The following is a 72,089-nucleotide window of genomic DNA, read 5'->3' on the forward strand; positions in this document are numbered from 1 at the left end:
GCATCTTAATCAAATTTCACTTTGATTACTTATGTAAAAAATTTACTTATTCTTCGTAAAAAAAAAAAAAAATAGTGGGTGTGAGGAGGGCGCTGATGCCACGTGAAAGATAAATGAGAGAACAACTGAAAGCAAGGTCAACGGTTTACGCCGGAGCAATAAAAGATTGGTGGCTCACAGCATCCAACGCACCACCGAGGAGTCGGCCACTGGTGGGATCAATTTATGCAATCCTCGCAGTGGGGATGGGGGTTGGGATCGATTTATGCAATCCACCCAGCAGGGTTGGGGGTTGGGGGTCCAGGGTTGGGGGTTGGGGGTCGGGAGTTGGGAGTTGGGACCAGGAATCCATTTGCTTCGAATATATTCGTCTTCTTCTTCTTGATGTTATTATCATATTCCCACTCCTATTCCTCGGACCCCAACCATGGAGGTGATGTGGGCGACAGCTCGCAATATGATTAATGATCATGGAGGTTGCCGGCAGCCTTGCAAGCAGCACCCACCTGAAGTAGCACTTGGGGTGAGTGCTTGCAGTCCTCCACCGGGACGGGCTCTATGGATATCGTTGTCTGTGACACTACTACTTGAGAGTAGATCAAATCGGATCGATAATAATAAAAAATTAAAATAAATTAAAATAAAAATAAAATTACCCTTCACTTTTTATAAAAAAAATATTTATTTTTAATTATAAGATCGAAAAAAAAAACTACCTTTTTAGATGGTCTTAAGATTTAGTCGATAACTACAAATGTCAGAAGTTTACATCCAATAATAATATACTTTGTCATCACTAAGTCGACTTAGACTCAATGTGTTAATGACACTCAAATGTTTAATTAGATACTAGAAACGAGGAAAAACCACAAGATTTGAACTCATGACAATACTATCTTAGGTAACCAACTTTAAAAGTCATTAATATATGCTTTAGTAGAGCGGAAGAAACGAAATCTGAGTCTCATGTCACAATCCAATCAAGCCTAGTGATCCAAAGCCCAAACCATCGGATTAGCGGCGTAATGTAGAATGGGGGTTGTGCTGGATCTCTTCACCTAGGGATCTTGTACACGGCAAAGAGTAACCATGGGAATCTTCCATGTACTTGGAAGGAAAGGTAGCAGTGCAGTGCCGATCATTAGAGCTTAAAGGAACAACATGTAAGAGCACAGGCTACGATGACAATACAACGGAGAGATGAAGAACTAGGCAATGCCGCGTGGGGATCGATTGCATGCATGCAGAGGCATCATGGCAAGCCACTGACTGCTACGAAGAAGATGAATAGTACGCTCTATATCTATCTTTCTTTGGAAGATTCGCAGGAGGTAATTAATTAAACCTTCCTAAATTGTATGCAAATAAAATTCCGAGGAAAGAGAACCACAAGAACTCTCATTCTGATATATGGTGGGACTTATATATAGTCCATAACAATTCATTTAAAAGCTTTTAGTTGATCGATGGGAGATGATAAATCCATTTATTATGTTCTCAACACTCCTCTAATATTGTTGAGGATCTCACATCTTTATTAGAGCCATTGATCAGATATTGGCACTGTTACTGTGTTGGCAAATCACTGTGCTTATTAAATCTATGTGTGTTCTACAGTTATGTTATATGAATATAACCACAAATTCTACTTAAATAATATTTTACTTGCTGACTGACGAAATGAAAGGTAGTAGGTTTAATCACCCTTTTTCTTTCTCTTCACAAGTCAAGTTCCGTTTCCTTAAAAGAAAGAAAAAAAAAAAGGTAAAAAGGATCAATCTCATGTAGCAGCATATCATGATTCTTGAAGGTTGTAGCAGCTGTTGTAGGTTTAATCTATGTTGCAAGGTCAGTACTTGTGTAGAACAATTGTTTAGGACACCAAAAAGCTCCCCTGTTCGATGCTTTCTTACATTTATTTTATTTTATTTTATTTTTTTATTGGGAGGGGGGTGTGATTTTATGTATGCATGTATGTATGCAACTTGCTAATTAACCACTTTATACATACCATGTTAATACTACTCTTTATTTGCTATTTAGCATCAAAACTACTATTGTTACGGATTCATAACTTTTTTAGTCGTGACCTCGGGGTCGACGCGGCTGGTTCCGGGCTCCGAATGGCTGGGATCAGACGTGGCTTCCCTCGGGGTGTTGTGGTGGCTGACACAGGGGACCTGGCTGGAAAGTTCTACGGCGCCAAGTGGATTCAGCAGCGATCGAGTACCTGCACACAGGTCGGGTCGGTTGCTCGGCCCGACCCCTCCGACGACCAAGTTAGTGATGGGGAGAGGAGTTTTTTTTTAATCCCCCCTTGCCCGTGGGGAGCCAGGGGGTATTTATAAATGGGTTTGATGTTACCTGATGTGCCATCCTGTCGGGGCAGGGTCGTACCTCTGACGGCGTCTGTCGTCGTCATGGACGTTGCGTGGGAGGTCGAGCCGCCGCAAGGCATGGGGGTGTCAGTCAGCGCCTTCGCCTACCTCGGCCGGCCCCGAGGGGTCAGCCGAGGAGGTTGTTCGGGTACGGTGGGTGTGGGTGCGTGTCGTGTCGTTATTAATGCTCGTTCTAGGGCAGTGTGCCGCCTAGGGTGTCCGACGTGGGGGTGTATTACGTCAAATCCGGGGTGTTACGTCAAATTAATTTTTCTTACCCCTATCATATGCCCCACCCGAAAGGAGCCATGCGTCGGCTTTGCGTGTGGGGAGTCCGAGGCGTGGCTTCCTAGAGCAGTACAAGGACGAGGCGCGCGATTTAGTCGGGGGGCCGAGTAGGATTGGCCTCGGGGGCAAAGGAACCAATGGGGACCGAGGAGCACACCGCGGGCGGGGTGACCGCGCGGGTGTGGTCCTGGGATGGCGCGGGGCTAAGGGCCGAGGGGCACGACGCAGGCGGGGTGACCGCGCATGTGTGATCTCGGGAGGCGTAAAGCCGAGGGCCGAGGAGCACAACAGGCGGGGTGACCGCGCAGGTGTGATCTCGGGAGGTGTAAAGCCGAGGGCCGAGGAGCACAACAGGCGGGGTGACCGCGCAGGTGTGATCTCGGGAGGTGTAAAGCCGAGGGCCAAGGAGCACAACAGGCGGGGTGACTGTGCAGGTGTGATCTCGGGAGGCGTAAAGCCGAGGGTCGAGGAGCACAACAGGTGGGGTGACCGCGCAGGTGTGATCTCGGGAGGTGTGAAGCCGAGGGCCGAGGAGCACAATAGGCGGGGTGGCCGCGCAGGTGTGATCTCGGGAGGCGTAAAGCCGAGGGCCGAGGAGCACAACAGGCGGGGTGACCGCGCAGGTGTGATCTCGGGAGGTGTAAAGCCGAGGGCCGATGAGCACAACAGGCAGGGTGACCGCGTAGGTGTGATCTCGGGAGGATGGGGCCAAGGAACACGACGCAGGCGGGGTGACCGCGCAGGTGTGGTCGCGGGGGCCATCCGACCGAGTAGCACGATCAGGTGGGCAGGACACGAGGACGCGGCCTCGGGCACCACTCGGCCGAGGAACACGGCAGGCAGTCGGGCCGCACCGAGGGGGGTCTTGGTAGAGATCGGCTGAGGTGCTCAGTGTAGGTAGGCTGCGCCGAGGTGGGGGCCTCGGGCGCAATACGACCGAGGTAGTACTTTGGTTCTTGATCAGCGTTTGGCCGTTTGACCGTCGCGCGGGTGCGGGCGGCCAGGTTTCTTTTTCCCTGGGGAAGATCAAAGGGCCACCCTTCCTGGGCGTCGCTGGTTTTCGAGGTTGACATGATTAGGGACCCCGTACTTTGCACCGTGCTGTGATTTAAATGCCGCGCCCGCCGTAGTTATGGCGATGCGACGTTTGCGTCTTCGCAACGCACTTCAGGAGAGGAAAGGTCGTCGTTTCGGCGGGAAACCGGCTACAAGTAGCGCTCCATTGGTCTCTTCCACTTCTTGGTACCTGCATCCACTTCGACCCCCTCTTTGGGTGATTTAGCCTAGCACGCCCCACCTCCCAAGAGCTCGGTAAGGATGGCTTCCCCTCCTTCGTTCTCTCCTTCGCCTCCTCTTTCTGGGGCCGTCGGCGAGGAGGTGGCGTTGGCGAGCTCCCGCTCATCGTCCGAGGAAAGGGCCACCAAAGCCCTTGAATCACTGATGTGGCCGCACGATCTCGACTCCACCGTGAGCGAGTCGTCGCTTGGCCTCCTTCGGGATCGTTACAGTATCCCGGCGGAGTTCACGCTTATTGCCCCTGAGCCGGGGCAGCGGGCGTATGATCCCATACCTAAGGGCTTTGCCCTAACCGTGGATGCCTTCGAGGCCGGGCTACGCCTTCCGTTCCACCCCATCATAACTTCCTGCGTCGCGTGGTGGCGCATCTCTCCTTCTCAGATGGCGCCGAATTCTTGGCGCTATCTAGTGGCGTTCCTCGGGGAATGCTACTATGCCAAGGTCACCCCGAGCCGGTCTCTTTTCCTCTCCTGTTTTCGTCTGTCCAGGGGGTCGGGGGGCTATTACTTGTCTGCCCGACCGGGTTTCCGGGTCAGCGGGGCTCCTTCCAGCAACAAGGGGTGGAAGGAGCGCTTCTTCTATGTTTGTCATCCGGAGAGTTGGAACTTCGGGCTCCGGTGGGCGGCGCGCGCAGTCGATAATATTGCCCCGGCCTTGGATGAGGGGGAGCTCCGAGCCCTTCGAAGATTGAAGGAGATCCTACCGTCCTCTAGAGTCATCCGAAAGATGACCGAGGTGTGGTTGGTCGAGGCGGGCTTGAGCCCGGTACCTCGAGGTATGCCTTGAGAAGGTGGCGGTGGGCCTTCCAGTTTTATTTTTCTCCTTTAGGATACTAACCGGGGTCGATATGCATGTGCAGAGATGGTGAACCTCGCTGTGGTGCGTGGAGGACGCGTCCCGCGTGCCGCATCTCCGCGGCACCAGGTCGGCCTGGGCGTCGGCACTAGAGAGGCGCCAGTGGAGCTCGAGGTCGTCCGTCTTCGAAAGAAGGCCAAGGTCGTTGCTTCGAAGAAACCGACTCCCCCAAGGGCTTAGGAGAGCGTGGGGGCGGCGGAGTCGGGCTCGCACGACAGGCGAGGACGAGGTCGGGGCGAGGCCGGCCCGAGCAATGAAGTGGCGGGGAAGGCGCCTAGGGAGCCTTCGATCCGGGACTTGTGTCGTCTGCCCGCGGGGCCGCCGAACGACTCCTATCAGGCGCGCCTGATGGGCGAGCTTACAGAGGGCCAGCCTTCTGACCGACTGGTAGCCCGCTGGGGTGGACTGACACGCGGGACCCGGGTGTGGGCCGATGGGGAGACCGCGGTCGCGTTCATCCGAGGAGGGCTGCATCCCGACATGGCTCAGGAGATGTATACCATGCCCTCTGACGTACTGCTCGGTAAATCCGTGAAGTCATTGCTATGGGTAAGCGTCCAGTCGTTGATTTCCGGCATGTGGTTTGTCCGAGGATTGTTCTGACTTTCCTTTCGCAGGGCCAGCACTACGCCATGGCGTTGGCGGATCGCGTACGCGATGCAGGTCGGGCGCTGGGCATCCTGTGCGACCGGAATACCGAGCTGCGTAGGCAGCTCGAGGAGGTTCGCGCAGGGGCGGCACCGGAGGCGGTCGCGACAGCCGAACAGCGCTCCTTGGAGCTCGAGGCGGAGGTGACGCGCCTCTGGGTTGAAGCGGGGGCGGCCGACCAACGCATGTCGGCGCTGGAGGCCGAAGTCCTTTGCTTGAAGTCCGAGGCGAAGGCGGCTGAGGAGGAGAGAGACAACCTCCGAGGGCTCTTGGGGGGGCATAGTCCGAGGCTTGCCTAGCCCGAGGTGAGGTGGCCGTCCTGACCAAACGGCTGGAGGGAGCCCTGGCCGACGCGAAGGGGGCCTCGGAAGCTCTGGCGGCCGAGCGGGAGCGACGGCCAGAGAAGGAGAAGGAAATAATTGAAGCTTATAAGCGGTCCTCAGGATTCCAGCTCGGGCTGGTTCGGTCGGGGCAGGTCACCTACGAGTACGGGTACCGGATTGCCTTGGGCCGATTTCAGACGCGCCATCCCGGGCTGGAGGTCGAGGTGGATCCATTTGTCTCGCACCCCGAGGACTTGGATGTGGATATGCTAGAGGAAGTTCCTTTCGATGATGGCGTCAGGGGTTCCGACGATTAGGACTGTGTCGAGGTCGGCTTGGCTGAGCTGTTATCGAGTCCTGTAACCTTCTTTTGTAATCTTCGAGTTCTGTCGCAGTTGAGTCTTGTAATTCCATGCTTCAGAAATAGAGAGGTCTTTTCCCAGCATGTCTTTAAGCTTCAAAAATTGCAAAGCTTCGACTTGGAAGAGAAACCATGGGTATCGACCTCAGACAAAGAATTTTTTGAGGTTCTGGACGTTCCATGTTCTCGGTAAGGGGGAACCGTCCATCGCGGTGAGCCGATAGGTGCCCGGTCGAACCACCCTGGTGACCCGATAAGGTCCCTCCCACTTGGGGGCCAGCTTCCCCCTCGTTCGGGTCGGGTCACTGACCTCGGCCCTTCGTAGGACTAGATCGCCTAACCTGATCGGTCGGGGTTGCACCTTTTTGTTGTAGATCCTTACGACGGCTCTCTGGTGAGAGAGGGCCTTTAGGTGCGCGTCGGCGCGTTGCTCCTCGAGCACGTCGAGGCTGGCGCGAAGTCCCTGGTTCGAGGCTTCCTCGTCGTAGCTCCTTGTCCGAAGCGTGGCGACAGCCATTTCGGGTGGTAGGACGGCCTCGGTTCCGAACGTTAGGCTGTACGGGGATTCTCCGGTCGCCGTCTTGGGAGTGGTGCGCAGCGACCACAGCACACTGGGGAGCTCGTCCGTCCAGGTCGATCGGGCCGCAGACACTCTTTGTTTGAGGCCATCCAAGATGGATCGGTTGGTTACCTCGGCCAACCCGTTTGTCTGAGGGTGGGCCACCGAACTGAACCTCAGTTGAATGCCATGACCGGCGCAGAATTCCCGGAACCTTGTGCCGGCGAACTGAGGTCCGTTGTCAGTGATGATGGCCTTGGGCAACCCGAACCGAGTTACTAGGTTCTTCCACACGAATTTCTCTATTTTTTGTTCCGTGATCGTCGCAAGTGGCTCGGCCTCGACCCACTTTGTGAAGTAGTCTACTCCTACAATGATGTACTTCCGCTGTCCAGAAGCCGGCGGGAAGGGGCCGAGGAGGTCCAGCCCCCACTGCGCGAATGGCCATGCGCAGTCGATGGGGCTGAGCGGGACCGCGGGCTGTCGAGGTGCGCGGGTGTGTTGCTGGCACGACCGGCACCGCTATACGTAAGCTTTCGCGTCCCAGCACATGGTCGGCCAGTAGTAGCCTTGGCAGAGTATTTTGTGCGCCAAGGTTCGCCCGCCGATGTGCTCGCCGCAGACCCCCTCGTGGGTTTCGGCTAGGACCGTCCGGGCTTCGTCAGGCTCCAAGCATCGTAGGAGGGGATAAGTGAAGGACCGTTTGTAGAGGCGGCCACACTCCTCGGTGTACCACGCGTGCGTGCGACGCAGGCGCGAAGCCGCGCCTTCGTCGAGGGGAAGGGTTCCGTCCCTTTTGAAGCGTAGTAGCTCTTGCACCCACGTGATCGGCGCGCTGCTTGGGGTCGTCGTTGCTATTTCGATGATGCGGGCAGGGAGTTCCTCAATCTCCGTCCCTGCTTCAGGGGTTGGTCTCGACGCCAGCTTGGCCAGCGCGTCGGCTCGCTCGTTTTCTTCCCTCGGAACATTAGACAGCGTAAAGTAATGGAACTTGGCGGTTAGGTCCCTTACCCGGGCTAGGTATTTCGCCATGGTTGTGTCCCTAGCTTCGTACCCGCCGTTGAGCTACTCGGCCACTAGTTGCGAGTCGGTGTGGACGTGTATCGCGGCCACCTGCATCTCGAGGGCCAGCCTCAGTCCTGCTAAGAGCGCCTCGTACTCCGCCTCGTTGTTGGTAGCTTTAAACCCGAAGCGGAGGGAGCGCTCAAACGAGCGTCCGTCGGGGGCGAGGAGTACCAGCCCTGCGCCGACACCCTTTGAGTTGGCCGAGCCGTCGACGTGTAGGGTCCAAGCCTCGGGAGCCTGCTCGAGATTTATATCTTCCATTCGAGTCAGCTCCGCGATGAAGTCGGCTACCGCTTGGGCCTTAATGGCGGTCCTGGGCAGGTATCTTATGTCGTGTTCGCCGAGCTCCACCGCCTATTTGAGGAGCCATCCTGCCACATCAAATTTTGTTAAGACCTGCCGGAGAGGTTGGTCGGTGACGACTTCCACCGGGTGTGCCTGGAAGTAGGGGCACAACTTCCGAACCGAGAGCACCAGGGCAAGCGCGAGTTTCTCTATCGGCGAGTAACGTTCCTCAGGTCCACTCAGGACGTGGCTGACGTAGTAGATCGGGAGCTGTTGGTCGGAGCTTTCCTTGACCAGGACAGAACTGACTGTATGCGGGGAGGCCGCCAAGTAGAGGCCCAGCCTCTCGCCGGGGGAGACGGAGGCGAGCCGGGGAAGGCTGGCCAGGTGCTACTTCATCTGTTTGAAAGCCTCCTCGCATTCCGATGTCCACTGGAAGTTCTTCGGGCTTTTAAGCGCCTTGAAGAATGAGAGGCAACGATCACCCGATCGGGCGAGAAAGCGAGACAGAGCGACCAGTCGGCCGTTAAGTCGCTGCAGGTCTTTAACCGTCCGGGGGGACTGCATATTGATTATTGACTGAACCTTCTCCGGGTTGGCATCGATTCCTCTCTGGTGTATAACAAACCTGAGGAACTTCCAGGAGGTGACGCCGAAAGCGCACTTTGTGGGGTTGAGCCGCATGCCGAACTTGCGCAGCGTGGCGAAGGCCTCGGCCAGGTCTGCAAGGTGCGTTCCGGCCTCTCGGCTTTTCACAATCATGTCGTCCACATAGACTTTCATGTTCCTCCCGATCTGATGGGCGAACATCTTGTTTACTGTGCTCTGGTATGTGGCTCCAGCATTCTTTAGCCCGAACGACATGACCTTGTAGAAGTACACCCCTTGACCGGTGAGGAAGGCCGTGTGCTCTCTGTCTTCGGGCGCCATCCTGATCTGGTTATACCCTGAGTAGGCGTCCATAAAAGAGAGTCGCGCGTGGCCGGCCGTCGCATCGACCAGCTGGTCGATCTTTGGGAGGGGGTAGCAGTCTTTAGGGCATGCAGTGTTGAGGCTGGTATAATCAACGCACATCCTCCAGCTTCCATTGTGTTTTTTCACGAGGACTACATTGGACAACCATCGAGGATATTTGGCTTCTTCTATGAAGCCCGCGGCTAAGAGCCTGTCCACCTCCTCTTGTATTGCACGTTGTCGGTCAGGGGCCTGGCACCGAGGCTTTTGTTTCACTGGGCGAGCGTCAGGCAGGATGTTGAGGTGATGCTCCGCGACCTCTGGATCGACACCCGTCATGTCTGACGGGGACCAGGCGAAGACGTCGGCATTTTCCCATAGGAGACCGATGAGCTGCTCCCGTTCCCGCTCGGGTAGCTCAGATCCGACCTTGACTGTCTGGTCCGGGCGAGCTTCTCGCAGAGGAATGTCAACAGTGGATCCCCTCGGCTCGGGGTGGGGAGTCAGTTTTTTTGTTTCCCGTGGGTCTTCCTGGGACGCCTCGGTCCTGGCTCTCTTGTCCAATGTAACGGAGGTGAGGTAGCACCGTCTAGACTCTCGGGGGCTTCCTGTGAGTTCCCCAACTCCCGCACGGGTTGGGAACTTGATGGTCTGGTAGTAGGTCGAGACGACGGCTCTGACCTTATTGAGGGTCGGCCGACCAAGTATGGCATTGTAAGCAGTGGGGAGGTCGACCACCAGGAAAGTGGTCATCACCGTCTTCGACCTTGGTGGGGTCCCTAGGGTCAAGGGCAAAGTAATAGCCCCCAGGGGCGATATTGAATCTCCCGTGAAACCGGTGAGTGCCGAGCACATCGGGCTTAGATTTTCCCTGGCCAGGCCCAGCTTCTGGAAGGCATCGAAGTAGAGTATGTCGGCCGAGCTCCCCGTGTCGACCATGATCCTCCTTATCACCAAGGCCGATATCACTGGCCGATATCACCAAGGCGTCATCGTGGTCAGGTCGCTCGGTAGCTCCGGTGGGAAGGTAGCTCCGGTGGGAAGGTGATCTCGGGAACCGCAGCCGGGGGCCGCTCTACGAGCGACCAGAAGAACCTGGAGGGGCGCAGGCCAGTCATGAAGGCCTGCATCAAGAGAGAGGGGTGAGCATCCGACAATCCACATATTTGCGTCGTAAATCGGTTCACAAAATGGGAGAGGGGCTCATCCTCCTTCTGGTTGAGCCCCAGGAGCAACGCCATGGACGGCTTTGGTCGAGCGTATGCCAGGAAGTTAAGCTCAAAATCCTTGGCAAGCTGATCGAAGGAGGCGATGGTCCCCGGCTTCAGGCCGTTGTACCACGTGCGGGCCGGTCCCTGCAGAGTCGTTGGGAATGCCCTGCACATCAGGGCGTCTGAAGTCCCGAACAGCGCCATCTGGGCGCGAAAAGCGGCTACGTGGTCCGCTGGGTCGGTGGTGCCGTCATACGCGTCCAGCGAGGGGAGGCGGAAGTGCAGCGGGATCGCCTGATCTTGTATCTCGGGGGTGAACGGAGATGCTTGGTGCCCGTCCGTCCCGAGCTCTCCCCTTGACTTGCGAACCTCTTGTTGTACCTCGTCAAGCCTTTGACTGACGAGGCGCAGTTGAGTCCGTAGGGCATTTGTCGAATCGGCGGTCGGAGCCTCGGGCTCGGGACGGCTCGCCGTTTCTTCTGCTTCTCGGCTCCCGGGCCGAGCTGCGGGGTTTTGAAGTGAGATGGGGGGCTCAGGAAGTGGTGCGCGAGTCTGGACAGGGGTCTCCCGTTGTGGTGAGAGCCGGGTCGCGTGCGGAGGGGTCCGCTGGGAGACGATCAGGATGATGGTCTGGACCATGCTTGTCAGGGTCCGGACTTGGTGGGCGAGGTCATGAAAGGCCTCGGGTGACACTTGCGACGGGCCGACGGGTGCACCGCCGGGGGGCGACAAGCCTGGGTCATTGAACAGTCGCCAGTAGCGTTCTGATACCGCCGCGGGGCGTTCGTCGTGGGTTTCATCATGTGGGGGATGCTCCCCCAAGGCGGGGAGCTCAGCAGCTGAGGATCCGTCGAGGTGGATTCGCTGATCGCTTGACATTTGGAAGGCCCTCCTTTTAGCGCCAATCTGTTACGGATTCGTAACTTTTTTAGCCGTGACCTCGGGGTCGACGCGGTTGGTTCTGGGCTCCGAATGGCTGGGATCAGACGTGGCTTCCCTTAGGGTGTTGTGGTGGCTGACATAGGGGACCTGGCTGGAAAGTTCTGCGGCGCCAAGTGGATTCAGCAGCGATCGAGTACCTGCACACAGGTTGTAATATCCCATTAGTCCCACATCGGAAGTGGGGAATGTGTATGATTAGCTTATAAGGGCCTGATGAGTGTACTACGTAACCTCCCGCTTAAGCATTTTGGTCCGCCGTTGAGGACCAAAATGGAGTTATTGGCCAGTTAGCTCATCAGACCCGGGTCGTGACATTTGGTATCAGAGCCGACCTAGCATTAGGGCAGGGTGAAAGGGCTACCCGTGGATGGAGTCAGAGAACTCATCACGGCGTGGAGCCATCACTGAGTCGTGGATGGAGTCAGAGAACTCATCACGGCGTGGAGCCATCACTGAGTTAAACCTCACATGCACTATGCTAGGGTTCGATTTGGGATATGTCAGGCCTTGACGAGGACGTCAAGCTAATTGGGTTGGGGATAATGTAATATCCCATTAGTCCCACATCGGAAGTGGGGAATGTGTATGATTAGCTTATAAGGGCCTGATGAGTGTACTACGTAACCTCTCGCTTAAGCATTTAGCTCATCAGACCCGGGTCATGACATTTGGTATCAGAGCCGACCTAGCATTAGGGCAGGGTGAGAGGGCTGCAGTAGGAAAGGGCTACTCGTGGATGGAGTCAGAGAACTCATCACGGCGTGGAGCCACCACTGAGTTAAACCTCACATGCACTGCAGTAGGAAAGGGCTACTCGTGGATGGAGTCAGAGAACTCATCACGGCGTGGAGCCACCACTGAGTTAAACCTCACATGCACTATGCTAGGGTTCGATTTGGGATATGTCAGGCCTTGACGAGGACGTCAAGCTAATTGGGTTGGGGATAATGTAATATCCCATTAGTCCCACATCGGAAGTGGGGAATGTGTATGATTAGCTTATAAGGGCCTGATGAGTGTACTACGTAACCTCCCGCTTAAGCATTTTGGTCCGCCGTTGAGGACCAAAATGAAGTTATTGGGCAGTTAACTCATCAGACCCGTGTCGTGACATTATACCACCTTTGTCACGCCCCTCAAAATAACCATGATTTTTAAAATTTTCATCACAGACCAATCCAGGATCCAAACTAACATTTGAGGACACTGAAAAACATTCTATCAAATTCACATATATAAAACCTATGTAGTTTATAATCATATATCAGATCACTCGATAATTCACATTTATGGCAACCCAAGCCAACTTGACAAACATGAACAACACTTATAAATCCACAAGCTAAATAAATTATACAATCAGAACTCCAACTATTCACCACAAGTTCATATCATCATAAATTAGGCTTAACATTTCGAAATTCCAAATAAGAGAGATCTTCTCACACTTTTACACAGTATATCCATTTCGATTCATCAATAACATTTCATTACATACAAAATATGCTTATACAACAATAACATAACAACCAACAAGACTTGCCCATAATTCTGAATAGCTATCCACTGCCTTAGCCCAAATCAAACATCTCGAAGAGTGACATGCTGACCTGAAAGATTTATATAACAACGGAGTGAGCCAAAAACGGCTCAGCAAGTGACAAAACATATTCAGAACAAAAGGAACGGTTTCAAACGAGTAAGGTATCATAATGTAAGGTAGAATACAAGAATTCTCAAGGATACCATCTCATTAGATACAAAATCATATGTATCATGTCATTCAAGACATATTTGATTCATAACAAATGGAGCATATCAATGGCAGATAGGACATTTCAGAACATATCAGTTCATAGCAAATGGAGCACAGAGTAATTGGAGCATATCAATGGCAGATAGAACATTTCAGAACATATCAGTTCATAGCAAATGGAGCATAGAATAATTGGAGCATATTAATAGCGTACGAGATGTTCCGGAGCATATCAATGGCAAATGGTACATTTCGAAGCATATCAATACAAATGGAACATATCGGAGCTTATCAATGGCATATAAAATGTTCCGAAGCATATCAACGGCATATGGAACATTTCGAAGCAAAAATCATCAGTGAATGAAGCATTTCAGAGCATATCAAAAACAAATACCGTACAGAAGCTCAAACATCGTCCTTGACGTTGCAATCATATCATTCTTATCCAGAGCATGAATAGAAACAACTCACCAAAACTCTGGATGTCATATCAAACATATAGAAGGTGTAGTGGGATCTCAGTCAGAATGTGATTCATCCATTTCTGAATGACCACCTGACAAAAGTCTCCCACGTTTGGGAGCTCCATCCACCCACGTCTAGGTGAAGTCAGAGGGGGCCGGCAGAGCATCGCAGGCTCTAAGCACATACCCTTTACCATTTCTGGCAAAGGTCCAGAATATCCCACAGAGCGGGACCCCACAGAGCGGGTAATAAGCGCATACCCTTTACCATTTCTGGCAAAGGTCCAGACAATCCCACACACCAGAGTACAAGAGGACAGTTTTAACAATAAGTAGCATATATCGGAAGCACATGCGGAACAACAAAACGTACATGTGCCTTTTCAAAACAATATGATGCAAGGAACAAATCTCTCACAAATGTATTCAGATTTGGAATGAAATAAAAGTAAGAGTATACACGGATTCCAAACAATCATATATAACTCAATTCAAATAAGAAGGTTAGATGAATTCGATATCCAAAGGAATGAAACTAGAATAGGCACACATCGAAAGCAAATGCGGAACAATGAGTTATACATGTGCCTATAAGAGTCAATACGATATAGCTTAAACGTTACACAATAGTTTTCAAGAATGCAAATAATTTTAAGGACAAGAGCATACAAGAATTCAAAGCAGTATTATAAAGCTCAATTGAATAAGAAAGCTAAAGGATATCAATTTCCAAAGGAATGAAACCAGAATATTAGAAATCGACCAAAGCTCGATTTCTGGCAGAATACAAGAGGCACATTGAACAAATGATTCAAACTATCAATCGTGCTCCAATTTACTCAGAAATATATGATTGGATTATACTTTCAGATAAGACAGGCTTCATATGAATTGAACTGTCCAATAGAGAGAGTTACAAATAATTTGGTAAACAAGGGTCGTAGAACAAAATATCTGTTTGGCAGAATTCATAATGTCAGACAGGTGTTTGGATTCCAAATCTTTCAATTCATATATCAAAAGAAAGATCTACGAGTCTAGTTTCCAATGAAATAAGATTTGAATAAATCAACATTTGCAACAGGGACTTATAAGCAGTTCAGTATCAAAAGGTCAGAAATTACGATCCCTGTTTCGCAAAATCAGTAGGCTCATTTGAAATAGAAGTTTGGGCAGACACTCACTCTGAATTCTTAAAATAAGCTATCAAAACAAAGGTTTATGAGTCTATATTCTGATCAAATAAGTTTTGTCCAAATCAGAGGTCAATATATGAAGTTATAATCATAACAAGGATGAAAGGTCAGAATCTCAGAAGTTGCACAGATTCGGATCGATATGTCTAAACAAGAGATATATCAAATACAAGGCTAGAACAATTCAAGTTCCATATATTCAAATCAAATGTAGAGATCAAATTACAGTAAGGAAAGATCAGGATACTTGCAATAGGAAAGATTAGAACAATTACAGGAGGAACGAATCGGGAACTTGCAATAAGAAATATCAAAGCAATTATAGGAGAAACGATCAGGGAACTTGCCTTTCAAAGATTTCGATCCGAAGATCCAAAGAAGGTGCTAGCCTAAATCCTTCTACTTTTCCTCCGTGTCCTCTCTCTGTTTCGTTTTGTGCTCCCGTTTTCTTCCTTTCTTCGCAACTACACCACATGTCGAACATCGAGGCACAGTCACCTGCTCTCTCTTACTCTCATTCCTTATTTTTCTTTCCCAAACGCAGCTGCCACAGCCGCCGCCGCTACCGCTGCCACAATCGCAGCCCCTTCCACCGCACTACCTTCCTTCCTCCCTTCTCTCGTAGACAATAACTGCTGCATACGCAGTCGCGGCCGCAATCCCGTCCGCAGCCCCTTTTTCCCTCTTTCCTTTCTTTTCTTTCCCAGCTGCAACTATCGTAGTCGCAGTCGCAGTCGCAACCATGGCCGCAGCCACCACAACCGCAGCCTCTTCTTCCTCCGCTACTCTATTTCCTCTCCTTCTTCTCTTCCAACTGCAGCTGTCACTGCCGCAGCTGCCACTGCCGCAGCTGCCACCCCTTCTCCTCTTCCTCTCTTCTTCCTCTCCTCCCCTTTCTCTTCTTCTTCCTTTCCTTCTCTTCTTTCCCAACTGCACTGCTGTAGTCGCAGCCTCAGCCACGGCCGCAGCCTCTTCTTCCTCCCCTGCTCATCTTCCTCTCATTCCCTTCTTCCTTCCTCTTTTTCTTTCCCTGCCACAGCTGCAGCTGCCACAGCCGCAGCCGCAGCTGCAGCTGCCACAGCCGCAGCCGCAGCTGCTTCTTTTCCTTCTCCTCTTCCTTCTCCTTCCTTTCTTCTTCTTCTCTTCTTCCTCACCTTCTTTTCTTCCTCTCCTTCTCTTCCAGCTGCAGCTGCCACCGCCACAGCCGCAGCTCCTCCTTCCCCTTCTCTTCTTCTCCTCTTCTTCTTCCCTCCTCCTCCCCGGCGTCACACACACCCTCTCCTCTGTTTCCTCTGCAGGAAACAGAGGTATCACAACCTCTTCTCCTGCTTCCTCTTCTTCTTCTCTTCCTCTTCTCCTTCCTCTCCTCTTCGAACGCCCCACACCTCTCCTCTGTTTCCACCTGCAGGAAACAGAGGTGCTGCAGCCCTAGCTGCTGCCACCTCTCGCTCCTCTCCCTCTTCCCTCTCTTTTCCCTCTTCTTCTCCTTCTCTTCTTCTCCTCTTCCCTTTTCCTCCCCAACGCCACACACCTCCTCGCTGTAGCCTTGCTGCAGCTATCCTCCTCTCCTCTTCTTCTTCTTCTTCTTCTTCTTCTTCTCTTCTCCTCCCCAACGCCCCACACATACTCTCCTCTGTTTCCACCTGCGGGAAACAAAGGTGCAGCAGCCCTAGCTGCTGCTGCTGCCTCTCCCTCTCCTCTCCATCTTCCCTCTCTTCTTCTTCTTCTTCTTTTCTTCTCTTCTCCCTCTTCCTCCTCTCTTCTTTTCCCTCTTCTTCTTCTTTCTTCTCTCCTCACACCCCACCGCTCCGAAGAAACAGAGAGTGCGTGGGAGGCGGTGGGATAAAACCGAAATTTTCGGTTTTCTTTATTTTCTTTTCATTTTGCAACTTAGTAGTTTAGTCCTTGAAATTTTTATATTTACATATAGGTCCTCAAATTTACATATAGTTTCTTATTAATAATTTTCAAAAGTGAGGGATATTACACAGGTCGGGTCCGTTGCTCGGCTCGACCCCTCCGACGACCAAGTTAGTGATGGGGAAGAGGAGTTTTTTTTTAGTCCCCCCTTGCCCGTGGGGAGCCAGGGGGTATTTATAAATGGGTTTGATGTTACCTGATGTGCCATCCTGTCGGGGCAGGGTCGTACCTCTAACGGCGTCTGTCGTCATCATGGACGTTGCGTGGGAGGCCGAGCCGCCGCAGGGCATGGGGGTGTCAGTCAGCGCCTTCGCCTGCCTCGGCCGGCCCCGAGGGGTCAGCCAAGGAGGTTGTTCGGGTACGATGGGTGTGGGTGCGTGTCGTGTCATTGTTAATGCTCGTTCTAGGACAGTGTGCCGCCAAGGGTGTCCGACATGGGGGTGTATTACGTCAAATCCGGGGTGTTACGTCAAATCAATTTTTCTTACCCCTATCAACTATCATTGATGTGTGAAGGATTTTGGACATATTACCGTATGGAAGAACAATAACACACGTTCGAGAATCCGTGCTAGAAGAAAATTATCACATTGTGCCTTTTCTTTCCCATTATTAATTGTCTAGCCAAGAGCTCACACATATTATGCAACTCGTGGTAGTTCAGCAGCTTAGCTAGTCACAATTACTCCACAAAAAAATTAGCTAGCAAATAACTTATGCACACAAAATCACAAATAAAACCTATGTTTTGGGTGGACTGACGAATCGACATGATTAACGCACGGCACATGGTTCTTCCCAAGACAGCCAACTCAGCTACCCGACAAGTAAGTTTGCTATTATTAGCATCAACTGGCCTTGACATCTTGCAACAAAGCAATCCAAAAATTTTGGAAGGAATCAGTACTTGGAAATATTCATAAGTGTTTGTTCAAAATGGATTGAAATAGTTTCACGGTCTATCATAAATTTGTTTTGTAAGAGATCCGATGTGTGATAATTTGTATGTGTCCACATTAGTTCTGAACAAATTATATGCAACAAGAGCAAAAATAAACAGGAAACAATGTGTCCAATTTAGATGACCATATATTCCATATACAAACATCCAAGCGTGTGGAAGAAATACAAGTCACCGAATTCATAATGTCCTGTTTCACATTAACAAAAATATACTAGAAAAAGAAAAAAGAAAAAAAAAAAAGGGTGTTAATGGTCAGTCCATGCACCTCAAGAATCATATATTCGAATTGAGGATCGAACATCTTGCCGACACACAGGGCACTTTGGTGAGGAGTCACGCTCCACATGCAGTGCACAGCGAGAACAGCAAACAAGATGCCCACAAGGAATAAATGCAGATCTCCTTCGTGTTGATAAGCAGATGACACAAAGTTCTCCCTCGGGTGCATCCTCAGCTTCCATACTACTCTCAATCAGAGACTCATCATGTAAGTCCTGGATCTCTCTTCTTCTCGTTCTCCACTCCTTCCATTTCCGCCAGTTCCTGCATTATTATTAATAAACTGCTGAGATTTAATATTATTTATCACATGATAGATGGTAAAAGAATCATATCAACAAACATCAGTGATAACCAAAAACAGTTTCTAAATACTTAAATTGCAAACATACTATGTATGTGACACATGCACTGATAAAACCATATCATATAACTATAAAAACACATGCTTCAGAGACACCTGAATCATGTAACTACATAAACAAATACTTCACAACGTGAGTTACGCACCTATAACGCGAATTATCAGGGATCGATGTCATGGCCTGTACCATATAGAAGCACAGGAACATGCAATCTTTTGTCATAAATACAGTCACCTAGAGCATATGGATTTAACTCTACAAATGCATGAACTGCATTTAGGAGAATAAATGGGCATTGTACATGAACATAGCTCTAGCCTCTAAGATGCATACTTAAGAGCTTGTTCCCTTTCAGATCAAGAAAAATGGAAACAATATAACCAGGGAGAACTTAAATGTCAACTAGCACTACATCGCAGACCAATATCCTGATATCTCTATATATAGAGGACTATCAAGAATATAATTAAATAAGATAGCTAAAAAGGAAATGTACACAAAAAGACAACCCTATTAGGATTTGCAAATTATAGTCATATATATGTTGATACTTAATTGTCCATTAACATAGACCATAAAAATGTTGAACAAAAGTAGCAACTGAACCCGGGGATGATTTTAGTAACAACGAAAGCTGAATATTATATTGTATAAGTTGGTGAAAATATTCAAGCCACCACACCAGATATAATTTAGTTTACTGGAAGGACCATTGCTACATAAAATAGTGTAGCATATTCACTGTCATTGTTTGATTTACCATTTAGGTAAAGCTTGTGTGCCTAAATGAAGAAAAAGACAAAATATATATAGGTTATGATTTTGCATGATCCTACATGACATACTGATGTACACACATATATATATAGGCTAGGATTTAACATTAAAGGATCAATGTTATGGTAGCATTTAGGTTGTCGGCAGGCTGCCAAAAGATTCATTCAGTGATATAGGCTGATATGTCCATGATCTCCAGAATCTTGGATCTCTTATCCACTCTCTCCAACAACTAAGCAAGAGGATTTCCTCTCAAGACCCATAGCCCCCCTCCTAGAGTCAAGACCTATGATTCCCTATTCCCCTTTCCTAGACCTGATTAATGAGAAGACAGTCATTTAAGTTGAAGGACTGGTTTTGGTCCCTTTTAAGGTTAACCCGTTCAAACAAACCCTATGAAATATTGGACTGAGAAACACCAGACCCAGTTTCAAGAGCAGTTCTGCGCAGCACTTTTCACCCAATGAGTGAAATGGGTCAAAATCATAATCCATGCATGATAATACATAAATTTGCATTTATATTTTTATTGATATGTCTATGCATATGTATACATATGGTGCTATGCACCATTAAGTTGAATCACAATACCTGACCAAGGCGTAGCCTAATATACCAAAGGACAGTGTTCCAATTAAAATGCCACTCCATAACAGGATCCTGGTGTTGGAATTAAGCTCAGCCTCAAGTTCATCCTTCGTCATGTCAGACCTGCACAGCACACGAAGCCATAACATACCTCCCATATAATAAGGAAGCATTTATAAAAAATGCTAGTCCTTTATCTGTACAGTGTAGTGCATGAGAAATTTAACTTTTGACTTAAAAGGTTAAAAATTCTTCTGATAGTTGAATTTCACCATAGTGATATTTACTTCCAAAACTGACAAATTTTGCTACAAAGAAAAAGTAGCATACTGAAGACATTTGGTGCTCAAAATTAATGCTCACAAGAAAAAAGGAAGATTCTTGCACGATTTTATCTCTAAAGCTCCATCTCTTGGTCTACAAATGCCAATTGCAGTGATCTCCTTTCCAACAGGAAGGATCTTTTCTTCGTGCAACAATGCCACCTTTCAAAAACACAAAATTTGACAATGAACCCTAACAAGATGAGCATTGTTAAAGGTAAAGGGGAGAAGAAACCAATTCCAAGATATGCAGGTGGCAAAGAACAAGAACTTACAGGATATCCACTACCAAAGATGGCCTGGAAAAATGTGCATGGAGTAAGTTGAACAGGGTGCAGCTCATGATAAACTGTAGTAAGAGGTAGTGGATGGGCTGACCCATCCAAATTAACATGAATATAACCAGAATTAGACGATTTGGCACCATCAGCAAGAATAAATGGTACCTGCAAGTTTACTTAGATAATCTTCAACATTTATACTAATGGTTCCTCATTTACAATAATGTTTGATGTATATATTCCACAAGTAAAATTTGAGCCTATGGATAGCAGAATTTACCAACTCCAATGAACTTGACCTTCTCTCCTTCCAAGATCTCATAAGTAGTGCATTAAGATCAGAACTCCACCCGAACATTCCCCTCCATTCATTGTACAGACACTTCAACAACAAAAGATAAGATATAAGGTCACAGTGGATAGTAAAATTTCATTCAAGAATTAGCTACTTTGGCATCTAATTTAAATTTGGTAAACAATGTTCTAGACTGGAAGGCAACTTATATAGAATGTTACAACACAAGCAAAATACCATGTGGGAGAAAGACAAAAAAAAGCACTCAGGAATATGTTTTATAGTGAAGGTAGTAACTCATAACTCATGCCAAGCAAAGTATCGACCACATTCAATGTGGGACTAGTATGCAGTGTTACAATCTCCTCCACTTGAATTCTAGCATCCTTGTTTGGTTCACGTATCTCACACATAACTTTCCATGGATAAGCAACACCCTGAATACTAGACATTCTTGCCAGGTCCGGAAAATGTGACACATAAGTCCAGATGGATCAGCAAGAAGCATGCCAGTGATATATTCAAATTTAATGATGGGTCAAGTTATTATATTGGTGCAGAATGCTTCATTTAATAAATAAAAAGGAAAACCAGCAAAGCAAAACCTTTTAAAAGTTGGACAGCGAGTAGCAAAGATACACTGTTTTTACAAAATTAAATAAATAATAATTCCAGGATATTGACCAGATTCAAATGTGTTTGCATGAGTACCCAAAACATGGCATTTCACACAACTGGTCAAACAGGCATTTTATGCATTATGCATGTGAAGCAAGTATATCTAATCTTTGCATATGGCACACTACATGTCAATACTTAGAACTTATTCTTGTTGCTTCCTTATTTCATATGCTATCATAGCAATAATTAAACTTAATGTCATGCCTGCTAGCTAATTCTCCTTCAAGGAGTTTCACATGCTTACCAATTTAAACTGCTTCAAAATTGGCCTTGTTAAATGTACAACACGTCTTCAACATCAAGAAAAGTAGCACTTTCTCCAACAGTTCTTTTAAGACTTGGATGCAACAATTATGTACTTGTCATGCCCAGCTGTGCTCCTCCACTTTCATTCAGGTGTAGAACCATAAATATATCCCCTGGTACTAAACTAAGATCTAAAGATAATCCTTAAGTAACCTCATCCACAGAAACATATTTCTGGGAAGTGGGCACATGATGTAACCAAACTATTTTTTCCCTCAAGTAATCATACTCTTGGACCCAATTAAATGGTAAAGAAAAGAACCCAAGTCTTCAAAAAATAGACAGATTTTTCATCTAAGCAATGTTTCGCTACTCCCTTCAGAGTCATGGTGAGAGAGAAAAGGAGCGCTTGGTTATAAATCATGTCTCTTGATCCCTCTCATTTCCTGCTCTTTCACACTTAATAACTGTACTTAAACTGGACTATAGATCTCTCTGCCTTCTTCCTGTCTGTCTAGTCTCTTGGCTCCAATTATCCCAGTCCAGATACCACCCCAAAATGATGTATAATACAACTGCCTGAAGATTCAGAAGCTAGATAATACATCTAAGCTAGGCACACATTGCACTGAAATTTGCTCATATGAGATATATTTTAAAGTATAACTACGGTCAGTAGCCACCCCAATTTTGATATTCACTTGTTTTAAAGTATAACAGAACTCAGTAGCCAATCCAATTTAAATTTTCATTATTAAACAAAAGGTTCGCAATTTGCAAAACAGAAAGATTTATTTCACAAGGAGATCGATCGAAGTAATGGATTCTTTAATGTCCCTTACAGGTTTTCCTTTTCTTTTTCTTGTTGCATTTTGCTTCACTATTTGGTTATCTCCAGAAGAGAATTGCAAATAATTGGAAAATAAGTTCCAGTATTCCAATAATTTACCAGTAATGCCATAAGAATATTTCAGATATGCCAACCAAAGCTTGCTGCCTCACTGAAACAATTAGGGCACAGAAAAATCGCAACAATCCAAAGTACAAATCAGCTTAAATGTCAGGCATACAATTGATGACCTCCAAGTGAAGAAAAATTTACAGTTTGGGTGCTGAGGACGGCGACGGCCCTCTCGCCGGAGCCCCGGGGGGTAAGGACGTCGCGGAACTTGGAGAGCGGCCAAACGCCGAGAGCCTCGACGGTAGAGCTGGGCTGGACCAGGCCTCGGACGACGACAAGGACCCCATCCTCGTCGGAGGAATCATCGGATGAGAGGAGGGAGCGGAGGCCCGAGATGGGGACAGAGGTGGCGCGGCGGATGCGGACGAGGGCAGCAGAGGCGGCGAGGTACTTGACCCAGGAGACCGCGGCGAAGGCGGCGAGCGCGAGGCCGGCGATGGCACCGTCGTAGGCCAACACGAGGCGCCCGACGGCTGCCGCCATCTCGTGGTCGCGGAACGACATCCCGCAGCGGTGGCGTCAGACGGGGTTGGCGTTCGGTAATGTAGACGGTCGGCGTTGGGGGTGCTTTGAGCGCGGTCGCTCCCGGGCCGGGTTTTGCAGGATCATGGGGTGGCCGAGCTGACCCGAGACTGGTCCCGTGCCTATTCGCTGCAATTTTCTTATGTTTTACTTGAAGGATCCGATCCGATCCGATCCGTTTTAAGCGGATCGAATAGTTGGATACCGAAAGATATCGATCCACTAAGAGAATCCGCAGCAACAGGTAAAATTTTAGATTATCCGGTGTTGTCAAACTCCGATCCAATTAACAAAACAAAAAGGAATAATTTTTTTAGATTATCCGGAAATACATATTTGTTGATTAAGGAAACCCTTTATGGAGGTATATGGTTGAATTATTTTCGCAATCATAACGAGGAATTTGTTATAGAAACAAATATATCTATTTGGTGAGAAATCCCAAAAGTAGACCTATCTCTAAATAAAGCAATAAAAAAAATAAAAATAAAACTTTAACTATTAAAAAATTTAAAATAATATAAATATAAATATTAAAAATACTTCAATACTTTATTATTATTAAGGAAAAAATATAAGTCGAAAATTTGGGCAACCTTCATGTAGTAACCCCCAACAATTCCATGTAACTATTCTTATATATTAACTTCTTATTTAAGTTTGATGATTATGAAAGCCTCTATAAAAAGCTTCAAATATATTATCTTATCCTCATATTATTTAAACCTCGAAACCTCTATATCTTTTATTACTTTATTATTTATTTTGATTTTAATTTAAGGATTGTATAAGCTTCTATCGGACACACCTCGAACTTTTTGTATGATCCCATACTATGAACACAATCATTTTCCAACACTAAACTTATGGCATGATTAGAGTTGAACCAAGGTTAACTTCATAACTCGATACCTAGAACAATCAGAATCTATATTAATATAATAACACTAGAAGAAAGGTCTTGTAGGAGAATCACTCAAACTTCATGGGATCATAAAGAAATTCTAGATTGCTTTGCTAACACGAGGCTCGACATTTGGATTAGGATAAAAAAAATCTATTTTTTCTTATCCCAAGATTTTTAACATAGTTTCGATATTCAAGCGCCTCTTTAATAACCGAGTCTCACATCACTTGTGGTGAGCTCACCCTCCATTCTAATTGTAAAAAAGTATCCTTAAATTTAATGCAACAAGTTTCAAAGTGTTAAGTAAGAGTTATCGAGACCTTTGTATCATTCCTTTTTTTTCTCAAATAGGGCAACTCACTCAATTTGGCAGAGCAATCCTACTACCTCTCCTCCCATGCCACTCCTAGAGTTCGTGTTAGTGTGGTTGCAGACTCTTGGTTGTTTTATCTAAAGCAGGATGAGCGATGCAGTCTCCTCACTATTTTCTAGAAAGTGAAAGCTAGGCCATCATTGTTTGACTTCATGGTGTCGTTAAGTATCGACCTGCAACCAATTGTCTAAGAACAACTAAATGAAATGGTTCAATGCCTAGAGGATATGAGACGAACGATCAAATAAGGGAATGAAGCCAAGAAAGTTGACATCTACGTGAAGTCCCTTTTCACGTAGACTATCTAAAAGGATCTTGCTCCTAAAGATTTCCATGTATCCAAGCTAGTGGGCCTAATTTGAAAAGATGTTAACTTATTGAACAAAGGGACATGGTTTCGCCTATTATTAGTGGTTTTGATAGTTCAATATATATATATATATATATATATATATATATATATATAATAAACAAATAAAACTCAATACTACACATCCATTTATCTAAAATTATCCACAAGATGTCATACCTTTGTTGGCAGGGATACACATCTGCTCAACTCTCGACCTATCACTTGAATGAATTATTAGTATTCTTACTTATAAAACATGATCTACGATGAGTGATAACTTATTAAATATAAATTTTTATAGTTTTATTTAATTAAGCATATATTGTGACATGTATAATATTCTAAAATCATGTGCATAAAATTTATCATATTAATCTTATCTTCTAATGACCTTTTTAACAACATATAATCTTGTAACACAATAAATATATAATAAAGAGATAAATTCTACTTCAAAATAAATCAAAATTCAAATGTGCAAAAGTAGGTCACGTAGTATATGTAATAGATATTTATAACATATGCAGGAACTCCTACCTCACATACCATATCATTTTCGTGTGCAATATCGCATGTCATAGTATATAAATGTATCGTATATTATAATAATATTTATGGTTCAGGCTTGTACTAAATATGTAAGATACTCACTGCACATGTTCTTTCCCAACTCCATCTTAAAGTAGCCATCAAGACCCCAATCGCTTGCCCCATGAGTTCTTGATCAGCCAATATGGTATGCCATCCTCGACACCATAACCAACAGCCAGAACTGCATGGGTCACATCCTGCATACAAATGGGGTTTCATGAAAGTTGAGAGTCCTGCTTGTAATTGATTCAATCTAACCATTCCATTCGATCAGAAAAATTGATACAAACATAGCAATCGAGCATCTACAGTGAATGCTTACAGACAGAGACTGACAATGATGTTGAAGTTACCGTTTCAGTGTGGCCGCACGTATCGCTTGTATAAAAAACTCCTCCGTTGTAGAATCTAAAGCCCTTCACTACTTGAAATGCAACACTAACTGGAACGAACCAGACCTACCAACTGCATGCCTAAGTTCATCATCTTCAGCACCCTATAAAATTAGTTAAAACAGGATAATTATTGCTATGCACATCTATTCAGTTAGAACAGAAATAACAACTGTAAAGAAAATGCAAATGTATAGAAGACAAGACAATCATAAAAGACTCGCCCGCCTACTGGTCTACAAGCGGAAAGGTGAGGATCTAATCCCTCACCTTGGATGTTCACTGAGCCGGCAACAGACACCATTCATTGCAGAATATGGATATGACTCTTCAGTATCAATTCCTGCATTAAGCTTGGGAAGGAAATCCTCCATTACATCCATAGTTGTTGAACGCATAAGCGCAGTTCACTAGTTGCTGTTCCGATAGAGAAATATTCTTTCCTGTAACCTGTGCATATGCTGCCTCCAGTGCCCGTGTCATGCTGTCAGAACATAATTTGTATCATTAGCATTTGCTTTTTTGCTTTTGATGAAATAACACTGTTCCCTTTTACTACTAGATGAAATTTGAATACTTCCGAATGCGACTGAGATCCATATATATTTGAATTAGATGAAGTAAAGACAGATGCATCTTTCTGAGATAGATAAAGCATGATTTATTTTCTTTATGATGGTAAATTTGTGCTGATAACTTGCCCATCCAATTGTCACATCACGAAACCAGCACCATGCCTGTGCCAATCACATGTTTACAATTACACATAAGCATGGACACAGCTTTGGCACTTGGTGAAGGGCAACACAACCCACATGTGCAGTCATGAAATTACCGGTGCTGTTTTAGAACATATAAGATGGAACCCTGATAGCAGTCCAGTAAACTTGATATGTGATTGTTGGAGTACACTAGGCAATTCTCTAATCTATCTTATATCTAAAAACAGACCAAGAATGCTTTGCTATTCCCCTATTGTACTATTTTGCCCGACGCCCTGACAACATTTAAGCTAACACAAAAGAACATCAAAGAAGAACGTAAAGAATGAGCAAACCGTTACCTGTCAACAGAAGAACTAACGTGAACAGTTCATGAAAATTTACTATCTCAACATAGAACAAATATCCAGTTTGTCTTGCCTTTGGTTTCCACTTTCCAAGAATAAATTTTGGTGATATTAGTACTTATTGGCTCTAGTTCTGGCTATTATCTGATGATAGATAAAACAACAAAATTTAAAACAAATTCAGCTGGTTCAGAAGTTTCGGCTCGAGTTTTGCTGCTGAGTTCAAACATATAACCATAAACTTCGAAGCATAATGGACATAACAGACGAAAGCTATAAACATCATAGCAAGTAGAGGAAACAAATCTTGCATTTTATGAACTCCAAGTTATTCGCTCTAGAATTTAAAATCTATATCCCATACCACTGAGACTCTTGGTCTATGCCATCTAGTTAGCTGAGAAAATGTCTAATGGTGTCTGTATGTGCCAGTATCATTCATAATAAAGAATTTGCTCTGCAGCACTTACAAATAAGAACAAGTTGATATCAGAACAAATTTGACTACATCAATTGCAAGTGAGAAATGGAATTGCTGATTACGATCTGAAACGGAATAACAGCTTTGGAAAAATATGCTCTACATATCTGCAAACTATAATTTATGATTGAAGTCGGAAATAACAAGTGAATTGACCAGAATTATTGAGTTTTTATGTTGGTGACCTAAAGGTCCAGCAAGATCCACAGTGACCTTGATCCTTTACCGGGCTCACTATCCCTTCCTCTCTCCGGTCTTTGCACCAGGACAAATCTGTAACTTTACATCACAATATCTAATATCTTGAAAGTTCGTAAAGAAGATCAAGGACGAATTCTCATCGTCACCTTTGTTACCACCCGATCAAGATCACAAGGCAAATGATTTATTCAGCCAAAAAAAAAAAAAGAGAAGCCTTCAATACCGTCCCGGGGATGATCTCATTAGTCAACCAATGATTCCCTCGGTATGTGGTGGAGCAGTTCTGGGCGGCTCCCAACCGGCCCGCCTGGAACTCCTCCCAAGTCTAGTTCGAGAACCCTGATGCACAGAGACGCACAAACAACATATTAATTGGTCCGATCATTGATAGGATGGCTAGGATCCACCGTTGATTTAGGAACTGATACCGAGGGGATGGTAAAATGCAAAATGAATTTTGTTAGAAAACCGATAGTAGAAAACGAACGAACTCACGATAAAACTTTAATATGATCGAAAAGAAAACTCACCACCAAGTTTAAAATCACAAAGGGATACAGAAAGATCACCATCTCAGGATAATAAACAAGGATACAAAATTAAAAATAAAAGACTCACCACTCAAGGACGTATCCAAGAGATATAGAGTTTAAGATAACACTCCAAGAGAGTTTCTGCAATATCATTAGTTTCTAAAATCTTTTCTAACCCTAGAACACCGAAATAAGTACTAGTGAATGAAACAACCCTTCATGCATAGGGAATTACGAGATTAAATGTCTTATAACCGGTAACTAACTCCTTTAATGTGTTTCTTAGCCATGAAGAAAAGCATCTTGAAACAACTTTAACTTTGTGTAGGGAATATGCTCATGAGCTGTTATAATTGAGTGCTCTGAGTTAAAAACTATGAGGCAATATTGTGGGCTGAAAAATATACCATAGCATCAGCAAGGACATATAAGCAGATTATAGAAATTAGGCACCCCCATATTAATCTCCCCTGGTAGAAAAAAAAGATTTGTCCTCAAGTCCTTGTTTGTTTCATCAACATGATTATGAAAAGTACTAAAATCAGCCACATTAAATATTGGGGACACTCCATAATCTTCAGGTAGCTCGATCTCATAAGTATTTTTGTTAATTCTCTTAAGCACCTTGAATGGACCATCAGCCTTTGGTTTCAAATTTTCAAATTTACCCGGTGGAAACCTCTCCCTCCTTAGATGAATCTAAACCAAATCACCTACACTAAACTCCACATGTTTTCTATGTTTGTTGACAGCTTACATGTACCTCTCATTTTGCTTTTTTATAGTTACTTTAACACCCTCATGTAGCTTCTTTATCTGCTTAACTCTCTCATCAGCATCTCCACTAAATTGTTTAGTTGTCGAATAAGTGACTAAGTCTAAAGGACCAGTAGGATTAGTATCATAAATAACCTCAAAAGGACTCTTATCAATGCTATGATGCATGAAACGATTGTAGTCAAACTCAATTTGTAGAAGAATAAGATCTCATTGCTTAATATTCTTGCCAACATAACTTCTAAGTTTAAAGGACCAGTACGATTAGTATCATAAATAACCTCAAAAGGACTCTTATCAATGCTATGATGCATGAAACGATTGTAGGCAAACTCAATTTGTAGAAGAATAAGATCTCATTGCTTAATATTCTTGCCAACATAACTTCTAAGTTTAAAGGACCAGTAGGATTAGTATCATAAATAACCTCAAAAGGACTCTTATCAATGCTATGATGCATGAAACGATTGTAGGCAAACTCAATTTGTAGAAGAATAAGATCTCATTGCTTAATATTCTTGCCAACATAGCTTCTAAGTTTAAAGGACCAGTAGGATTAGTATCATAAATAACCTCAAAAGGACTCTTATCAATGCTATGATGCATGGAACGATTGTAGGTAATCTAAATTTGTAGAAGAATAAGATCTCATTGCTTAATATTCTTGCCAACATAGCTTCTAAGTTTTCCAAGCTTTTGTTCATTACTTTAGTTTGCCCATCGGTTTGTAGATGATGCGAGCTGCTAAAATTCAAGGAAGTATCCAAGTTCCTCCAAAGAGTTCTCCAAAAATGACTAATAAATTTTGAATCTTGATCAGACATCATAGTTTTATTTGATTTATTACGGAGAATAAAGTAAGACATTTTTTAAAATTTGTTAACGATAACCATGATAGAATCCTTATTTCTTTGAGTTCTTGGCAGTCTCAAAACGAAATCAAGACTCGTTTTCTCCCATGGAACATTTGGCACTGGCAAATGAGTGTACAAACCAGAATTTCAACTTCTTATTTTTGCCAAATGATGCACTCGACATTGTTTTACATGTCTCTCAACATCTTTGAACATCTTAGGTTAATAAAAATTTGATTGAATAAGAGCTAGAGTCTTGTCCCTATCGAAATGTTCTCATAAAATACCACTATGAACTTTATCTAGAAGTACTTGTCTCAAAGAACAAGATGGAACACACAAGGCATTAGCTCGAAAAAGAAACCCTTCAAAGATAGAAAATTATTGAAAGGAAGCTGATTTGTAATTCTACCATATTGAGCCAAAATCCACATCATTCTCATAGAGATCTTTGAATCTCTCAAATCCAACCACTTTGACTTCCATTGCTAATAATAAAAAATGTTTTCTGCTCAATACGTCAATAACTACATTTTGAACACCAAATTTATGCTTGATTGTAAAGTTATACAAGATTGTAAGAACTCCACCCGTATGCCTCTTGTTTAGCTTGTGTTGGTGATTAATGAACTTTAATACCTTATAATCAGAATATAGGACAAATGGCTTAGCAAGAAGATATTGATTCCAATGAGATAAAGCTCGATAAATGATATAAAACTCCTTGTCATAGGTAGAATATTTCCTTCTCATATCATTTAGCTTCTCATTAAAAAAGGCAATAGGTTTTCCGTCTTGACTCAAAACATTACCAATTCTCACATTAGATGCATCACATTCAACTTCAAACATATTGTCAAAATTAGATAGTACTAAGATAGGAGCTTCGGTCACCTTTCTTTTTAATTGTTCAAAGGCATCATCAACCTCACTAGTTCATTTGAATTTATCACATTTTAGGTATTCGGTAATTGGAGCAATAATAGAGCCGAAACTCTTGATAAATCTCCCGTAAAAGAAAGTTAAGTTATGGAAACTCCTCACATAATGTAATGAAACAGGTGTTGGCTAATTGAGAATAGCTTCTACCTTGCTTTGATCCATCATGATTCCATTTTTTGAACCAACATACCCCAAAAATACTACACTGTGAGTAAAAAATCATATTTATTCATATTAGCATAAAGCTTCTGTTGTCTCAAAAGAAAAAAGATCTCCTTAAGATGATTCATATGGTCCTCTACACTCTTGCTGTACACCAATATATCATCAAAGTAAACCACAATAAAAGTCTCAATGCATGGCTTAAGTATATGATTCATAAATCTCATGAAAGTGCTAGGAGCATTAGATAGCCTAAACGACATAACCAACCATTCAAATAAGCCTTCTCTAGTTTTAAATGAATGTTATTTTTCACTCATTTCCAGGCCTAATTCTTATTTGGTGATAGTCACTTTTCAAATCAATTTTAGAGAAAATAGAAACATCATACAATTGATCAAGTAAATTATCTAACCTTAGAATAGAAAAATAATAATCCACTGTGATTTTGTTGATGGTGCAGCTATCCACACACATTCTTCAAGAACTATCCTTCATAGGTACCAACAAGGCTGGAACTACACAAGGACTCATGCTCTTCTGAATTAGTCCCCTTTTCACCAACCCATCCACTTGCCTTTGAAGTTTTTCATGCTTCTTGAGACTCATTTTGTATGCAGCTTTATTAGGTAGAATAGACCCTGGAATAAGATCAACATGATACTGGATGTCTCTCAAAGGTGGAAGACTATGTGAAATATCTTCCGATACAACATCTTGAAAGTCCTCCAGGATTGGTTTCATAATTGTTGGTGTCTCCTTATGTTGTTCATTCTCCTCTATTATTACTAGAGCCAAAACGTGACCACCGCTATCTAATTCACCCTTGCATTCACCATAAGACATAAAAGAGCTAACTTCCTTCTTTGGTGCACTGATTTCAGAAGGTTGTAATGGAGCTAAAATAATCCTTTTTTCATTCACTTTAAAAGAATAAGTATTTTGTAGTTATCATACAACACCCTTCATCATAATGCCAAGGTCTTCCTAACAACAAATGACAAGTATCTATAGGAGCAACATCATACGATACTTCATCTTTATAATACTTGTCAATAGAAAACGAAACTAAACATATTTTAGTTATCTTGATGTCATTTCCTTTTTGGAGCCAACATAATTGGTAAGGATATGGATGAGGGATTATGTCCAACTTTAGGTTCTGCATCATCTCCAAAGATACTATATTCTCAAAGCTACCACTATCGATGATCACCAAGCACACCTTACCATGAGAAGTGCATTTAGTGTGAAACACGTTCTTTCTCACCTAACTTTCATTCTCGACCATATAGGGCATTTGTTAGTTACGTTGCAATACAATAGACAAACCATGATCAGCATATGTAACCTCTTCCTCATCATCATCGTATTTTGGTTTATCATCGATTTTATCTTCTCTTCCATCACTATGTTTTTTTTGCTTGAAATCATGGATTTTTAGAAAGATCTTTTGTCAATAATTGTCACGTAACTATTTTCTCTTCAGCTCCCATTTCATTTTCTCACAAATCACGATTTTACTCTTCCCCTCATATTCTCTTTGTTTCTTTATATTTTCCTACCAAAAAGATCCATTCTGTCTGAGTTTGAGTACCACAAGTTTTACCTTCTTTTGTTCTGGTAGTTCATAAAAATCAAAAAAAATTTTTACTGTATTAAGCCAATCGATAAAGTCATCAACATTGATTTTACCTTCAAACTCTGGAATCTCCAATTTTGGGTTATATTTGTTCTATCGCTCGTCTTGGACTCCATGTTTTATTCAAAATCTTCTCGACTCCCTTAGAAGAGGAGGTGTAACATCATCAGAAGTAAACTCTTGGACATCGTTTTCATGCTGGTTGTTTCTACTTCGAAATTCTTTAATTATTTTATTTTTTTCTTGTAGACTACGTAGCAATCTTCGTAGCTATAACCCGAATGACTCAGTAGCATCTTCATGACAACTACCTTCATCAACTATATATTTTTCATTCCGTCTTGCTATGATTTATAGCATTTAGCTCTAATACCAAACTGATATGTGGGGGGGTGGGTGGTAAAATGCAGAATGGATTTTGGAAGAAAACAAATAGTAGAAAAGGAACGAACTCACGATAAAACTTTAATAAGATCGAAAAGAAAACACACCACCAAGTTTAAAATAAAAAATGGATATAGAAATATCATCATCCCAAGGATAATAAACAAGGATACAAAACTAAAAACAAAGGACTCACCACTCAAGGATGCATCCAAGAGATACATAGTTTAACAAAACACTCTAAGAGAGCTTTTGCTAATATCATCAGTTTCTAAAACCCTTTCTAACCCTAAAATACCAAAATAAGTACTAGTGCATGAAACAACCCTTCATGCATAGGGAATTATGAGATTAAGTGTCTTATAGCCGGTAACTAACTCCTTTAATGTATTCCTTAGTCATAAAGAAAAATATCTTGAAATAATTTTAATTTTATATAGGGAATATGCTCACGAGATGTCATAATTGAGTGGCTGAGTTAAAAACTATAAGACAACATTGTAGGTTGAAAAATATATTATAGCATCAGCAAGGTCTATATAAGCAGATTATAGTAAATTAGGTACTCTCGGAACTTACCGTTTATTCCGAGTATTTAGGGCAGGCTTTTGCGGTTGGTGGAGCGAATGAGCTCAAGTTCTCGAGGAAGATCCCGAAGCGGTGCCCTATCTCCACCGCAGAACTATACCTCTTTCCGTACCTGGGAAAGAAGAAGCATATCACAAGCCATCCAACAACGATGAGAGGAGTCCGAGGAGGGGCTATCGTCGTTACCTGTGGGCGAAGCGGGCGAAGTCGAGGGCATGTCGGGCTCGGCCGAGTGTGCCGATGATGGCGGCGTCATAATATTCAACCCGATTGACAACGAATCGGATCGGATTCGTCTTGTCGAAGGAGGAGGTAGCAGTGACGATCGAGGCGAGGAGGAGGAGGAGGGGGGCGGGAGTGGCGAGGCGGTGGGGATGGGCCGCCATTTGGTCCGCTAATCTATCGGGTGAGCGGGGGCGAATACGATGAAGGGTGGGTTTTATATTGCGTGCAGGAGCGTCGAGAAGGTGGCAAATGGATTCCGCTGATGTGGCCACTGAGGGAAGTTGATGAGGAGGAGCCAGGCTCTTGCTTGGCACAGTCCAACGTCTCAGCAGCAGAACACCTGCTCTGTTGTTGGAAGAGAGGGGTCTCGATCATAAAGGCAGGACCAATGATATCTTATTATGAAATTTTACATGTACATCCTTTACAAATTTTGAAAATAAAATAATTTCCCCTCAATAATTTAATGTGCCATGCATGATCTATTTGATGCCAGAACAATTTAGTTGGTCCATTAATAAAATAATTTTAATTAATTTCGAAAAAATTAATTAAAAAATTATAAATCTTAGTAAGATTCATATTAATAAAAATAAAATTTTATTAATTAAAAATATTCTATTAATTTTTAAATCAAATTAGGATTATTTATCCTATTATATATTTGATTTGATTGTATTGTAATTTTTTATTTTTTTATTTTTGTTCTTGCCTTTGGGCCTTAAAAATGAGATAAAATATTTTAATGGATCAATTAAAAGATAGAATCAATAAATTAGATTTTTTTTTTATCTATCTTGTATGTGAATGGTGCAAAGCCATAAGTTGTTTTTTTTTATGAAATAATTTCACCTGTAATACATTCAGAGGTATAGTTGTTGAATATCAAATTTTGATGATTAAATCAATTGATGAAATTAGGAAGAATCAATTTGATTAAGAGATAATTTGATTAAAGTAGGAAGAATTAATATTGGGCCAAAGTGGAACATGTCAGAAGATTGGACGTTGAGCCGAATGATCGATCGATATGTCGGTAAAAGGCTTCATGCCATGAGTTCAGATATTAGGCCAAGAAGATCGGACATTGCGCCAAGGAGATCGGATGTTATGGGAAGATAACACATCGATTAGGCAAGACGATGTACCCAAGGGTCGGATGAAGCGCTAGATGAACCAATAACATGTCGAACAATACGTGATTAATACTTTATAATAATTTATCTAGATCGAGTTAAATTTATAATAATTTATAATAATATTATAATAATTTATAATAATTTATCTACTGACAATATGTGTCGGTAAAAGGCTTCATGTCATGAGTTCATATATTAGGCCAAGAAGATCGGACATTGCGCCAAGGAGATCGGATGTTACGGGAAGATAACACGTCGATTAGGCAAGACGATGTGCCCAAGGGTCGGACGAAGCGCCAGATGAACCAATAACATGTCGGACAATATGTGATTAATACTTTATAATAATTTATCTAGATCGAGTTAATTTAGGTCTAATTCACACGGTATTAGGGTAAAACAATGTCAACTCAATTAGGAGCCAATTGGGCCTGAATCAAGACTGAATTGAGCTTGTTGTTTGGTCCATTCAATGTCATGTAGCAGGTAGGGTCTAGCAATTGTACTACTTAGACTAGGCGGTGGTACTGCCTAGACATAGTCTTCAAGACTGTGTCAGGCAATGGTACCGCTAGACTAGGCGGTGGTATCGCCTAATGTTAGTGTGTCAAGTGGTGGTACCACCCAGTGTTAGATTGGCAGGCGGTGGTACCGCCCAGTATTGGCGATGGTACTGCTAGTACCTCAAAAACCCGAGGATTTAAATTTTGACTTTAAGTTTTGAAGTCATTTGGGTCTATAAATACCCCATAAATTCTTGCTTGGAATACACTAAAAAACTTGTAATTCCAAGGTTGTAAACTCTTTTAAGTATAGAGTTCATTCTCCAAAAGCTTAGTGATAGTCCTAAGGGAGATGTATGAGAGAACACTTATAAAAGATGGTTTAAAGGTTCTCTCGTGGACTTATGAAAAAGAGAAAGAGTGTAAGGGTAGTTGATCTTTGCCCATTGGAAAGAAAACCATTAGTGGATGCCGATGGTCTCGACGAATGAGGAATCGATAGTGGATGTAGGTCACGACGGTCGAACCACTATAAATTGATGTGCTTTCTTTCTTCGCTATTATTTACTTACTTTGCAATTACTTTACTTTCTCATTACTTTATCTGTACTCTTACGAATGTTTTTAAAGTTAAAACACTTTTTGATACGATTTTATCATACGAAGTTTCGAATTATCGATGTAATTTTACATACGTACTAATTCACCCCTCCCTCTTAGTGTCGACTTGATCCTAACAGTAATAATTTTATATTAAGAGTATTCCTCTTGAACCACTGGAATGAGTATGGTAAGTATCTTTTTATATTTGTTTTTGTTACTATCTTTGTATTGCTCTCTTCTTGTTTCTTTATTATCAAGAGAAAAAAAAATGTTATAATTCATCCTGATTTGTGTTAAAGCTTTGATTTAGCCAAGATATTTTATCATAAATGTCGCTCAGTTATCTCGAATTAGGATAATTTCTTTTCAACAAAAGTGTACTCAAAGGTAATTTTGTTGATCTATTAATAAAATAAATTTGATTAGTTTAAAGATATTTTACATATATGATAAGTTGTGATATGAAAATATATAGGAAATAAATACAAAGAAACATTATATTCATTCTTGATTGAATGTTTCAAATCTTGACCGAAGATTATTTCAATAAAGATGAAAGTTTATTAATAAAAAATATCATTAAAAAGAATTTTTTTAAATCTAATCATAATTATTGTGAACATATTATATATTTGATTTGATAGGATTATAATCTTTTTTTATTTCTGTATTTTATTTTTATGTAACTTAACCTATAAAAGAAATTAAAACATCCTAATGGATCAATCGAATCAATGAATTAAGTTCTTTATCCACTTATGTGTCTTGTGAGTGTTATTATTCATATTTTTTGATATATAAAAAAAACTATAATATTATACTATAATATTATAATGGATCACACAAAATATGAATCAATAAATTAATATCTTCGGAAAATTCTCGAAGCATTATCTCTTTGCTTTACTATTTTTTATTATTATTATCTTTGTATTCTTCTCTTCTTACCCTCTAACATCATTTCCTTTTTCAGTTACCCAAGTATTATGATTATTTTCTTTATATTCCTCTCCTTATTTTCCTCTAATATATAAAAAAAAATATCTCAATCTTACATCACGATTAATATTTAAATAGTTCACATATGTCAATCAATTAAACATATAATAATCAACGAGTGATGATGGTAGGTGCCGTAGCCACATCCGTGGCAGCTTTCTCCGTTCTTAAGATTCCTACTTTAACAACAATAAAGCCCTCCTCACACATACCTGGATTTCTCAGAGTGCTGACGATTGAGGTGACAAACCAGCAATAACAATTTTATATATCAAACATTCGATGTCGTGCTTCACATATCAAACAACTCAAACTGTACATTATATGTTACGGGAAAAATGTTGTAGTTAACAAATGAACGCCACACATCCAATATGTCAGCAACTTAACTCCGTGTTCGACCAACTCATATGGCCAAACTTGTCAATGCCACGTAGTGTATACTCCGGCTTATTGCGATCGATCAAGCTCCACATGATCGACACATTAAAGCCACGTGGAAGACACGTTAGAGCCATCCGACCAACAGCTTCACATAAATTGCTTATAGAGTGAATCCAGATGACTGCATCCACTGAATGCCATATGGAAGAGGATAGGACAATCTTTATCTTTAGTTCTATGCCGGTCGATAACAGTTATGGTCAAACTCCATGTCTTATTACTGCACGGGATAACGGTCTAAACCATCCATTATAAAAGGAAGGGTATATAGATATATTTATACACACTAAAAAAAACTTAGAGTATGACTCATGAGGCTTGACTATTAACTTAAATTATAGAATGATATTGTCGGGAGTGCCCTAATGTAGTTTTGTAGGATTCGAGCATTATTTAGAGAAGGTCACCTCGAGGTTGACTTAAAAAATTACCAGGTTGGATCTGGATTGGCACCCAACTCGGATAATCAAATCTGACACTAATAAATCGGTGCTAGAAGGATAGCCTTCAGAATGAATCCCGAGGTCCCAAGTCCGAACGGTCTAACCTTAACACCCTTGAATGTCTTATCGACTCCTACTTTATCAAATCCCCTATGCCAATGTTGCCAAGTAAAGGGCTTAGCATTTCGACCGACCTTGATCCCCTACTCCAAATTCTCGACACCATTGTTTTTTGTCGACTAATCCTAGACTCGATCATCAACCAACCACCACCTTAGCAATCTGCATAACTCATTCTAATGACCATGACTATTCCAACTAGGACCTGACACACCTTGGTCTAACAAGTGCAGGTCTTAATATGCATAATTTAAACTATTGCTCCATACTTACCAAAACTCATCCATTTAGCCTAATTGTTGAAAAATCTAGGGGTCACATCACATGCGCAACAGAAGAACATTAAAAATAAAATCCTAAATTTTCCAAAGATGTGTTCGTCGTCGTGCGAAGATTGGTGCACAAAAATCGCGAAACTTAAAACTGCATATATGAAAGATTGTGTTACCTAGGGAGATCGTATATCCTTGAATCCTTGTAAATCTCTAGGAGAGGGTGAAGAAGGTCAAGTGTCCTTCTCTCTAGCGGTGATCCATGTTAGGATCAAGAGCGGCACTAAGAGGGGGGAGTGAATTTATGCAGCGGAAAACTTTTCGAATTTGAAAGACTTTTGTTTCGATTAAAATTGATTCGGATGAAACTGGTTTCGATTCAATCTGTTTTGGAGAGATCATGAACTTAAAAGCATTCGTAAAAGTGCAAGAGAGGATTAAGGAGGTTTGCAATAATGTAAATTGCTCAAATGAAAAGCAAACCAAGATTTAGAGTGGTTTGGTCAACGTGTCCTACATCCACTTTCGAATTCCTCCTCCGACGAGGTCTCTGACGTCCATTAAAGGCCTTCCTTCAATAGGTGAAGACCAACCACCTCTTTTACAATGCTTTCTCATTTTCACGGGTTTAGGAGAGAACCCTTATAAGTCTCACACCTCTCTTGAATGATCTCAAAATTTAGAAAGAGAGGAGGAGAACTGTAGCACTTGTTTACAACACTTTTACACCATAATAACTCGAGATTATCTCAATGCTTTTATACCCTTTCATGCAGAAAAGGGTGAGGTTTTTATAGGCCCTAATAGTTTTAAAAATGGAGCCAAAAAGTGTCTAACCTAGGGTCCTGGCGGTACCACCACAATTATTGGGCGGTATCACCACTTGACACCTGACACTAGGTGGTACTACTGCTCAGTCTGGGTGGTACCACCACCTAACAGAGCTCGGAGACCGAGCTCTGGCAGTACCATCTCCTGACAGGGGCGATGCCACCACTAGCAGTAATAACTACTGGTGGTACTACCACCTAGACCACCTAGACCACCTAGGAGACTGGGTCTTCTGGGCGGTGCCACCGCCAGCCATGTTTTCAAGGGCTGATTCGGCTATTCAATCCGGCCCAAATCAACCCCGTTAAGGGTCCAGTTGGTCCCTAATTAAGTTAATGGGATTACCTCCCAATCCTAACTTAATTTACGCTCTAGCTACGATAATTAAGACATGATCACAGCTCTTCTTATTCCAGTGCGTCAATTGCTCTTCCGGTGAGCTTCCGACGTACTTCCGGTGAACATCCGACGAACTCTCGACAATGCTCCAACGGACTCTTGGCAAGCTCCTAGACTTTACGATGATCTTCTTGGCAAGTTCCGACGAGCTTCTTTGGCAAGCTCTTGGATTTCTCAGTTGGTTCCGACAGAACTTCTGATGAATGTCTAGACTTTCGATGGACTCTCAAACTCCCAACGTGATCTCGATCTTGACTCTAGCACAACACCTGCTTTATGTCTTACTGCCATCGTAGTTAATCATGTACACTTTTCTCAACATATAGATTAGATCAAACAAATTATAATTGACTTTATCATCAAAATTTGAGATTCAATAATCTCTCCCTTTTTTTATGATGATAATCAATTGATGACGGAATTAACATTAACTCCCCCTATTTATATGCCATACTTGAGAAAAGACACTCTTGAATTAAAAAATTTTGAATTCAAGTATTAATCTGATTAGTTAGATTCATTTAAACTTATCAACATGCACATCATAATTACTATCATGATCTAACATTCTAAAAAATGTCAAGGCATGACATCCATTTTTAAGTATGATATTTTAAATATGAAAGATGACAAAGATAGCAATTCATCATTATATGACAAGATATCAATAGTAAAATAGTAAGTTAAGCTCTAGATATCTTATCATAATGAAGAAAATTTATCAAGCAAACATTTTAAGTATATATGATGAAATACATTACACACATTTGTCATCAATTTACCACATTTTGGTATTATTTCTCCCCCTTTGTCATCAACAAAAAGGAGAACGATTCAACAATGTAAGTGTAGTAAAAATTCATGCCACATTTCAATTTGTATGCCAATAATATTTCAAGCATTCATGGCATGATATCATTCAAAAGTTCTCACATTAAAAGTTATAAATATTAAAGAGATAGCTTCCATCAACTTTTCCAATTTTTTCATCAAAACTTGGCATGAAGAAGGAAAGTAAAGAGGAAATCCATTAAGAACCAATTTTGTGAAATGATTTGAATCAAGTCAAAAATGATAAAAGAGTTTCATTAAATCATGCAAGTGTTCATCTCATACTAAAAATTTATTTTTCAAGGATCAAGATATCCATTTATAAAATTTATTTTTTATGAGAAGACTAAGAAGCGTCATATGAAAAAGAAATTCATAAGTCAAATCCATTTCTCAAAAAAAAAATTCACAAGAGATAAACCCGAGAGAGATGTATTTGTCAATTAATTCCATGTATCAAAAATCATTAAGTGATGGAGCAAGGATATGAAATAAACTTGATATGGCATAGACTCATGAAAGCTCCATTCAAGAAATACATTAAGTAAAAGATAGTCTAGAAAAGATATACATTAAATTTATGCATTCAGATATAAATTAACATTCATAATTCTCTTCTAATAAAATCAAATTATTCTTCACTTAAAGGTTTTGTAAAAATATCGGCTAATTGATATTTTATATCAATAAATTCTAGGATTACATCATGATTATTAACATGATCTCGTATAAAGTGATGCCTAATATCAATATGTTTAGTTCTAGAGTATTGAATAAGATTTTTTGCTAAACATATTGTACTTATGTTATCACATTTTATGGGAATGTTTTTAAGATGAATCTTATAATCCTCTAAAGTATTTTTCATCCATACAATTTGTGCACAACATGCACTAGCTATAATGTACTCAGCTTCAGTTGTAGATAGTGCAACCGAGTTTTATTTCTTGGATGACCAAGAAACAAGTGTGTGTCCTAAAATTTGACATGTTTCAGATGTGTTTTTTCTATCTAATCTACATCTAGCAAAATCCATATCAACATATGTAATTAGTTAAAAGTTCTCGAATTTTGGATACCGTAATCCTAGATTAGTGGTACCTTTAAGATATCTAATAATTCTCTTAACTGCTTTAAGATGAGACATCTTAGGATTAGATTGAAACCTAGTACAAAGACCTACACTAAATATGATATCCGGTCTAGTTGCGATGAGGTATACTAAACTTCATATCATACCCCTATAAGCTTTTTGATTAAAGCTTTCTCCACTTTCATTAATGTCTAACATAGTGAAAGTACTCATGGGGGTATTGATAGCTTTTGAGCTATCCATATTAAATCTTTTTAGCAAATCTAAAGTGTATTTTGTTTGGCTAAGAAAGATGTCATTACTTAGTTGTTTGATTTATAAGCCTAAAAAGAAGGTTAATTCTCCCATCAAACTCATTTCAAATTCAAGACTCATATTTTTAGCAAATGATTCAGATAGAGATTCATTCGTGGAATCGAAAATGATATCATCAACGTAAATTTGAACAATAAGAAAATTATTTTAAAAATTTATGATAAACAATGTAGTATCGACCTTGCTTTTAAAAAATTATTTAGAATAAGAAATGAAATATTTTTAGCAAATGATTCAGATAGAGATTCATTCGTGGAATCGAAAATGATATCATCAACGTAAATTTGAACAATAAGAAAATTATTTTAAAAATTTATGATAAATAATGTAGTATCGACCTTGCTTTTAAAAAATTATTTAGAATAAGAAATGAACTAAGTCTCTCATATCAAGCCATTGGGACTTGTTTTAAACTATAAAGAGCTTTAGTCAATTTAAACACATGAGTAGGCAGATTATTATTCTCAAATCCAGAAGGTTGTTCAACATAAACTTCTTCGGAAATAAAGCCATTAAGAAAAGTACTTTTAACATCCATTTGAAACAACTTAAAATTATTACTACTAGCATAAGCAAGGAGCATCCTTATGGCTTCTAATCGTACTACAAGAGCGAATGTCTCTTCATAATCAATCCCTTCTTCTTAGTTGAAACCTTTAGCCACTAATCTAGCCTTATTTCTAACCACGATACCAGTTCATCTTGCTTGTTTCTAAAGACCTATTTAGTACTAATAACTAAATGGTCATTTGGCCTCGGAACAAACTTTCACTTCTCATTTCTCTCAAATTGATTTAACTCATCTTGCATTGCGATGACCCATGAATCCTCTTTCAAGGCACCATCAATGCATTTAGGTTTAATTTGGGAGAGAAAAGCAATGTTTGCATACAAATTCTTAAGAGAGGAATGAGTTTGAACTCCTTTAGATATGTCTCATATGATTAACTCCATAGGATGAGCATCTACATACTTCCAATCCTTGGGTAAGGATGTTTCGGAAGAAGATGCATCCAAGTTGCTAGATGGAGAAAGGGTTTCATTTAAATTCAAAGAATCAAAATTAACATCATCATCAAAATTATTTTTCTTAACTTCGAAAACTTCATAACATGAATAAATTCTTCTATAATCAAAGTTTTTTTGTTAAAGATACAAAATCTTTTAGAAACAAAAGAATATCCAAGAAAAATTCCTTCATCGGATTTTGTATCAAATTTACCTAAGGCATCTTTTTCATTCAAAATAAAATATTTACATCCGAAGACTTTAAAGTATGAAACGTTGAGTTTTTTTATTGTTCCACAACTCATAAGGAGTCTTGGAAAGTAGTAGTCTTACTAGAACCCTATTCATAACATAGCATACCGTATTTTTGGTTTCGGCCCAAAAATATTTGGGTAGGCTATGTTCGTTTAATATGATTCTTGTCATTTCTTATAAATTTTTATTCTTTCTTTCTACTACTCCATTTTGTTAATGATTTCTTAGAGTAGAGAAGTTGTGGTTGTATCCATTAGATTCATAAAATTCTTAGAAATTATGGTTTTGAAATTCACCACCGTGATCACTTCGAATTGATGAAATCATAAAACCCTTTTCATTTTAAACAAGTTTACAAAACTTAGAGAAATACCTAATGCATTCACTTTTGTGTGTCAAAAAATAAGTCAATGTGTATCTACTATAATCATCCACGATGACAAATATGTATTTGCTATCTCCTAGGCTTGATGTAGTAATTGGTCCGAACAAGTCCATATGGATCAATTGCAAAGGTCTAGAGGTGCTTATTTGATTCTTAGGTTCGAAGCTACCTTTTATTTGTTTTCCTAGTTGACATGTATCACACAAATTATTTTTGACGAACGTGATATGAGGAATTCCTCTTACAAGTTCTTTAGATGAAATTTGAGAAATTAGTTTCATTCTAGCATGACCTAATCTCCTATGCCAAAGCCAAGCATCGCCATTCAAAACCGAAAAGCACATTTCACATAGTGTATACATTATTTTATTTTAGGGCAATCATAGATGTGTTTTTGTGTGGTTTTTCAATAATACAAGCATTAGATTCAAATCTAACGATATATCCTTTATCACATAATTGACTAATACTCAAAAGGTTATGCTTTAATCCATCAACTAATAATACATTTTCAATAAGAAGGTTGGATTTGTTACCTATGGTTCATTTGACAATGATTTACCCTTGTTGTTATCTCCGAAGGTGATATATCCTTCGTTGGGCTAGTGAGCTTAGAGAAATGAGATGGATCTCCAGTCATATACCTTGAGTATCTACTATCAAGGTACCATCTCTTGCTCCTAGCTTATGATGGTACATTTTTCTACAAAAAAAGATGATTTTTAGGTACCCATTTGACTTTAGGTACATCAAAAATTGATCTACATAACTTATCATATTGCATTGAGTCATTTGAGGTTCTTTTAGGAATCCAAATCAATTTATGTGGACTACGTTTCTTGAATGGACAATGATAAGCTACATGCCCAAATTTGCAACAAAAGTTGCATTTGTTTCGGGATGAAACATGTAAAGTAAGGCCTTTAACAAAGATGGTTGGATTTTCGTGAGAGCTACTCACAAATCCAATTCCGCCTTTTCGATGAACGTGACCCTTGTTGGTAAGGATCATGTTCAAGGACTTACTACCAACCTCAAATTTTCTTAAGGTTTCCTTTAATAGTAAGTTTTCTTTTTGAAGTATTTCTAGTTCATCACATTTCGTACATGGAGCTAAACTATCATTGTGCTCAACTTTTAATCTATCCAAATCACTAACAAGAGAAGCATGCTCCTTTTTTAACAATTTATATTTTCTACTAATTAATTTACATTCATCAAATAGATCATTAAAAGCATTTAATAGTTCATCAAATGATAAATTTACGTCAAATGAACTTGTTACCTCATCTCCAATGGCCATTAGTGCATAGTGAGCAACTTGCTCGTGTTAGGATCAAGAGCACTAAGAGGGGGGGGGGGGGTTTGAATTAGTGCAGCAGAAAACTTTCGACGATTAAAATCGCGTTTGTACGATAAGAGCGATTTCGGTAGAAAATCCGATTCATAAATCACTTTAACTTGTAACCAAGCAAGATGCAGTTAAAGTAAAGATATAAAGGCAGTTTGCAGTTATGATAGAAATCAGAACGTAAACGCAAACTGAAATATGATGTTCGTACGATAAAAACGATTTACGTCTAAACGCCGATTCAGAAAATGCAGAGCTTGAAACATGATCGTATATGCGCAGGAGGCAGTAAGCTATTGAGGAGGTTTGTAGTAAGGATAAGATGCTCAAAGTAAATGCAAACCGAGATTTAGAGTGGTTCGGTCATTCTTGACCTACTCCACTATTGGCTTCCTCCACCGACGAAGTCACTGACGTCAACTAGAGGCCTTCCTTCAATAGGCGAAGGCCAACCACTCTTTTACAATTTCACTCCTTTTGATGGGCTTAGGAGACAACCCTTACAGAATTTTTTTTCCTCTCTTAATAGATTATAACTTGGAAGAAAAGAAGAAGAAGAACTTTCAACTCATACAACACATTTGAGCTCTAAAAATCACAAAGTAAAATCAGAATTTCGGTGGTTTTCGGGTGCCCTTTCAGTGCTGAAAGGGTGGGGTATTTATAGGCCCCAACCTAGTTTGAATTTGGAGATCAAAACTATCAATTTCCAGAATTCCGGGATCTGGCGGTTGCACCGCCTGGCAGAGCTCGAAGACCGAGCCTCTGGGCGGTGCCACCTCCTGTCAAGGGCGGTTACACCTCCTGCTAGAGCTCGAAGACCGAGCTCAGGCGGTGCCACCGCCTGACTAAGGCGGTTGCACCGCTCAGCCAGAGCTCGGAGGCCGAGCTCAAGCGGTGCCACCTCCTGTCAGGGGCGGTTGCACCGCCCAGTCTCGCTCGGAGACTAAGCCCAGGCGGTGCCACCACCTGGCTGGGGCAGTTGCATCGCCCAGTCTTGCTCAGAGACTGAGCCCAGGCGGTGCCACCGCTTTGTCACGAACGGTCGTCGCGCACCCGCAACAATTCCGTTCAACGAACCGTTCGTCGCTCACACCCGCATGTACTGCTGCTTGACAGCATGTTTTCTTATGGTTTTGGGTCATTTTGCTGTAAATATGTAAGTTCGAACCAGCTGCAGCGTTGCAAAAGCGATCGCTCACCGAACCGAGCAAAACAGCCCCAAAACAGCCCAAAACGGCTCCGTTTTCGCGTGCCGCGGGAGGTGAGCGGAGTGCTGCCTCCGCTCACCAAAATGTCAGCCATCTCAGCACCCAGGAACCCCCTGGGTGGCACATGGCTGGATGGGGCTTCGGTTATATACCGGGCGTTGAACACTCTTTCGTAAGTTCGCACGTGACCTTTACGGGAACTTGGTGTTGCGCCTGGGACCAGGTGAGCGGCTGTTTGTGGGCTTGCAGCTGTTCGTTCATCCTTGAAAGCCTTGTTTTCCTCCCTCTCCCTCTTTTCTCTTGTGCACACAAGGTGTTCGACGATTTGCTTGTAAAGCTTCCCTTTTCGCGAGACTTCGGGACTTGTCCGTTGCTTGTTCTTTCGATCTAACTTTCTTTCTCTTTTACAGGTCCTTCGGGACCTGCGAGAGGTTACAAAGTGGCTGATCCTTGCGGAGCAAGATCGCAAGGGCGAAGCGCGACTTAGGCAACGCAAGCTAAGTTCGCGTCTTTGCCGCACGGGTGACCCGCGACTTTGGCAACACACGCTAGCTTCGAGTCTTTGGCCGCAAGGGTGCCTCACGCCTTAGGCAATTCCAGCTAAGGTCGTGACATTGTGGTATCAGAGCGGGCAAGCTCTTCGATCGAACAGCGAACGAACTTCGCAACTTCGCCATGGCAAAGCATCGTGGCGAATCAAGCAAGACGGGGCAAGCCGGAACCTTGCCCCAAGCAGCCGCAGGTGGGCTGCATGTGCACACTCGCTCTCATGCTGTTGGAGCCGCTCACGAGGATCGCGGCAGTGAACAGGATGAGCGAGAAGTTGGCAACTCTCCGCGAGCGGAGGAAGCGCAATCTGGTGCGCTAACGGGGAAAAAGAGTCATAAAGAGAGACTCACGACGGCGGAAACCCGCCTGGATGTTCTGGAAGCGAGCATGGAGGAACTCTACCATGGCCAACAAAGGCTTGTTGGGGTAGAGAGCTCGCAAGAGGAAGCGGAGTCCAGGATCGACAAGGTCGAGGCCCTAGTCGACCGACTATCTGATGACACCAAGGACTCCGTGCTACACTTACAGGATGTTGTGGCGGAACTCACGGCAAAGGTGGCTATGCTCACAAGGACGCTAAATGCGGGAGGAGGCAACACCCGCGTTGCACCGCCACAAAACTTGAGGGCACCTGAGCCCCATGGATACGGAGGGGCCAGAGATGCCAAGGAGCTCGAGAACTTTCTGTTCGATATGGAACAATACTTCCGAGCTACGAGGCCCGATTCTGAAGATACCAAAGTTTCGATAGCAACAATGTATCTGAATGGAGATGCGAAACTTTGGTGGCGAACTCGTTGGGAGGAGATCCAACAAGGTCGGTGTCGAGTCCACACATGGGAAGACTTGAAGCGGGAGTTGAGAACTCAGTTTCTACCGGAGAACACAGAGTTCGTCGCGAGAAGGAAGTTGAGACAACTCCGCCAAAGTACTACCATCCGAGACTATGTGAAGCAGTTTTCCGCACTGATGCTGGACATACAGGACATGTCCGAGAAGGACAAGTTGTTCAGCTTCCTTGATGGTTTGAAACCATGGGCTCAGCAGGAGCTGAATCGAAGGAATGTTACCGACGTGGTCGGGGCAATTGCAGCTGCAGAAAGGCTCACCGACTTCGTTTCCTCTGAAGACCCAACGAGAAGGAAACAATCTTCAAACAATCGCCCTCCAAAATATTCTCGAGGGAAGGAGCTCGGGGGCGAACAGAAGAAGAAGAGCTCCCACAAAGGGCCGAACCCGAAAGGCAAGGTCTCAAAACCTGGAGGATGCTTCTTGTGCGGAGGACCGCACATGGTAAGGGAGTGCCCACAAAAACAGGCACTCAATGCATTAACGGCTTCCATCCACCCTCCCCGATCAGACAAGGGCAAAGCTGTTGCGCTTAGCTCCAGCAGTTCTGAATCCAGCAGCGACGATGAGGAGTCGCAAGGACCCCGAATGGGAGCAATGCGTTTGTTGAACGCTATGCGGGGTCAAGTGGGGGAGAACAACAAGACAAAGCAACAGAAAGCAGGAAGTGGTGAGTTGATGTACGTAGACATCAAGCTGAATGGCCAAATGACCCGTGCAATGGTGGACACGGGCGCTACCCACAACTTCATAGCCGATCGTGAAGCACAACGACTTGGGTTGATCTTGGAGAAGAGCCCAAGCCGAATGAAAGCAGTGAACTCGGAGGCCAGGCGAATCTCCGGGTTGGCGAAGGGTGTTCCTATCAAAATCGGGACTTGGAGCGGAAACACCAACATGATGGCCGTGCCACTGGACAACTTCCAAGTGATTCTTGGAATGGAATTTATGCACGCGGCGAAGTTGGTGCCGATGCCGTTCTTGAACTCCCTATGTATGATGGGAGGCGATGACCCCTGCGTGGTTCCCGTCTCTCGGAGAGGAACCAAGGAGCCCCAACATATTTCGGCGTTACAATTGAAGAAAGGGGTGCGAAAGGGCGAACTGACATTCGTGGCTGCTATGAAGCTAGAGCCACTCAACGAAGAGGCCATTCAAGAACCTGCTGTGGTGGCGAACGTCCTGAAGGAGTTCAAAGACGTTATGCCACCCGAGTTGCCGAAGACTCTTCCACCACGCAGAGGCGTGGATCACAGTATCGAGCTGGAGCCAGGAGTGAAGCCTCCAGCGAGACCACCCTACTGCATGCCCCCGCCAGAGTTGGCAGAACTCAGAAAGCAGTTAGGTGAACTGCTAAGCGGTGGTCTCATCCGCAGCTCAAAAGCACCTTTCGGAGCTCCAGTTCTCTTCCAGAAGAAACAAGATGGGAGTCTCCGATTATGCGTCGACTACAGAGCCCTCAACAAAGTAACAGTGAAGAACAAGTATCCCATCCCGCTCATTGCGGACTTGTTCGATCAATTGGGCAAGGCGAAGTATTTCTCGAAACTCGACCTTCGGTCGGGATATTGGCAGGTGCGCATTGCTGAAGGCGACGAAGCAAAGACTACTTGTGTGACCAGATACGGAGCGTTTGAGTTCTTGGTGATGCCTTTTGGCTTAACCAACGCTCCGGCCACATTCTGTACTCTCATGAACCAGCTATTCAAGGAGTATTTGGATAAGTTCGTGGTCGTCTACTTGGACGATATCATCGTCTACAGCCAAACGCTCGAGGAGCATGTCAAGCACCTTCGGACGATTTTCAAGGTTCTCAGGGAGAACACGTTGTTCGTAAAAAGGGAGAAATGCTACTTTGCTCAAACTGAGATCCTATTCTTGGGGCATCGAATCGGTGATGGCTCCATTCGGATGGACAAGTCGAAGGTGCAAGCAGTTGCGGAATGGCGAACTCCAAAGAAGGTGCCAGAGTTGAGATCCTTCCTTGGTTTCGTCAACTACTATCGACGCTTCATTGCCGGGTATTCGAAGCGGGCAACCCCACTGACGGAGTTGCTGAAGAAGGAGCAGCCTTGGAAGTGGTCGGACAAATGTGAGATAGCATTCCAAGACCTGAAAGCTGCTGTCCTAGAAGAACCAGTGCTCAAATTGCCAAACTATGGAGAGCCCTTTGAAGTCCACACAGATGCTTCGGACTTCGCTATTGGAGGAGTACTCATGCAGGAAGGTCATCCGGTGGCCTACGAGAGCCGCAAACTCAACGAGACCGAGAGGCGGTATCCAGTGCATGAGAAGGAGATGACAGCAGTGATTCACTGTCTACGAGTTTGGCGACACTACCTTCTCAGGTCGCGATTTGTGCTGAGGACAGACAACATCGCCCTGAGTTATTTCCAAACTCAGAAGAAGCTCTCCCCAAAGCAAGCACGGTGGCAGGACTTCCTGGCTGAATTTGATATGGCAATGGAATACAAGCCCGGGAAGGCGAATGTCGTGGCCGATGCGCTGAGTCGGAAAGTGGAATGCGTGAATGCTGCACAACTGGAGGGCAGAGGCCAAGCAAGTCAGTTACACTCCAACTTCCTTTCCCGAATCAGAGATGGACTGTATAGTGATCCCCAGGCAGTTATCCTGATGCAGCTCATCAAAGAAGGCAAGGCACGACGATTTTGGGTCCAGGAGGGACTTGTTTACACAAAAGGGAATAGGGTTTATGTTCCCCGAGTGGACAATTTGAGGCGTGAACTCTTAAAAGAGTGTCACGATTCCCTTTGGGCTGGACACCCCGGCATTCACAGAACGTTGGCTCTCGTGGAGAGGGCCTTCTACTGGCCAAAGATGGGGATTGATGTGGAGGAGTATGTTCGAACATGCCTTACTTGCCAACAAGACAAGGCGGAGCAGCGGAAGCCGGTGGGACTTTTGGAGCCATTGCCCGTACCAGAAAGGCCATGGGAGAGCATTTCCTTAGACTTCATATCAAGTTTGCCACCTGTAGGGGGACTTGGATCGATACTCGTGGTGGTCGATCGGTTTTCAAAGTATGCAACTTTCATTGCTGCCCCCCTACATTGTTCAGCTGAAGAGGCGGCTAGACTGATGATGAAGGGTGTAGTGAAGTATTGGGGAGTCCCACACAATATCATTAGTGATCGGGATGCTCGGTTCCTGGGACGATTCTGGACCGAGCTATTCAAATTGTTGGGGTCAAAGTTATACTTCTCTACAAGCCTCCACCCCCAGACGGATGGTCAGACTGAAAGAATAAATTCGCTCTTGGAGCAGTATCTCCGGCACTACGTGAGTGCCAATCAACGAGATTGGGTGAAGCTGTTGGACATCGCCCAATTCTCCTACAACTTGCAGCGGAGCTCTGCATCCAACAAGAGCCCCTTCGAAATTATCACAGGATAACAACCGTCGACTCCGCACACTATGGCAATTGGGTATACTGGGAGTAGTCCATCAGCCTATCATTTCGCAAAGGAGTGGCATCGAAATGCCGATATTGCGCGAGCTTACTTGGAGAAGGCGGCAAAACGGATGAAGAAGTGGGCAGACTTGGGAAGGCGACCACAAGAGTTCAAAGTTGGCGATTTGGTGTTGGTAAAGCTCCAACCAGCATCACTCCAATTCTTCAGGAACAGAGTTCACAAAGGATTGGTGCGTAAGTATGAAGGGCCCTTCCCAATTATCAGCAGAGTAGGCAATGTTTCTTACAAGTTGCAGCTGCCGACGTGGTTCAAAATTCACAACGTTCTTCACGCCAGCAACCTGAAGGCCTACCATTCGGATCCGCAAGACGCTTCTCGAAGTGTTCCAACTCGGCTTCCTCCCATCACTGCCTCCTACGAGAAGCGAGTGGAAACCATTCTGGCGGATCGTAAGATAAAGCTACCCAGCGGAGCGGAACAGACAGAGTACTTGGTGAAGTGGCGAAAGCTTCCCCGAACTGAAGCCAGTTGGGAGCCTGAAGACGCCCTGCGACATGAAGAAGAAGTCAACAACAACTATCAACAAGCGTCGACGAGGGCGTCGACAGTTTAAGTGGGGGAGAATGTCACGAACGGTCGTCGCGCACCCGCAACAATTCCGTTCAACGAACCGTTCGTCGCTCACACCCGCATGTACTGCTGCTTGACAGCATGTTTTCTTATGGTTTTGGGTCATTTTGCTGTAAATATGTAAGTTCGAACCAGCTGCAGCGTTGCAAAAGCGATCGCTCACCGAACCGAGCAAAACAGCCCCAAAACAGCCCAAAACGGCTCCGTTTTCGCGTGCCGCGGGAGGTGAGCGGAGTGCTGCCTCCGCTCACCAAAATGTCAGCCATCTCAGCACCCAGGAACCCCCCGGGTGGCACATGGCTGGATGGGGCTTCGGTTATATACCGGGCGTTGAACACTCTTTCGCAAGTTCGCACGTGACCTTTACGGGAACTTGGTGTTGCGCCTGGGACCAGGTGAGCGGCTGTTTGTGGGCTTGCAGCTGTTCGTTCATCCTTGAAAGCCTTGTTTTCCTCCCTCTCCCTCTTTTCTCTTGTGCACACAAGGTGTTCGACGATTTGCTTGTAAAGCTTCCCTTTTCGCGAGACTTCGGGACTTGTCCGTTGCTCGTTCTTTCGATCTAACTTTCTTTCTCTTTTACAGGTCCTTCGGGACCTGCGAGAGGTTACAAAGTGGCTGATCCTTGCGGAGCAAGATCGCAAGGGCGAAGCGCGACTTAGGCAACGCAAGCTAAGTTCGCGTCTTTGCCGCACGGGTGACCCACGACTTTGGCAACACACGCTAGCTTCGAGTCTTTGGCCGCAAGGGTGCCTCACGCCTTAGGCAATTCCAGCTAAGGTCGTGACAGCTTGGCAGAAATCAGGGTCCGAATGGGTTGATCCATTCGACCAAATTTGGGTTTTTCGAGGGCCCAATTGCCCCAAGATTAAGTTAATGGGGTCACCTCCCATTTCTAACTTAATCATTGTACTAACTATGATATTTCCTAAGACATTTACTGCAACTTGCTCCGGTGCGTCAATCGCTTCTTCCGGCGAGCTTCCGGCGAACTTCCGTTGATTATCCGATGAACCCTCGGTGATGCTCCTGCGGACTTCCGGCAAACTCCTGGACTTGCGACGATCCACTTGGCGAGTTCATGGACTTCTCGGATTTGTTCCCGCAGAACCTCCGACGATTGTCCGAACTTCTGTCGAACTCTCGAACTCCCAACGTCAACTCCTACTAGTCTTTCTTCTATCGTAGTTAATCCTGCACACTTAAAACAAAACTTCGATCGAGACAATTTATCATGACCCTGATGGGCTAACTGGCCTATCAACTTCGTTTGGTCTAAACCACTGACCAAAATGCTTAAGCTGAAGTTGATAGTAGTACACTCATCAGACCCTTATAAGTCAATCTTAATCCTTCCCACTTTCGATATGGGACTAATCAAGGGTGTTACAATCACCGACCAAAATGCTTAAGCTGAAGTTGATAGTAGTACACTCATCAGACCCTTATAAGTCAATCTTAATCCTGCCCACTTTCGATGTGGGACTAATCAAGGGTGTTACACAGTTAATCCTAAGCAATTAACCAAGTTGTCCGGCATGTCATTGGTCCCTCGACGCTTCGTCCGATTCTTCGGCGCATCGTCCTCTCCTGCAGCCTATTGCCCAATCGGCCAGTTGACTCCGCAACTCCGATATCCTTGGCACAATACCCGCTCTTCTTGGCCCGATGCCCGAGTCCACAGCCCAAAGCCTTCTGTCGATACGTCGACCGATCCACCGGCCCGACGTCCAATCTTCTAACATGTTCCTTTGGCACAACATGATTTTCCTGCTTTAATTGTCTCATCCTGATCGAAGCATCCTGCGTCACTCAAAACGTAGATTAAATCATAAACATATATCAAGTAGTTTCATCATCAAAATACGAGATTCAACAATCTCCCCGTTTTTGATGATGACAACCACTTGATGACGGAGTTAAACTTAACTCCAAGAGTTTAAACAAACTCCCCCTATCAATATGCCATATTGATAGAACCTTGAATTCAAACTGAATTCAAGTCATTGCAATATTCATCATGAATACTTGCAACACGTCATCATGAACTTATGCATAAACTTATGCATAATATCATACTTCTCCCCCTTTGTCATCAACAAAAAGGAGAAGTCCAACTATTCTTGTGTTTGGAATATTAGTTTAAATTATTGCATGAAAAACATAATATCAAGTTTTATCATCATGCAGTTTTGAAGCCAGAAAATTTAGCAAATGTTACATCATGCTTAGAACATTCAAGCTATCAAGTTTTAGATATGCAAGTTTATAGCATACAAGATAGCACTTTTAGAACATGCAAGCTAGCAATGCTACAACATTTTATAACTTGCAAGCTAGCAATTTAGAGATGTTCAAGAAGACAACTCTTGCTTCTTGAAATATGCAAGTTGCAAGCTAGCAAATTTTTGCTTCCTTTGCAATGTTTGAGCTCGCAATTTTGCTTCCATTGCAAGGTGTAAGTTTAGCATGTTTAATTTTCTTGAGATAGCAACTATTTGCTTCTCTTTATACTACAAGCTAATAATTTTTACGATATGCAAGTTTTACTATATACAAGCTAGCAAAAATTTCGAAAGCAAATGCAAGATAGCTTTCTTGTGTAAGCTTATGATTCTTGCTTCCTATTGCATTGTGCAAGTTGCAAGTTTTGCTTCTTGAGATAGGCAAGATAGCACTTTTGCAATTTTTGTTTGGCAAGCTTGTGATGTTCAAGATAACAAGCTCTTTCTTCTCTTTTGAGAAGTGTCATTTTTGCTTTCTTTGCAAAGTGCAATCTAGCAAAATGCCAAACTAGCAAGAGATAATGTTTTACATGAGGCAAGCAAACAATTTGGCAAGTGTTACATTTGCATCTTCTCTTTAGAGGAGTGTAATTTTTGCTTTCATCTTGAATTGTGTAAGCTAGCTAGTTTGCCTCTTTTCATGATGTCCATGTTAGGATCGAGAGCACTAAGAGGGGGGGGGGGTGAATTAGTGCAGCGGAAATCTTAGAATAAATTAAAAACCAAAAGCTGCGTTCGTTCAAAAACTATTATGATGCAAAAGCAAATTCTCAGTTTGTATCTAAGTGCAGTTTGCGTCTAAGCGCAGATTGCGTCTAAGCGCAGTTTTGCGTCTAAACTCAGATTTACGTCTAAATGCAGATTTACGTCTAAACGCAGATTTATGTCTTAACGCAGTTTTACGTCTAAACGTAGTTTTACGTCTAAACGCAGATTTACGTCTAAACGCAGTTTTACGTCTAAACACAGTTTTACGTCTAAACGCAGTTTTACGTCTAAACGCAGTTTTACGTCTAAACGCAGATTTACGTCTAAACGCAGTTAGACGCAGATTTACGTCTAAACTTTGAAACTCGTTTGTATACTCGCAGAAGGCAGTATGCAGTTCAAACCAAGATGTAAACGTGAACTGAAATCTGATGATTGAGCGAAGAAAGCCGATTTACGTCTGAATGCAGTTTTACGTCTAAATGTTGAAACTCGTTCGTAAAATCGTAGAGGATAGATTGCAGTTATCAATAGGATTAAAATGTAAGCGTAAACTGCAAGGAAGCTCGTTCGTAAAAACACGGAAAACAGTTCTGCAGAATCAAACGTAAACGTAAACTGTAATGTATGAAAATACGAGTTTACGTCTGAATGCAGATTTGGAAGAACAGCACTTAGAACTTGTTCGTGAAAGCGCAGAGAGCAGTAGTGATGAGGGAGGTTTGCAGTAATGATAAAGTGCTCGAAAGTAAACGCAAACCAGAGATTTAGAGTGGTTCGGTCAGCCTTGACCTACTCCACTTTTGGCTTCCTCCACCGATGAGGTTGCCGACGTCAACTAGGTGCCTTCCTTCAATGGGCGAAGGCCAAACTTCCCTCTTACAGTTTCTCTCCTTTTGACAGGCTTAGGAGACAACCTTTACAGACCTTTCTCTCCTCACTTTACAGTTGAAAACTTGAAGAACAGAAGGAGGAGACTCAAGGGCTTTACAACACTTTTGAGCTCTTTAGAATCACAGAAAAGATCACAATTTCGGTATAGGTCTGTGTCTTTTCAGTGCTGAATGGGTGGGGTATTTATAGGCCCCAACCCAATTCAAAATTCGAGCTCAAAACGATCAAATCGATCAAATCCCAGAATTCTGGGATCAGGCGGTTGCACCTCTCGACTGGAGAGGTGGCACCGCCTGGCAGAGCTCGAAGACTGAGCTCTGCCGATTGCTTCTTCTCTGCCAGAGCTCGAAGACTGAGCTCAATGGTTGCATCACCTGGCAGAGCTCGAAGACTGAGCTTGGTGGTTGCATCACCTGGCAGAGCTCGAAATCTGAGCTCGGTGGTTGCATCACTTGGCAGAGCTCCAAACTGAGCTCAAGCTGATGCACCATTCTGCCATAGCTCGAAGACTGAGCTTGGTGAATGCATCACCTGGCAAAGCTCGAGACTGAGCTCAGGCTGATGCACCACTCTGCCAAAGCTCGAAGACTGAGCTTGGTGGTTGCATCGCCTGGCAGAGCTCGGAACTTGAGCTCTGGCGGTGCAACCTCTTGGCTGGAGCGGTTGCACCTCCCAGCCTTGCAACCCTGGCGGTTGCACCTCCTGGCTGGGGCGGTTGCACCTCTCAGCCCCACAGCCCAGGCGGTTGCACCTCCTGGCTGGGGCGGTTGCACCTCTCAACCCCACAGCCCAGGCGGTTGCACCTCCTGGCTGGGGCGGTTGCACCTCCTGGTGCAATCAGGGTCCGAATGGTTCACTCCATTCGACCCACTTTGAATCTTTTCAGGGGCCCAATTGCCCCAAGATTAAGCTAATGGGATCACCTCCCATTTTCATGCTTAATCATCGTGCTAACTACGATTATCTCTAAGACAACTTCTGCAGCTTGCTCCGATGCGTCAATCGCTTCTTCCGGCGAGTTTCCGGCCAACTTCCGTCGATCAACCGATAACCCTCGGTGATCCTTCTGCGGACATCCGGCATACTCCTGGACTTTGCGACGATCCACTTGGCGAGTTCCGACGAGCTTCGCTTGGCAAGCTTCTGGACTTCTCGGATCTGTTCTCTCTGAACCTCCGACGACCGTCCGAACTTCCGTCGAACTCTCGAACTCCCAACGTGATCATGATCTTGACTCCGGCGCAACTCCTGCTGCTTGTCTTACTCTCATCGTAGTTAATCCTGCACAACAAATCAAAACTTCGATCGAGACAAATAATCCTAAGCAATTAACCAAGTTGTCCGACATGTCATTGGTCCCTCGACGCTTCGTCCGATTCTTCGGCGCATCGTCCTCTCGTGCAGCCTATTGCCCAATCGGCCAGTTGACTCCGCAACTCCGATATCCTTGGCACAATACCCGCTCTTCTTGGCCCGATGCCCGAGTCCACGGCCCGAAGCCTTCTGTCGATACGTCGACCGATCCACCGGCCCGACGTCCAATCTTCTGACATGATCCTTCGGCACAACATGATTTTCCTGCTTTAATTGTCTCATCCTGATCGAAGCATCCTGCGTCACTCAAAACGTAGATTAAATCATAAACATATATCAAGTAGTTTCATCATCAAAATACGAGATTCAACAATCTCCCCCTTTTTGATGATGACAACTACTTGATGACGGAGTTAAACTTAACTCCCGGAGTTTAAACAAACTCCCCCTATCAATATGCCATATTGATAGAACCTTGAATTCAAACTGAATTCAAGTCATTGCAATATTCATCATGAATACTTGCAATACGTCAACATGAACTTATGCATAAACTTATGCATCACATGTCATGTCATCAACATACTTCTCCCCCTTTGTAATCAACAAAAAGGAGAAGTACTACAATCAAGTGTGTGTGATATTGGTTCAACTCATTGCATGAAAATCATAATATCAAGTTTTATCATCATGCAAGTTTGCTAATTTCAAATACCAACATGAAAAATTACGATGTAAGCTTTTGATATCATAATGCAAACATTTCAAGTGTTTATCAATTATACCATTTCATCACATGGTAGGATATCAACGCGTAAAATTACGATACAAGTTCTTGATATCTTAACGCATGATGAAAACATGGCATAATACAAGTTTGGCAATCATAGCATCAATTCATATATCTCTTAATGATGCAAGCATTGCAAATATGGCAATCATATTAATTCATATATCTCTTGATGATGCAAGCCTAGCATCAGTGTTCATAGCATCAATTCATATATTTCTCCCCCTTTGTCATCAACAAAACGGAGAACGATATAAGCAAATTTTTAAGCATAAGTGCTTGTTGTTATGTATGTGAAATAAATCCTTGCAAGTAAAAACACTTTCATCCATATTCATCAAATCCATTTCTCAAAAAATATTTTTCACATGATGTGTGTATGAGAGATGTATTTGCTAGTTAATTACATATGTCAGAAATCAATGATATGAACTAAACTTGATATGACATATGCTTGTTAAGTTTGGAAGAGAGTGAACTTGATATGTTAGACTCAAGAGAATCCGAAAATGAAATTTGAGTCTTTCTTCCATTCGAACAAGGTTTTGCTATAGATATTCAATTACAATCATGAAGGTAAAGCATGCTTGTTATCATGGAAGTTTTGTATTCAAGCACATAATTTTCAACATGTAATTGTGTAAAATCATTATGCCAGTCAAGTGATTCAATCATTCAATCAAGAAGGTTTGAAAAATAATTTTAACACGTTCAATCATTAAGACGTATTTTTGCCATTGTTTTTCAAATACAATCATAAAGATAAGACATACTCATCATCATGATAGTATGATAGCAGGTTTACCATATGCAAGCTAGCAAAAAATTTGTACATTTTAAGGCCCGCAAGCTAGCAATTTTGAGATGTTCAAGAAAGCAACTCTTGCTTCTTGATATATGCAAATTTGTCAAGTTTTGCTAGATGTGCAAGTTAGCATTTTTGCCTCTTGAGATAGGCAAGCTAGCAATCAAGTTTTTTCATCTTCTTGACTTGTACAAGCTAGCTATCTCCCCCTTTGTCATTGTCAACAAGGGAAAAACCCTTTACATCAATTTCTAAATCATGACAAAGGTAAGTAATCATTCTTATTTGTGCATCATTATAGTTTCAATGCACAAATTCATTAACATTACATTTCAAAAAATTTATGCATGATACTGAAAAATCAATCATCATCATGAGCATATCAAACATGATATTCAAGCATTCATGATATATCATTTTGGCAGCATGATCATAGATATTCAAATGATGGTATCTAGAATTCATTACATCCTATTATGCATGATCATTAACTCCTCATTTGTATTTCATGCATTATTTCATTTCATCTCATAAGGAATATCAAGAAGAGTTATTGGATGATGAGATAAATATTTTATGAATACATAGAATATCATAAGTGTTTCATGTATTCATATTATCACATGAAGCATATTATCATTTTTAAGATTCATAACATGAATAACGTTATTACTATTTCATCAAAATTAGTTTCGAGATTCACATAATATCATGAAATCATTAATCTTGATAAAATGGGAAAAACATTTTCTTTTTTAAGTGATTCTTTTAACACATCATAAAAAAGAAAAACTCATTCATAATTCAAGTGATTTACAAGATATCATAAATGAATTTATCACTTGTATTTCACCAAAATCGAGAACTCTAGAGTTAGAAAATGATTGAAGCATTTAATCTGATTGAAGAATGATTCATATTTAAAGTGTAGCATTTGTCAAATCTGAAATCATCAAGTATAACTTTAATATTTTCATTGCAACATTAAGCAAGGTTTCATTGAACATAATTTTGAATGATTCTTATAGATGCCTAAAACCTCTTTAGTTTTAATCTATGATTGACTTTATAATAGCATGCTCAAATCTTTATTTTTATGTCAAAACCATACATTATATTTCATAAACAAAGACAATGAAAAATATCAAGCCTTCCAGACAAAAGCCATGTATCGTCATTGAAAAGCAATATGAAAATATACATTCTTGCTTCTCAAGCACATAAGATTAATCTCACTAGGCGTAAAATCATTAGATTTCTATCTTGCATTAACATAAGACATGCAATTTTCATTATCATTTTCAAGATTACAAGCATGATCATATTTTTGCATTTTCATTGTTAAATTATTAAAAATATAATTTTCAAGAAAATTTAAAGAAAAAGAAAAGTGCATCATGAAAAGCATCATGTAATTTCGAAGTAAATTAGGGGGATTTCGATTACCTCATCATTGTAGGCTGTTAAGGCGTAGTTTGCCGCCTTGCTTTTGTTGACTTTCTCTTCTTCGGAGGAGCTCGATTCATCCCAATTTTTGTTCTTCTTCTTGCGTTTAAAGCAAGTAGTTCCATTCTTTTTGCTTTTTAATTTTCGTTTCATTTTAAGTTCACCATCACTTGAGCTTATGCTCGAGTGGTCTTCAAATGTTCTATGTCCCAAATCCTTCCTGTTCTTTGGAAGGTTGGTTTGTTCATCATTGTCCTCATCACTTGAGTCATCGCTCAAGTGGCATTCATTTGTCCAGAGTTCCAAATCCTTCCTGTTCTTTAGAAGGTGGTTCTCAAGTTCTTCACGTGCATTGCACGTCATTTCATATGTGATCAATGAACCAATTAGTTCTTCAAGTGGAAAATGGTTCAAGTTTTTCGATTCTTGAATAGCAGTTACTTTTGAATCCCAAGTTTTAGAAAGTGAGCGCAAAACTTTGTTAACGAGTTCAAAATCCGAAAAGCTTTTACCAAGTGATTTTAAACCATTGACGACATCCGTAAAACGGGTGTACATGTCAGCAACGGTTTCGCTTGGTTTCATATGAAAAAGCTCGAAATCAAGCAGTAGAATATTAACTTTCGAGTCTTTGACTCTACTAGTTCCCTCGTGCGTGATTTCAAGAGTGCGCCAAATATCGAAAGCCGTTTCACACGTAGAAATCCGATTGAACTCATTTTTGTCCAATGCGCAAAATAAGGCATTCATAGCCTTTGCGTTTAAAGAAAAATTCTTCTTCTCCAAAACCGACCATTCGTTCATCGGTTTGGAGGGAAGTTGAAAACCGTTTTCAATGATATTCCATAAATCCAGATTTAGAGAAATTAAGAAAACTCTCATTCGAGTTTTCCAATAAGTGTAGTCCAATCCGTTAAAGAACGGTGGACGAAAGACCGAACAGCCCTCTTGAAAAGTCATTTCTCTCGGGTGTAAATCCGAAATGAGAAAAACCCCGCTCTGATACCAATTGTTAGGATCGAGAGCACTAAGAGGGGGGGGGGGGGTGAATTAGTGCAGCGGAAATCTTAGAATAAATTAAAAACCAAAAGCTGCGTTCGTTCAAAAACTATTATGATGCAAAAGCAAATTCTCAGTTTGTATCTAAGTGCAGTTTGCGTCTAAGCGCAGATTGCGTCTAAGCGCAGTTTTGCGTCTAAACTCAGATTTACGTCTAAATGCAGATTTACGTCTAAACGCAGATTTACGTCTTAACGCAGTTTTACGTCTAAACGTAGTTTTACGTCTAAACGTAGATTTACGTCTAAACGCAGTTTTACGTCTAAACGCAGTTTTACGTCTAAACGCAGTTTTACGTCTAAACGCAGTTTTACGTCTAAACGCAGATTTACGTCTAAACGCAGTTAGACGCAGATTTACGTCTAAACTTTGAAACTCGTTTGTATACTCGCAGAAGGCAGTATGCAGTTCAAACCAAGATGTAAACGTGAACTGAAATCTGATGATTGAGCGAAGAAAGCCGATTTACGTCTGAATGCAGTTTTACGTCTAAATGTTGAAACTCGTTCGTAAAATCGTAGAGGACAGATTGCAGTTATCAATAGGATTAAAATGTAAGCGTAAACTGCAAGGAAGCTCGTTCGTAAAAACACGGAAAACAGTTCTGCAGAATCAAACGTAAACGTAAACTGTAATGTATGAAAATACGAGTTTACGTCTGAATGCAGATTTGGAAGAACAGCACTTAGAACTTGTTCGTGAAAGCACAGAGAGCAGTAGTGATGAGGGAGGTTTGCAGTAATGATAAAGTGCTCGAAAGTAAACGCAAACCAGAGATTTAGAGTGGTTCGGTCAGCCTTGACCTACTCCACTTTTGGCTTCCTCCACCGATGAGGTTGCCGACGTCAACTAGGTGCCTTCCTTCAATGGGCGAAGGCCAAACTTCCCTCTTACAGTTTCTCTCCTTTTGACAGGCTTAGGAGACAACCTTTACAGACCTTTCTCTCCTCACTTTACAGTTGAAAACTTGAAGAACAGAAGGAGGAGACTCAAGGGCTTTACAACACTTTTGAGCTCTTTAGAATCACAGAAAAGATCACAATTTCGGTATAGGTCTGTGTCTTTTCGGTGCTGAATGGGTGGGGTATTTATAGGCCCCAACCCAATTCAAAATTCGAGCTCAAAACGATCAAATCGATCAAATCCCAGAATTCTGGGATCAGGCGGTTGCACCTCTCGACTGGAGAGGTGGCACCGCCTGGCAGAGCTCGAAGACTGAGCTCTGCCGATTGCTTCTTCTCTGCCAGAGCTCGAAGACTGAGCTCAATGGTTGCATCACCTGGCAGAGCTCGAAGACTGAGCTTGGTGGTTGCATCACCTGGCAGAGCTCGAAATCTGAGCTCGGTGGTTGCATCACTTGGCAGAGCTCCAAACTGAGCTCAAGCTGATGCACCATTCTGCCATAGCTCGAAGACTGAGCTTGGTGAATGCATCACCTGGCAAAGCTCGAGACTGAGCTCAGGCTGATGCACCACTCTGCCAAAGCTCGAAGACTGAGCTTGGTGGTTGCATCGCCTGGCAGAGCTCGGAACTTGAGCTCTGGCGGTGCAACCTCTTGGCTGGAGCGGTTGCACCTCCCAGCCTTGCAACCCTGGCGGTTGCACCTCCTGGCTGGGGCGGTTGCACCTCTCAGCCCCACAGCCCAGGCGGTTGCACCTCCTGGCTGGGGCGGTTGCACCTCTCAACCCCACAGCCCAGGCGGTTGCACCTCCTGGCTGGGGCGGTTGCACCTCCTGGTGCAATCAGGGTCCGAATGGTTCACTCCATTCGACCCACTTTGAATCTTTTCAGGGGCCCAATTGCCCCAAGATTAAGCTAATGGGATCACCTCCCATTTTCATGCTTAATCATCGTGCTAACTACGATTATCTCTAAGACAACTTCTGCAGCTTGCTCCGATGCGTCAATCGCTTCTTCCGGCGAGTTTCCGGCCAACTTCCGTCGATCAACCGATAACCCTCGGTGATCCTTCTGCGGACATCCGGCATACTCCTGGACTTTGCGACGATCCACTTGGCGAGTTCCGACGAGCTTCGCTTGGCAAGCTTCTGGACTTCTCGGATCTGTTCTCTCTGAACCTCCGACGACCGTCCGAACTTCCGTCGAACTCTCGAACTCCCAACGTGATCATGATCTTGACTCCGGCGCAACTCCTGCTGCTTGTCTTACTCTCATCGTAGTTAATCCTGCACAACAAATCAAAACTTCGATCGAGACAAATAATCCTAAGCAATTAACCAAGTTGTCCGACATGTCATTGGTCCCTCGACGCTTCGTCCGATTCTTCGGCGCATCGTCCTCTCGTGCAGCCTATTGCCCAATCGGCCAGTTGACTCCGCAACTCCGATATCCTTGGCACAATACCCGCTCTTCTTGGCCCGATGCCCGAGTCCACGGCCCGAAGCCTTCTGTCGATACGTCGACCGATCCACCGGCCCGACGTCCAATCTTCTGACATGATCCTTCGGCACAACATGATTTTCCTGCTTTAATTGTCTCATCCTGATCGAAGCATCCTGCGTCACTCAAAACGCAGATTAAATCATAAACATATATCAAGTAGTTTCATCATCAAAATACGAGATTCAACAGTCCATGCTATAAATTCTTGCTCCCCCTTTGTCATTGTCAAAAAGAAGGGAAGACCATTTTTTCAATTTTCAGATTATGACAAAGGTAAGTATCAATTTTATTTGTGCATCATTATATATTCAAATTAAAACATACACAATTTCAAAAACCTTATTTTTCATGCACGATACCGAAAAATAAATCAATCATCATTAATGGGTATATCATACATGATACTCAAACATTAAAATTTTTAAGCATTTATCAACATGTTGATCATGATACCAAACATTCATCATTTAAAGCATTCATGATACATATTATATGAAATACATCATGTACATCATTGTCATAAGTATTGCATGCATCATTTCAAATTCATGAATATTTCATCATTGCATGCATCATGCCAAATCATAAAATATACAATCATAATTAATGCATGATTCCTAATCATCATTTATTTTGCAACATGATGGTACCAAATTTGTCAAATTACATTCTACCATACATGATCGAAACTTCTTATTTGTATACATCAAAATAAATTAATGAATATTTCATTTATTCTTATCATCACATAAGGAATATCAAGAAGAATTATTAGGTGATGAGATAAACATTTCATGAATATAAGGAATTGCATAAAAATCATATCATGAAAGATTAGAACATGTGAATACCAAAAGATATGATTTCTTTTTGAAAAACCTACTCCATAATCAATCAAAAGAAAATATTAGGAGAACGATTAATGAAAAAATATTGATTCATAATAAATCTTAATTTGTAAATATCATGGAACCAAGATCATGATTTTGGATAAAACTCATTCAAATTCAAATAACCAAAAATCATTTTTATGGTTCACAAAATTTGTAACATAAGTAGATTCATGATTTCATTGATAATATATTTTCCCTTTTTTAAGTATTTCATTTTAAGTGATTGATTTCATGTTAGCATGCTTTTTCATTTATGTTAAACTTGCATCAACGTTTAGGATCGAAAAATGAATTTTATCATAAAACCATCAAGATCAATAGATTCTCAAAAATGAATTATTATGATCAAGAAAATCCAAAAATGAAATTTAACACTTTCATACATTCAAACAAGGTTTTGCTATAGATTTTCAAGTTCAATCATGAAGATAAAACATACTCATGATCATAAAAATTTTTGTATCTAAAACACATAATTTCCAACATGTTATTAAGGCATGTAATAGTGTAAAATCATCATGGCAATTAAGTGATTTGAACATTGAATCAAGAAAGTCCGAAAAATAATCTTAACAAGTTCATGCATTCGAGCACATTTTTGCCATAGTTTTTCAGATACACTCATGAAAATAACACATGCTTATCATCATGTATAGCTTAAAATCTCATGCATAAAATTGTTAATCAAAATATTTAATATTACATCATTATGCATTTCTTCAAATCAAACATGATTTTTTTTAATCAAAATCAAGAAATAACAATGGAAATCAACATAATACACATTATTACTTCTTAACCATGATTTCATATTTTCAATCAAAATCATTTTATTTGTTTATCTTAAAATATGCAATATTATCATTTTCGAAATTACTTAGCATGATCATACTTTTTTTTTTAAAACATTTAATTTTTAAGAAAATTAATTCTAAACTAAAAAAGAAAATACATCATGAAAGCATCAAGTAATTTCAAAATAAATTAGGGGGATTTCGATTACCTCATCATTGAAAGCGGTTAAGGCGTAGTTTGCCACCTCGCCTTTCTTGATTTTCGTCTTCGGAGGAGCTCGATTCATCCCACTTTGTGTTCTTCTTCTTTGGCCTCTTCCTTTGTTCAAGTTTATTATTTATTTTAGATTTTTGTTTAATAAACTTATTAAGATTTAGTGTTCGAAGTTCAGGTTCATCATTGTTCTCATCACTTGAGTCATCGCTCAAGTGGTATTCATTTGTTCGGAGTTCCAAATCCTTCCTGTTCTTTGGAAGGTGATTTTGTTCATCATGTTCATCATGTGCATTGTGCACCATTTCATATGTCATCAACGAACCAATTAGTTCTTCAAGTGGTAAGTTGTTTAGGTTTTTAGCTTCTTGTATTGCAGTTACTTTTGAATCCCACTTCTTAGAAAGAGAACACAAAATCTTATTTACGCATTCAAAATCCGAAAAACATTTTCCAAGAGCTCTTAAACTATTGACGACATCCGTGAAACGGGTGTACATGTCGCCTATAGTCTCGTTTGGTTGCATTTGAAAAAGCTCAAAATCATGCAACAAAATGTTAACTTTCAAGTCTTTGACTCTACTAGTTCCCTCGTGCGTGATTTCAAGTGTTCGCCAAATATCAAAAGTTGTTTCGCACGTAGAAATCCGATTGAACTCATTTTTGTTCAAAGCGCAAAATAAGGCATTCATAGCCTTTGCATTTAAAGTAAAATACTTCTTCTCCAAATCCGACCATTCGTTCATCAGTTTAAAGGGAAGTTGAAAACCGTTTTCAACGATATTCCATAAATCCAAATTCATAGAAATCAAGAAAACTCACATTCGAGTTTTCCAATAAGTGTAGTCCAATCCGTTAAACAACGGTGGACGAACAACCGATAAGCCCTCTTGAAAGCCATGAAGAGCCATTTCTCTCGGGTGTAAATCTGAAATGAGAAATACCGGGCTCTGATACCAATTGTTAGGATCAAGAGCACTAAGAGGGGGGGGGGGGGGGGGGGTTGAATTAGTGCAGCAGAAATCTTTCGACGATTAAAATCGTGTTCGTACGATAAGAGTGATTTTGGTAGAAAATCTGATTCATAAATCACTTTAACTTGTAACCAAGCAAGATGCAGTTAAAGCAAAGATATAAAGGCAATTTGCAATTATGATAGAAATTAGAATGTAAACGCAAACTGAAATATGATGTTCGTACGATAAAAATGATTTACGTCTAAACGTCGATTCAGAAAATGCAGAGCTTGAAACATGATCGTATATGCGCAGAAGGCAGTAAGCTATTGAGGAGGTTTGCAGTAAGGATAAGATGCTCAAAGTAAATGCAAACCGAGATTTAGAGTGGTTTGGTCAATCTTGACCTACTCCACTATTGGCTTCCTCCACCGACGAGGTCACCGACGTCAACTAGAGGCCTTCCTTCAATAGGTGAAGGCCAACCACCCTTTTACAGTTTCACTCCTTTTGACGGGCTTAGGAGACAACGCTTACAGAATTTTCTTTCCTCTCTTAACAGATTAGAACTTGGAAGAAAAGAGGAAGAAGAACTTTCAACTCATACAACACTTTTGAGCTCTAAAAATCATAAAGTAAAATCAGAATTTCGGTGGTTTTCGGGTGCCCTTTCAGTGCTGAAAGGGTGGGGTATTTATAGGCCCCAACCCAGTTTGAATTTGGAGTTCAAAACTGTCAATTCCCGAAATTCTAGGATCTGACGGTTGCATCGCCTAGCAGAGCTCGAAGACTGAGCCTCTGGGCGGTGCCACCTCCTATTAGGGGCGGTTGCACCGCCCAGTCTCGCTCGGAGACTGAGCCTAGGCGGTGCCATCGCCTGGCAGAAATCAGGGTCCGAATGGGTTGATCCATTCGACCCAATTTAGGTTTTTCAATGGCCCAATTGCCCCAATATTAAGTTAATGGGGTCACCTCCCATTTCCAACTTAATCATTGTGCTAACTACGATATTTCCTAAGACATTTACTGCAACTCGCTCTGGTGCGTCAATCGCTTCTTCCGGCGAGCTTCCGGCAAACTTCCGTCGATCATCCGATGAACCCTCAGTGATGCTCCTGTGGACTTCCGGCAAACTCCTGGACTTGCGACGATTCACTTGGCGAGTTCATGGACTTCTCGGATTTGTTCCCGCAGAACCTCCGACGACTGTCCGAACTTCCGTCGAACTCTCAAACTCCCAACGTGATCATTGTCTTAACTCCGGCGCAACTCCTGCTACATGTCTTTCTTCCATCGTAGTTAATCCTGCACACTTAAAACAAAACTTTGATCGAGACAGTTAATCCTAAGAAATTAACCAAGTTGTCCGGCATGTCATTGGTCCCTTGACGCTTCGTCCGATTCTTCGGCGCATCGTCCTCTCCTGCAGCCTATTGCCCAATCGGCCAGTTGACTCCGCAACTCCGATATCCTTGGCACAATACCCGCTCTTCTTGGCCCGATGCCCGAGTCCATGACCCGAAGCCTTCTGTCGATACATCGATTGATCCACCGGCCCGACTTCCAATCTTCTGACATGTTCCTCCGGCACAACATGATTTTCCTGCTTTAATTGTCTCATCCTGATCGAAGCATCTTGCGTCACTCAAAATGCAGATTAAATCATAAACATATATCAAGTAGTTTCATCATCAAAATACGAGATTCAATAGCTCGATGATGATAGGCTCCTCTTCTTCGGATGCATTTGAATCGTCCCATGTAGCTTTGAGAGCCTTCTTATTTGGTTGCCTCCTCTTTGCTTGGGGACATTCACTCTTGAAGTGTCATAACTTTTTGCATTCATAACATATTACTTGTTCTTTGTTAGGTTCAAATTTATTTTTAGTATCATTTTTAAATTTATTTCTTTTTATGAATCTTTTGAACTTCTTTGTTAAGAGTGCCAAGTCATCATCAAAGCCTTCATTACTTGAGTTTTCTTTCAAGTGGTCTTCTTGTGTTCTTAGTATATGTCCTCAAGCTCTTCATGAGCTTTACATGTCATTTCAATAGGTCATTAGTAGCCCAATTAGTTCTTCAAGAGGAAAATTATTTAGATCTTTGGCCTCTTGAATGGTCGTTATTTTAGGATCCCAACTTTTTGGAAGGGATCTTAAAATCTTATTAACCAGTTCAAAATCTGAGAAACCTTTACCAAGTCCTTTTAAACTATTAACGACATTCGTAAATCAGGGGTACATGTCTCCAATGGTCTCACTCGGTTTCATTCGAAACAACTCATAAGAATGCAGGAAAAGATTAATTTTTAACTCCTTCACTCTACTAGTGCCTTCATGAGTCACTTCGAGTGTGTGCCAATTGTCAAAAGTCATTTCACAAATCGATACTCGATTAAACTCATTTTCATCTAATGCACAAAATAAGACATTCATAGCCTTTACGTTTAAAGCGAAAATCTTCTTCTCCAATTCATTCCAATCATTCATTAGAAGATAAGACTTTTGAAAGTCATTTTCTATAATATTCCATAATTTAAAATCTATTGAAATTAGGAAGATCCTCATTCTAATCTTCCAATATGTGTAATCTGTCCCATTGAACATGGGCGGACGTGTAACTGAATGGCCCTCTAGGTTGCCGACAAATGTCATCTCTCTTGGGTTTAAAACCAAATGAGAGTGAACCTTGCTCTGATACCAATTGTTAGGATCAAGAGCGGCACTAAGAGGGGGGCAAACGAGGATGAGATCGCTCGCTACGTGAAGTACATTGATGACTCCACTCTTGCTCAGTGCTATATGTTGGGCTCTATGACTCCTGAGTTATAGAGACAACATGAAAATATGGATGCCAGATCCATTCTCCTATATGTTCGTAAATTGTTTGAGGAACAGGGAAGGACTCAACGATATGAGATATCCAAGAGCCTTTTCCGCGCTAGGATGACTGAGGGGACACCGGTTCAGAACCATGTCCTAAAGATGATTGAGTGGATAGAGAAACTCACAAGTCTAGGAATTGTCCTAGAGGATAACTTGTGTGTGGACATTGTACTTCAGTCCCTATCAGATTCCTTTTCATAGTTCATAATGGATTTTAATATGAACAAGCTTGAGGTGACTCTCCCAGAGCTCCTCAATATGTTAAGGGAAGCAGAGAGTACTATTAAGAAAGAGAAGCCAGTTCTCTACACTAGTGAGACCAAAAAGAAAAGGAAAGTAGAAAGGTCCCTTAAGAAGGGAAAGGGCAAGGGCAGACCAGGTAAAGCAAAGGTTGCTAAGAAAGACCCAGCAAAGGACAAAGGCCAATGCTTCCACTGTGGTAAAGATGGGCACTGGAAGAGGAACTGCAAAGAGTACCTTGCAGAGAGGGCGAAATAAAAGCTTGGAGAAGCTTCAGGTACATTCATGATCAATCTCCAATTGTTAGATTTTTGTGATAGTGCATTGGTATTGGATACCAATATTGCTTATCACATCTACAATTTATTGCAAATTCTAGCAAAGCCAAGGGGAGATTGACGAGAGGAATATTGCATAAAGGTTTGTTTATGCAAGACACTACTCCACATATCATGAATGTAAGTGTCTAAGAGGAAACGAGATGAGGTGAACAGTGCATACCTATGGCATTGTACGTTAGGTCACATCCATGAAAGAATGATTCAAAAGTTGCTAAATAATGGATATCTAGATCCATTCGACTATATGTCATATGTAACTTATGAGCCTTGCATTCGTGGAAAATTGACCAACTCTCCATTTAGTGGAACTGGAGAGAGAGCCACTGAGTTGTTGGAACTCATACATAGTCATGTATGAGGACCCATGTCAACTCATGCCATTAGAGGTTACTCCTACTTCATTATATTTACTGATGATTTCTCAAGGTATGGATACTTGTACTTAATGAAGTACAAGTCCGAGGCCTTTGAGAAATTTAGAGAGTATAAAAATGAGGTGGAGAACCAGACTGGAAAGAGTATCAAAACTCTTCGATCAGATCGAGGAGGTGAGTACTTAAGTACAAAGTTTACTCAGTTCCTCAAGGACCATGGGATATTATCCCAATGGACACCTCCTTACACACCTCAACTCAATGGGGTCTCTGAAAGGAGAAATCGTACGTTATTAGATATGGTACGGTCCATGATGAGTTTCGCTGACCTACCCATCTCATTCTGGGGATATGCCCTAGAAACCGCAGCTTACCTTATGAACAGAATTCCAACTAAGTCGGTAGTGTCTACACCATATGAGATATGGAAAGGGAAGAAGCATGATCTTAAGGTTGTTAAGATTTGGGGCTGCCCTGCCCATGTTAAAAGACACAACCCCGATAAGTTAGAATCAAGGACAGAGCGATGCAAATTTGTGGGATACCCCAAGGAAACTTGTGGGTATTATTTCTATCATCTTAAGGACCAAAAGGTCTTTGTAGCTAAGAGAGTAGTGTTCCTTGAGAAGGAACACATTCTTGGCGGAGACAGTGGGAGAATGATAGAGTTGAGCGAGGTTGGATAACCAAGCTCAAGCACCACTCTACAGCCCGAGTCTGTTCAGGTACATAATACATAATTTTCAACTTAACGCAGGTCTGATAGAGTATCTCATCCTCCTAAGAGATATGTGGGACATATTAGAGGAGAGGATGTTGAGGATATTGATCCTCAGACCTACAAGGAGGCTATTATGAGTATAGACTCCGGGAAGTGGCAAGAAGCCATGAATTCTAAGATGGATTCTATGTACTCCAACAAGGTTTGGAACCTAGTTGATGCGCCCGAAGGTATTGTACCCATCGGTTGCAAGTGGATCTTTAAGAAAAAGATCGGAGTAGATGGAAAGGTAGAGACTTATAAAGCAAGGCTAGTGGCTAAGGGGTATCGTCAAAGGCAAGGTATTGACTATGACGAAACCTTCTCACCCATAGCATTGCTAAAATCCATCAGAATTCTATTAGCTATTGCAGCACACTATGATTATGAGATCTGGCAAATGGATGTGAAAACCACATTCCTCAATGGGAACCTCGAGGAGGAGGTGTATATGATGCAACCTGAGTGATTCGTGTCCAAGAACCGCCCAGATAAGGTGTGTAGGTTGCTTAGATCCATTTATGGACTAAAGCAAGCTTCCCGAAGTTGGAACATAAGATTTGATGAGGCAATCAGATCTTATGACTTCGTTAAGAACGAAGATTAGCCTTGTGTATACAGAAAGGTAAGTGGGAGCGCTATCACCTTTTTGGTGTTATATGTGGATGACATCCTGATCATTGGGAATGACGTAGGAATGCTATCCACGGTAAAGGCTTGGTTATCTAGACACTTCTCCATGAAGGACTTAGGGGAAGCATCCTATATCTTGGGGATTAGAATCTATAAAGATAGATCCAAGAGGATGCTTGGCTTGTCCCAGTCCAGGTACATAGAAACCATTGTCAAAATGTTTGGCATTGAAAATTCTAAGAAAGGGCGAACATGGATATGATACCTTATGCCTCAGTAATAGGGTCTATCATGTATGCCATGCTATGTACTAGGCTTGATATAGCGCATGCTCTGAGTGTCACGAGCAGGTATCAGGCGGATCCAGGCTTGGAGCACTGGAAAGCAGTAAAGTGTATCCTTATGTAGTTGAGAAGGACTAAGGATCTTTTACCAGTATATGGAGGTAATAGCCTTAAGGTTGAAGGCTGTTAGGATCGAGAGCATAAAGAGGGGGGGGGGGGTGAATTAGTGCGGCGGAAATCTTTCAGCGATTAAAAATGAAAGCTGCGTTCATTCGATAAAAACTATTTTGATGCAAAAGCCGATTCTAAGATTACTTATGATTAAGTGCAGTTTACGTTTAAACACAGTTAGCGTCGAAACGCAGTTTGCGTCTAAATGCAGATTGCATCTAAACTCAGATTGCGTAGAAGCGCAGTTTGCGTCTAAGCGCAGATTGCGTCTAAGCGCAGTTTGCGTCTAAACACAGTTTGCGTCTAAGCGTAGTTTAAGCAGAAGTATAAAGACAATGTGCTGCTATTGTACAGCTCAAAAAGTAATATGCAAAAAGCAGATTTACGTCTAAACGCAGATTTACGTCTTAAACGCAGATTTACGTCTGAACTTTGAAACTCGTTTGTATACTCGCAGAAGGCAGTATGCAGTTGAAATCAAGACGTAAACGTAAACTGAAATCTGATGATTGTGCGAGGAAAGCCGATTTACGTCTAAGTGCAGTTTTACGTCTAAATGTTGAAACTCGTTCATAAAATTGCAGAAGACAGTTTGCAGTTATAAATAGACTCAAAATGTAAATATAAACTGCAAGGAAACTCGTTCGTAAAAGCGCAGAAGCCAGTTCGCAGTTATAAACAGATTCAAGACGTAAATGTAAGCTGCAATGTAAAGATCGTACGAAAACACCTATTGACATCTGAATCCAGATTTAGAAAGATTAGAACTTAGAAACTTGTTTGTAAAAGCGCAGAGAGCAGTAGCTATGTAGGAGGTTTGCAGTAATGATAAAGTGATCAAAATAAATGTAAACCAGAGATTTAGAGTGGTTCGGTCAGTCTTGACCTACTCCACTTTTGGCTTCCTCCACCAGCGAGGT

General features: G+C 42.3%; 3 protein-coding genes across 3 annotated transcripts; all 3 read right to left on the reverse strand.

Moving 5' to 3' along the window:
• Positions 1-7,773: 7,773 nt before the first annotated feature.
• On the reverse strand, positions 7,774-9,951 carry LOC135673926 (uncharacterized). Its single transcript, XM_065183326.1, has 3 exons — positions 8,687-9,951; positions 8,170-8,437; positions 7,774-8,127 (listed from the first exon to the last, which is right to left on the reverse strand). The coding sequence occupies exons 1-3, from the start codon at positions 9,949-9,951 to the stop codon at positions 7,774-7,776; spliced, it is 1,887 nt and encodes a 628-aa protein (XP_065039398.1).
• Positions 9,952-17,557: 7,606 nt separating this feature from the next.
• On the reverse strand, positions 17,558-22,969 carry LOC135674097 (E3 ubiquitin-protein ligase SPL2-like). The gene is made up of 6 exons (XM_065183554.1): positions 22,406-22,969; positions 20,362-20,463; positions 20,076-20,246; positions 19,841-19,962; positions 19,481-19,600; positions 17,558-18,011 (listed from the first exon to the last, which is right to left on the reverse strand). The coding sequence occupies exons 1-6, from the start codon at positions 22,766-22,768 to the stop codon at positions 17,735-17,737; spliced, it is 1,155 nt and encodes a 384-aa protein (XP_065039626.1). The 5' UTR covers positions 22,769-22,969; the 3' UTR covers positions 17,558-17,734.
• Positions 22,970-24,916: 1,947 nt separating this feature from the next.
• Positions 24,917-33,599, reverse strand: LOC108951974 (vanillin synthase-like). The gene is made up of 5 exons (XM_065183555.1): positions 33,221-33,599; positions 33,026-33,146; positions 25,672-25,885; positions 25,363-25,505; positions 24,917-25,206 (listed from the first exon to the last, which is right to left on the reverse strand). Exons 1-2 carry the CDS (start codon positions 33,418-33,420, stop codon positions 33,029-33,031), a joined length of 318 nt encoding a protein of 105 aa, XP_065039627.1. The 5' UTR covers positions 33,421-33,599; the 3' UTR covers positions 24,917-25,206; positions 25,363-25,505; positions 25,672-25,885; positions 33,026-33,028.
• Positions 33,600-72,089: the final 38,490 nt, after the last annotated feature.

The sequence above is a fragment of the Musa acuminata genome, chromosome BXJ1-5, assembly GCF_036884655.1.
Source record: "Musa acuminata AAA Group cultivar baxijiao chromosome BXJ1-5, Cavendish_Baxijiao_AAA, whole genome shotgun sequence".
Classification (NCBI taxonomy): domain Eukaryota; kingdom Viridiplantae; phylum Streptophyta; class Magnoliopsida; order Zingiberales; family Musaceae; genus Musa; species Musa acuminata.

Coding starts and splice junctions, on each gene's coding strand:
- LOC135673926 (XM_065183326.1), bottom strand. CDS start 9,951: ATGGTCGACACGGGGAGCTCGGCCGACATACTCTACTTCGATGCCTTC. Junction 8,438..8,686: donor ACCTCCTGGAAGTTCCTCAG/GTTTGTTATACA, acceptor GCACCTGGCCAG/CCTTCCCCGGCTCGCCTCCG. Junction 8,128..8,169: donor CCGACCAACCTCTCCGGCAG/GTCTTAACAAAA, acceptor CTCCTCAAATAG/GCGGTGGAGCTCGGCGAACA.
- LOC135674097 (XM_065183554.1), bottom strand. CDS start 22,768: ATGTCGTTCCGCGACCACGAGATGGCGGCAGCCGTCGGGCGCCTCGTG. Junction 20,247..20,361: donor GGTCAAGTTCATTGGAGTTG/GTAAATTCTGCT, acceptor GTAAACTTGCAG/GTACCATTTATTCTTGCTGA. Junction 18,012..19,480: donor TTAGGCTACGCCTTGGTCAG/GTATTGTGATTC, acceptor ATAATAATGCAG/GAACTGGCGGAAATGGAAGG.
- LOC108951974 (XM_065183555.1), bottom strand. CDS start 33,420: ATGGCGGCCCATCCCCACCGCCTCGCCACTCCCGCCCCCCTCCTCCTC. Junction 33,147..33,220: donor TTCGCCCGCTTCGCCCACAG/GTAACGACGATA, acceptor CTTCTTTCCCAG/GTACGGAAAGAGGTATAGTT.